The sequence below is a fragment of the Lutra lutra genome, chromosome 16 (genome assembly GCF_902655055.1).
Source record: "Lutra lutra chromosome 16, mLutLut1.2, whole genome shotgun sequence".
In the NCBI taxonomy this organism is placed as follows: Eukaryota; Metazoa; Chordata; class Mammalia; order Carnivora; family Mustelidae; genus Lutra; species Lutra lutra.
In genome coordinates this window covers 25635367-25704682 of record NC_062293.1, presented here as the reverse complement: position 1 = coordinate 25704682, position 69316 = coordinate 25635367, and the positions used below count along the sequence as shown (strand labels likewise).

The 69316-nt window shown below is 53.9% G+C and overlaps 3 protein-coding genes across 3 annotated transcripts; 2 read left to right on the top strand and 1 right to left on the bottom strand.

Moving 5' to 3' along the window:
- The first annotated feature begins 31656 nt into the window (after positions 1-31656).
- On the top strand, positions 31657-49179 carry COL1A1 (collagen type I alpha 1 chain). Its single transcript, XM_047707724.1, has 51 exons — positions 31657-31887; positions 33423-33617; positions 33712-33746; positions 33848-33883; positions 33980-34081; positions 35135-35206; positions 35471-35515; positions 35681-35734; positions 35934-35987; positions 36498-36551; positions 36672-36725; positions 36978-37031; positions 37125-37169; positions 37288-37341; positions 37457-37501; positions 37669-37722; positions 37985-38083; positions 38173-38217; positions 38314-38412; positions 38546-38599; positions 38739-38846; positions 38926-38979; positions 39259-39357; positions 39527-39580; positions 39669-39767; positions 40375-40428; positions 40619-40672; positions 40777-40830; positions 40932-40985; positions 41431-41475; positions 41568-41666; positions 41945-42052; positions 42495-42602; positions 42801-42854; positions 43027-43080; positions 43314-43421; positions 43510-43563; positions 43692-43745; positions 43897-44058; positions 44145-44252; positions 44370-44477; positions 44584-44637; positions 44729-44836; positions 45233-45286; positions 45402-45509; positions 45816-45869; positions 46163-46270; positions 46366-46648; positions 46763-46953; positions 47272-47514; positions 47633-49179. Exons 1-51 carry the CDS (start codon positions 31797-31799, stop codon positions 47777-47779), a joined length of 4383 nt encoding a protein of 1460 aa, XP_047563680.1. The 5' UTR covers positions 31657-31796; the 3' UTR covers positions 47780-49179.
- Positions 49180-56170: 6991 nt separating this feature from the next.
- Positions 56171-66458, bottom strand: SGCA (sarcoglycan alpha). The gene is given in 12 exon segments (XM_047708573.1): positions 56171-56360; positions 56622-56814; positions 61807-61833; positions 62033-62241; positions 63414-63576; positions 63975-64173; positions 64511-64583; positions 64747-64901; positions 65003-65122; positions 66170-66218; positions 66220-66254; positions 66257-66458. Coding segments are annotated over 11 exon segments (1398 nt in total). The 5' UTR covers positions 66444-66458; the 3' UTR covers positions 56171-56360; positions 56622-56633.
- On the top strand, positions 60324-61195 carry LOC125087850 (spermatid-specific linker histone H1-like protein). Its single transcript, XM_047708574.1, has one exon. It carries the CDS (start codon positions 60578-60580, stop codon positions 61094-61096), a length of 519 nt encoding a protein of 172 aa, XP_047564530.1. The 5' UTR covers positions 60324-60577; the 3' UTR covers positions 61097-61195.
- Positions 66459-69316: the final 2858 nt, after the last annotated feature.

Sequence of the window (69316 nt, the reverse complement as noted above, 5' to 3'; positions counted from 1 at the left end):
AATTCTACCAAGAATTTAAGGAAGAAATTACACCCATTCTCTACAATATATTCCAGAACACAGAAGCAGATGTATTACTTTCTATCTCATTCCATGAGGCCAGCATTATCCTAATAACAAAACCAGACAAATACAGTACAAGAAAAGAAATCTATACACCAACATCTCTCATGTACATAGATGCAAAAATTCTCAACAAAATATTAGCAAATCAAATCCAACAATATATGAAAAGAATTATATAACACAACCAAATGGGATTTATCCCAAGTAAGGGATAAGGCTGGCTGAATATTTGAAAATCAATTAATGTAATCCATAATATCGATGAGCTAAAGAATAAAAATCACATAATCATCAATAGATATAGAAAAACATTAAACAAAATCTAACCCATTCATGAGAGCAAACTAGAAATAGAGGAAATCATCTTCCCTTAGCAATTATAGAAAAGCTGAAGGAAAAAAAAAGTGAGCAAAGATATATATATATATCAGTGTAGTCAATAACTTCAAGGTTCATGTGCATAGAACGATTACCAAAATTGACCTTATACTAGGTCACACAGAAAGTCTTGGAAAATGTCAAAGAATGGAAATATACAGAGTATGATCTCAGACAACCATGGAATTGGGCTAGCAACCAGTAACAAAAGGATTACTTGAAAATCTCCAAATGTTTCAATATTAAGCAACACATTTCTAAATAACCTATTACTTAAAGAAAAATTATGCTTACTATCAGAAAATATTTTAAATAAATAATGGCAAAATATATTAAACTTGGGATGTAGCTAAAACGGTTCTTAGAGGGAAATTTATGGACATACATAGAAAGGAAGAAAGTCTGAGAAGTCATTTAAAATAACAAAATAAACCCCCTAGCAAAACAAACCTATTAAAATAGAAGGGAGAAATAATAAATACCAAGAATGACTATGAAAGAAAGAAAGGGCACCAATTATCACCATCAAAAGTAAAAGATCATCACTATAAATCTTACAGACAATTAAAATATTATGAGGATATTTTAATGACCTTATGCCAATAAACTTGAAAATTTTGATGAAATGTGCAAATTCATTGAAAAGCATGACTTACCAGTCTTACAGAAGACAACATAAAGAATAGTCCTATGTCTATTAGAAATATTTGCCAGTAATTAAATATTTTCCTACAATGAAAATTGTAGGTCCAGTAAGGCTTCACTGGTCAATTTTTCCAAACATTAAAGAAAGAAATTACACTAGTTTTACACAAACTCTTACAGAGGACAGAGACAGAGAGAGATAGAGAGAACTTCCTAACTTTTTGGATAAGGGTGACATAATCTTGATATTAAAATCCACCTAGGACATTACCAAAAGAGTAACTACAGAATAATATCTGTTAAAATATGGATATAAATTCTAAACAAAATAATAACAATCAAATCCAGTGTTATATGAACATGATAATGCATCATGACAAATCTGAGTTCATTCCAGGAACGTGAGGTAGCCTCTACCTTTGAAAATCTGTTACATAATTTACTACATTAAAAGTATAAAGGAGTAAAGTCATATTTCAATAGATGTGAAAAAATTCAATAAAAATTCAACATTTATTCATGAAAAAATTTCATAGCAAATTAGGAATAAAAGGGAATATTGTTAATCTGATAATATCAAACAAAAAAGCTATAACAAATAAAGCATTTAATGGTAAAGTATTAGAAGCTATCATTTTGACACTGGAACAAAGAAGGATGTCTTCCATCATCACTTCTATTTAATTCTGTGGGAAATCCTAGCCATTGCAATTAGACAAGAAAAATAAATAAGATGTGAGATTTGAGAAGGGGGAAAAAAAAACTGTAGTCATTTGTTGATGGCCTGATTATGTATGTTGAGAATCTTAAAAAATCTATAGGTATGCTAGAAGAAAGAATAAATTTAGCAAGGTTACTAGAAACAAGATCAACACACAAAACCAACTGTATTTTTATAAGTTGACAATAAGCAATTAGAAAATTAAAAAAGATTTCACTGACAATAGCATTTTTTAAATTAAAAAACCCTAAATACTTAGGAACAAAATCTGACAAAATATGTTTATAATCTACAGAGTATTACTGAGAGGAAAAGAGACTATTTATTAATTTATGTATTTATTATTTTAAGTAGGCTCTACACCCCGTACGGAGCTCAACATGGGGCTTGAACTCACAACCCTGAGATCGAGACCTGAGCTGAGATCAAGAGTTGGATGCTTAACTGAGCCACTCAGGCACCCCGAAAAGAGACTTTGTAAAAAAGAAATAGGGATATACTATGTTCATTAATAGTGTCAATATTGTAAAGTGGTCAGTTCTTCCCTCAATTGGCTAACAGATTCAATTCAACCTTAATAAAACCTAATACACTGCTGGTTACAATTAAAAATGGTGAAACGTCTTTGGAAAACAGTTGGGTAAAAACCATTGGTCAGTTTCTACAAAGGACACATATAACATTGCTATGTGATCCAGCAATTCCAATCTTAGGTATATACCCAAGAGAAATGAAAACATGTCCACACAAGGACACCTGGGTGGCTCAGACGTTTAAGCATCTGCCTTCACTTTAGGTCATGATCCCAGGGTGCTGGGATCAAGTCCTGCATTGGGCTCCTTTCTCAGCGGGAGTCTGCTTTTCCTTCTGCCTGCTCTGCCTGCTGCTCTCCCTGCTTGTGCTCTCTCTCTGACAAATCAGTAAGTAAAATCTTAAAAACAAAACCAAACTCTGTCCACACAAAAACTTGCACATGACTGTTCACAGTGGCATAATTAATTTTTTTAAAAGATTTTTTACTTGTTTATTTGACAGAGAGAGATCACAAGTAGACAGAGAGGCAGGCAGAGAAAGAGAGAGAGAGAGAGAGGGAAGCAGGCTCCCTGCTGAGCAGAGAGCCCGATGCGGGACTCGATCCCAGGACCCTGAGATCATGACCTGAGCTGAAGGCAGCGGCTTAACCCACTGAGCCACCCAGGCGCCCCCACAGTGGCATAATTATTAAATGCTCAAATATGGAAACAGCCCAAATGACCATCAACTAATGAATAGATAAATAAAATGTGCTAAATCTGTACAATGAAATATTATTCAGCCATAAAAAAGAGTGAAATACTGACACATGCTACAACATGGATGAACTTTGTAAACATTACACTAAGTGAAAGAAGCAAGTCATAAAAGACCACATATTTCATGATCCCATTTATGTGAAAAGTCCAGAATAGGCAAATTGATAAAGACAGAAAATGGAATTAAGGATTGCCTAGGGTTGGAGTGGGAAGGAGTGATTGCTAATAGGGCATTGAGTTTTCTCGAAGGGTGACGAAAATGCTCTAAAATTTATTGTGCAAATGTTTTCACAACTCTGTGAATGTAATAAAACCCACTGAATTTATCCACTTATTTGAGTGGATGATTTGTACGGCATGTGAATTAAATTTCAAAGCTATTAGTTTTTTTAAAAACTCAATGAAATATTTCTGAAGGGTTTTTTGGAGGAAAGTGATAAGCTGATCCTAAAATTTACATAGAAATTCAAAAAGCAAAAGATAACAAAGATGGTCTTAAAGAAGTACGAAGTTGGGGCAGCTCAGTGGCTCAACCAGTTAAGTGTCAGCCCATGGCTCAGGTCATGTTCCTGGGATCAAGCTCCACATTGGGCCCCCCGCTCAGTAGGGAGTCTGCTTCTCCCTCTCTCTGTGCCTCTCTGCCTACTGTGATCTCTGTCTGTCAAATAAATAAATAAATAAAATCTTAAAAAAAAAAAAACTATGAAGGTGAAGGACATAAACTAGCTGCTAGGAAAACTTATTTCAAAGCTACAAAAATTAAAACAATAAAACGGTTAAAACTTATAGATAAATAGATTGATAAAAATACAATGGAGTGTCCAGAAGCAGATCCACACTTATAAGGTCCAATGATATGATATGGGAAAAGAATGATCTTTTCGATAAATGGTACTGGATAAATTTATTATCCATTTGGGGGGAAAAAAAACTTTGATTCTTACCTCAAACTATAAAGAAAATTCATCCTATGGGGCGCTTGGGTGGCTCAGTGGGTTAAAGCCTCTGCCTTTGGTGCAGGTCATGATCTCAGGGTCTTGGGATCGAGCCCTGCATTGGCTCTCTGCTCAGCGAGGAGCCTGCTTCCTCCTCTCTCTCTCTCTCTCTGCCTGCCTCTCTGCCTACTTGTGATCTCTGTCTGTCAAATAAATAAATAAAGTCTTTAAAAAAAAGAAAAAAGAAAAATTCATCCTAGGTCTATCATTAATACAAATGGAAAGGACAATAGAAATATACCTTTGCAATATGAAGGAAAACCATTTGTCTCATGGAACTATATACCCAATAAAATTATCAGTTGAGTGTGAGGGTAGATTAAAGACATTTTCAGATATTCAAAGTTTCAGAAATTATATCTCCATTGCACACCTTTTCTAGAACCTGTTGGAGGATGTACTCCTAAAAACAAGAGAATAAGACAAGAAACAGGAAGATATAGCCTTCAGGAAATGAGGGGATCAGATGTAGGAGAGAAGCAAAGGAAACCCTAAGGAAGGGTCATGGGGGTTCATGAGGGTTATAGAGACATGGGATTGGGATGGATCCATGGTCTGCAGGAGAGATTGCTCCAAGAAAAGGAAACTGACAGAATACGTCATGTGTCCAAACGTTTTAGCAAGGGATTTGGACAAGTGGGGTTGAAATAGTGGTCGTTAATTAGAAAACTAAATGAACACCAGCAGCAACAGCAAAAAGACAACTACTAACTCTAGAATAAAGAGCAAAAGTGATTATAGTACAGCATACAGTGCAGACGTGAATAACAATTACATAGTCATAATAGGATAAGTACAGAAAACTGGTCTAACCCACACCATCATATAACCACATTGACGGGTTGGGTGGGACTGGAAGTGTGATCAAGTGTGGTAGAGGCAAGGAATTAAAAAGAATTAAATCCTCATCTTCCATACTGGAAGTCAAAAGAGAACGGCCACAACTGAAAAATCAAGAATTGGCAACAAAGGCTTGTTATTTAGAGATAATTTCTCTCTCAAAAAAATAAAATCAGTTGATTAAATGGAAAATCATGACTTGGGGAAGCAAGAAATAAGTATGAAGGGATCTGGGGCTGCTATTTTTCTTTACATGCCCTGTAAGCTCTTTGCCTCTTAAACCATGTGCATATATATCCTTGGCAAAACTTAAAACTACATCTAAAAAAAACAAATGTGCACAGTAAAAGAAAAAGAAAGCTAGAAGAAAACAGTGGAGAATAGCAAAAGAAAATAAACCCATTGTTTTATAATTAGGCAAAGAATTCTTAAATAACACGCATAGCTAACCATAAAGAAAAGATTGTATCTTTGTAAAATCAAGACTTAAATTTATTAAAAGACATGATTGAGTGAAAAAACAAGCCACAGAGTGAAATATTTTCAATATATGTATCTGTCAAAGATCTTGTATCCAGAATATATTAAAATTATCCTATAAAATAAGAGAAAAGACTATTTCATTTTTTTAAATGGGAAGGACAACATACTTTTCATAAAAGAAGGTATACAGATAGCTAATATATACCCCTAAAGGCATTCAACAGAGTTATCAGAGAAATGCAAATTAATACCACAAGGAAATACCACTACACATTCACCAGAACGACTAAAATTTAAAAGACTGATAATACTAAGTGTTGGTAAAGATGGGGCCAATGGAACCCTCACATTGCTGGGACAAGGTAAATTTGTCCCACACTTTACAAAAATCCTGGCAATAACTACGAAAACTGAGCATATGCTTTCATTATAATTCAGTAATTCCATCCTCAAATATGTATCCAATAGAAATGCACACATGTATGCACCAAAAGGGCATTGCAGGGTTGAGTTTAGCCACATTACTCCAAATGGTAAAAAAACTAGAAAGAATCCAAGTAACCATCAGTAATGGAATGGGTAGATAAATAGTGGAATATTCATTTAATGGAATACTATACAGCAATGCCAAAGAACCATCTACTGCAATGCGCAAAAACATGGACAAATCTCACAAACATAACATTGAGTCAGTGAAGTTAGTCACAAACAAAAGAATAAACTATGCATCTCATTTACATAATGTTTAAAAATAAGCAAAATTATTCCATAGTGCTAGAAGTTAGTTATCTTGGGGAGGGCAATAATCAGATGGTGTATGAGGGAGACTTTTAGGATGTTGGCAAAACTCCACTTTGTAAAAGCTCATGAAGTATGCTCTTAAGATTTGTGCACTTTATTTATTTGAGAGAGAGAGAGAGTGTGTGTGTTCGAGTGTGAGTGAGAGGTGGGGGAAGGGCCAGAGGGTGAGGGAGAGGAGAGAGAGAGGATCTCAGGTAGGCTTCACACTCAGTGTGGAGCCCAATGCAGGGCTCGATCTCACGACCCTGAGATCTTGACCTGAGCCAAAATTAAGAGTTGGATGTTTAACCCACTGAGCCACCCAGGTGCCCCAAGATTTGTGCACTTAAAAAAAAAAAAGATTTTATTTATTTATTTGAGTGAGAGAGAGAGTACAAGCAGAAGGAGAGAGAGAAGTAGACTCCCTGCTGAGCAGAGAGCCTGACATGGGGCTCCATCCCAGGACCCCAGGATCATGACCTGAGCAAGAAACAGACACTTAACGAACTAAGCCACCAGGTGCCCAGATTTCTGCACTTTAAAGTAAGTATGCTATACCTCAGTTTTTAAAATTCCTCTTCCTGTCTCTTTCCCCTTCCATCTTTCCCTTATTTTCCTTTCCTTTCCTTCCTTTCCTTTGCTTTCCCTTCTCTACCTGAACAATTTAGCCCTAAAATCATTAAGTAGGACAGAGCAAAGTAGGTGCCAGTGGTTGTGTTGGTGGAAGCCACAGTGGTCCAGAGGAAGGTTTCAGAGCCAGAGGAGGGAGATGAGGGCATCCACCTCAGGGAGGGGGTGGCTGGCATGGGTAGTCAATCTGAAAAGGGTGATAGGGGTCCATGCATTGGAATGGTTCCATCCAGTTTATTAGAGCCTGGGTGAGGAGGGCATCCCTGTGTGGGGATGACCTGGCATTGGGAAGCCACAGTCATGGTATGTTTAAGAAGTATTCCATGTATATGGGATGGCTATGTGGGAGTGTCAGACTAAGAAAAGTAAGGAAGGCATCCACAGAGGGGGGTAACCAAGTGTGAGGAGTCAGCCTGAGTGGCATGGGAAAGGCATTTCTGCAGAGAGGTACCTGGAATGAGATAACAGAGCCCAGTGCAGAGAGTGGATAGGATCCACATGAGGACTAAGTGGCAGCAGAAATGGGGATTGGTTACAAACAGGGGACTAGATCAAAGAAGTAAATATACTAAAGACAATGGAAGCCAGGTTTTTTGTTGGAGGACATTACATGTAAGTAAAAGGAGAAAGCTAGAATGAACCCTGTCGAGGGTATCTGAATCAATCTATAGTTTTCAATGTATAAAAATAAACAAATAAATACATGTAGATGGGAATATGTCTAGGTGTATGTATTCCCTAATTCTGTCCTTTGAGAGGGGTTGGGAGCAGTGACATTCCAAAAGCAATGAGCACTTAGCACCTACATCTTGGCTTCTAAGTACCCCTTTCCACTAAAAGGAACCAGAAGTCTTTGAAGAAATGGCTGGCTCCAGGCCCAGGGCAGGGAAAATAGAAAATGAGCCTGGGACATCTTATACCACAAAGGAAGGAATTATTGAAAGAACAATAGGGACTATATTAGTTTGCCAGAACAAAATACTGCAGGTTAGGGGGCTAGAACAAGAAAAATCTATTTTCTCACTGTTCTGGAAGCTAGAAGTCCAAGGTCAAGGTGCTGGTAGGTTTGGTTTCTCCCAAGGCCTTTCTCCCAGCTTTCAGATGACAGCCTCCTGGTTGTGTCCTCAGATGTCTTTTCCTCTGGCCATCTTGGTGTCTCTTTCACCTCCTATAAGGACGCCAGTCCTATTGGGTTAGGGGCCCACCCTTTTGACCCTATTTAACCTAATGATCTCCTTACAGGCCCCATCTCCAAATGCAGTCACATGGAGGGTTAGGGCTTCAACAAGAACTTTGGGGGAACATAATTCAGTCCATAACTGGGACAAATCCAAAAGACACAGATGTCAGCTTGAAGAGGTTCTGAATCTGGACAGAATCTGGACAGTTTGGACATCAAAAGAAATAATATTAACACTGATATAAATAAATGAAGAAAAGATGAAGATTTCCATTGAGTAGAATAACAGAAGGGATGGTGGAACTAGATAGTCACTATTTGGCAACTATCATAATAACAATATTTCAGCCAAGAGAGAGCAATGGCTACTAAAATTAATATCCAAGTTGGATGACAAATGGGAGTTTGCATAGTACTTTACAAAGTACCTCCCCATGAGAAAACATTAAACTAGGAAAAGGGATAACCTTACAATAGATAAACCTGGCAGACAACATGTTAAGCTGTCAAAGTGAGCATCGTCAGTAATGAGAGAAAGGGAAATCATGCATCACCCGATAAGGAGCCGTGAGACCACAGCATCACTTCTGTGACGCTCCTGTCTGCAAATGCACAACTTGAATCTAAATTGTGATGCTGGATTGGATCTTTTGGCCACAGACAACAATATTGGGACAAATGGTGAAATGTGAATAAATTACAATAATGCATCTCTAATTTCTGTGGTTGCCTCGTGGTTATTTAGGAGAACGTCACTGTTCCCAGGATTTATCCTATTCCGGGGTGATGGGACATCATGTTGAAAATTTGTTCTCAGACGCTTTAGGGGAAAAAAATGTCTGTGCTATTCTTGGAACTTCTGTGTAAATTTGAAATTATTTCCAAACAAGAAGAAAAAAACATGGTGACAAAAAAGCTTATAAAAATTATGTGTATGGAAAAAGTATGTGTGTGTATATATGCTAGCAGCCAAGGGGTAGGATATTTTCGACATCTATGGCTTCTGCCTTCCCTTGCATTCATTCCTCTTTCCTCCAGAAATAGCGTCCAGATTTTATTTGGGGGAGCTGCCCCTCCCCCACACTTGGTCCATGTGTTGCTGGTGTGGGCACGTGCCCAGGTCATCTAGCATATTTCATTCGCCTGGCCACCGTCATTGGTTTGGGAAGGGCTCAAGTCAGCCCAATATAAGTCAACACTGGGATTTTTTTTTTCTGAAACTATTGTGAAAGAGACTGTTTTTCTCCTGGGGTTGCTTAACTTTTGGAAAATAAACCTGGGGCTGCTTGAGACCACCCTATGGAGCCGGACTGTCTCACGGCACAGACAGCCATTTTAGAGGAAAGGAAAAAGAAGATACAGAGAAACCGAGGCCTCTTGATATCATTTAGCCCATAGACCCAGCTGTACTTGGACTTCTGGGTTCAGTAAGCCAAACATCCTTAATTTTCTGCTTAAGCCACTTTAAGTTAGGCTCTTGGCACTTACCACTAAAAGAATCATGACTAATGTTAGGAATTCCTCATTCAGCTGGGCTGGAGTTCAGGGGGAGGAAGGGAGAGAGAGCTGGAGCTGCCAGCCAGACATGACAGGGCCTCTGGGAATCGGGATTCAGTGGGAGTGTGGGGCCTTCGGGTGCACTTAAAGGTAGTTTGGGAGAAGTGGTGAGCAGGTGGCAGGGAGACAATTGCCAAACAGAAGTCCTTGAGTGACTCTGGGCAAAGCTCGGAGGCTTAAGACTTTATCCCCGATCAACCCCGCCTCATAAGAGCTGCCCAGCCCGCAGCCCAGTGGCCACACCCTTGGCACAGCCCTGACTAGAGCCATTTGCACACTTGGCCCCACTCCCCACTTCCAACCTCATGGTGACTTTGCTTTGCCTTTCTTCACTCAACCTCCATTTACAATGTGCCTTGTTTCTGGTTTGTGCAATTGAACGTCGGGACAACTCTAAGAGGGCAGCAAGGGCCGATGATTCCCACTTTACAGGCTTAGAGAGTAAGTCTCAGAGAGCTAAAGCAACCTGCCCAAAGTCACACAGCCGTTCAGTGGCAGAGCCAGGACGAGGGGACAGGGCTCCTCTCTCCAAGTCCACAGCTCTTTCTAGAGCTCTCAGAACTTTGGAATTTCTGAGCTTGGGCTGAGGGCTGGCAGCTCTACCCTGGGATGCGAGGTGTGACAGAAGACAGAAACTCTCCCGTTGGATTTTGCAACTGCCCTTGAGTGACTGGGGACAGGGGTCTGGCTTTCAGGGGCACATGAACTTTCAGGAGAGGGGAAATCAAGTGGGAACAGTGTCAGGATGCTGACTGGGGCTGGGTAGGCGAACTTCACAGAATACTTAATTCCAGGGGCAGGATGCCCCATGCTTTGTGTTGGGCAGGGCCCTGAGGAGTCAGGAATTGAGAAAAGATTAGGTTGGACCCCACAAGGAAGAAGACTGCCAGGTTTATCTATTAGTGGAAGAGATACGTACAAGGGACAGTACACCGAAAACACAAAGGAGATTCATAGTAATTACATATTACTTAATGCATGACATAGGCTTCCTTATGCCAGCTCCTGTTCTAAGTGCTTTAACTTCTCACAGCAACCCTATGAGAAAGATCTATTATTATCCCCATTTCAGGGATGAGGAGACTGAGTCACACCGCTGTTAAAGGAGGGGCTAGGGTTGGGACTGGAAGTCTGAGCCCAAGCACTCTAGAGCTCCACGGTTCAGCTCCTACCAAATTCACTGAGCATCTACTGCATGCCAGGCCCTGGGCTGCTGGCAGAGCCAGGATGGACACGACAGATAGTCCCGATCCTCCCAGAGCTGCTCGTAGCGGGAGGGTGGGATGGGGGAGGGCAAACCGCCAGGCAGAGCCTGGGCTCTCTAGGGGAAGTGTGGGTCCTGTGGAAGCCTGATGCGGGCTGGCAGGTCTGGGCCAACTTCCTGCAGAGCTGATAGCCAGGGTGAGTCTCTGAAGGATGAGAAAGGAGGCCAGTAGGTGGAGAGGAGAATGCTCCAGGCAGAGGAGGGGCAGGAGGAAGGAAGGCCTCAAATCGCCCCTGGAGCCCCAGAGGGTGGGCAAGGTCACGGGGGGGGGGGGGGGGGGGGGCCTCCCGCAATGTGAGGCTCCTGGACCTCACCGCGAAGGGAGCCCTGTGAGCAGAGGGGCCCTGGGGACGCTGCCTGTTTCCGAAATGCAAGCCGGACACAGCGGGGACAGGCGGGACGGCCCCCGGATTGTAGAGACATGGAAGAAAATGAGTCTACAGAAGTGACTGGACACAGTGATTGGCCAGAGCAGGGTGGGTGATGGAAGCGTGTGTGTGTGTGTGTGTGTGTGTGTGTGTGTGTGTGTGTGTATGTGTGTGTGTGTAATGAGCCAAGGGAGCTCTCTAGGCACAAGATTCAAACCAAGGAAAGCTGGGCCCGGTGGGGCCAGGGGGAGCTCACCCGGAGGGGGCCATGCCCCCAGGGGTGTCGGGGTCCAGGTGAGCTCATTCGTCGGCCCTCGGGGCCCAGGAAGGGACCGCGGGGAGTTGAGGGGGATCTAGGTGGACCGGATGGGGGTGGGGCGCTGGAGACCCAGGCGGCAGGATCCAGGCGGGAGTTGGTGGGGAATCCAGCTGGACAGGACGCAGGCAGAGGGAATCCGGGCGGGGGCGGGCGGGGGCGGGTGCGGGGGAGGGGATGGGACATGGGCTGGAGGGATGCGGTGGAGGAAGGGGCAACGCCCAGGGGCCCGCACGTTTGGAGCCCGGAGCTGTAGGCGCGCGAGCCAGGGAGGCTGGGCCCCAGGGGAAGCGAGGACTAGGGCCTTGCCCAGGCGAAGGGGGTCACTGCCGGGGCAGGGGGCCGGCGGCCGGCGGCGGGGTGGGGGGCGCAGAGCGGGGAGGAAAGAGCAGGCGTGCGCCCAGAAGACCACCCAGGGCCTGTTGGAGAAGGGCGGGAGCAGGGAGAGGAGTAGGAGGCTGCTGCGAGCACTCGAGGATTTGATTTCGAGGTTTGGAGGAGGAGGATTAGTAGAGGTAGAGGTGGCCGGCCAGGGCCAAGGAGAGCGCTGCGCGGATCAGAGCCCAAGGATCCAGATTTTAGGGGAGAAGAACCCGGAACCCAAGAGATGTAGGTCTGGGGGTGGGGTGTTAAAAGCCCGCCCTTGGCTGTCAAACCTCAATTTGAGACCAGTGTTGCCACTCCCTAGCAATGCAACCCAGGGCAAGTTACCTAACCTCTCTGAGCCTCAGTTTCTTTGTCTGTAAAGTGGAGCTAAGGATCTATCTATCTTACAGAGCTGTTATAAAGGTTGGAGCGACATAAACAAAGGGGCCTGGTACTCAGTAAGTCCCAAGTAAACCGTAGCCACGTTTAGGATTTAGTTAGGTGGTTTTGCAAGGAAGAGCCTTTTGGGGAGCATAAGTCATAGGTTCTTGTCCTCACTCCTCCCTCACAAGCTGGGTGGCTTTGCGGGGAAAGCTCCCCAGGGCTTCTGGGTTCTCCTCTGTAAAATGGGAACACTGGTACCTCCCACCTTGGACTTGGAGTGGAGCAGATGGGACATTGTATGAGCGGGAGCTCGTGACCCAGCAGGAGAGGAGAGGATGGTCAGTCCAGCTGGCCCGTGGGTCTGAGCTGGATAAGCCGGGATGCCAGGTCTTGGGAGCCTCCTGCCTTTGCTTTAGGGATTTCTTTATCTACCCTGGAATGTGCCGGCAATCTTAGGCAGCTTGGAAGAATGTTTCTCACACTCTTACATCAGCAATCCCCTAATAGGCATTGAGCTCACACACCAACCACCACATTTAAGCAAATTTTAAAAGATCATGGTGTTTCTAAAATAGTAAAAAAAATGCAGCTTTGTACAAATAATATGAAAGATAACTGTTTTGTATCCTGAGAGGGATGATACCTTCTGAAAATCTCCGCCCCGGTGTCTATGCCCTGAGACAAGAGGCCATAAGGGTTTTCACATCCTGTCAGTTTCTTTTCTTACTCCTTATTTGTACTAAATTAAAAAATCCTAAGCCACAATTACAGGTTATTAGAAATGGCAGCAAATGTTTGGTGGCTGTCAGATGGTTGTGGATTCGGACCAAAGAAGAATCCAGAAATCACGGTGCTGTTTCTCCCTGCAGACTCTTTTCCACTCTTCCAGACACTAGGTCAATAGGGACAAACCTTCTAAAAGTTAGAAGATTATTTCACTTAGAGAGAGAGGGTGGCAGACACAGTTGTAATCCTCTCCTTGGTTGAATTTGACTCTAGAAAGAATTCTTTAAGTTCTGACGTAATATTTGGATGTGGTTTTATATTAATCTTATTAATATGGCATTGATTCCATTCTGCACAGAAACAGAAATCACCCAGTGTTGAGACATAATGGAGCAGTCTCAACGCAGTTTGGTTTTAAGTAATTTGGCTAAGTTGCTGCCCAACAGTAAACATTGTAATAGTCTGGTTATGTCTGGGCAATACAGACATTGAGCAGAGTGCCATGTTAGGATCTTAGAATGGGTCTTAAGTGCCTCTATTGGCTGTTCATTACAGAGATCCAAAATAACAGTGGCTTAAACAAGAAAGAAATCAATTTCTCTTCTGGATGGTATTCCTGAGATAGGTGGTCTAGGTGTAGAAGATGGTTCTTCCCTCGATTAGTTTGTCCAGAGATACAGGCTTCTTCTATCTTACTATTCTGCTACCCTTAGGTCTTGCCCTCACTGGCATGCTTCAAGGTGGCTCACCATGACATGAGATTCCAAGCAGGAACTGAAGGAAAGTGGAGTGGAAAGGCATGCCCACTCCCTATGAAGACCTGCAAGTCATACTTCAGCTCACATCCCAATGGCCAGGACACTGTCACATGACCACAACTAGCTGAAAGGGATGATGGGAAATGTAGTTTTAATTCTGAGTGGTGATGCATCCTGGTAAAAATTGAGAGAGAAGGGGACAAGGGATATCGGGGAACAATCACTGACATTGCCAAAATGGGGGGGGGGGTCGGGAAACAGATAGAAACTGGCTTTCAGGCACAGCCTCTTTCTTCCTTAGAGGGGACCCTTGCTGGTGCTCTCTCAGCAGTGATTGCCAAGCCATCTTTTCTTTCTTCTAGTTTTTGTGGGTTTTTTTTTTTTAAGATTTTATCTACTTTTTTGAGAGAGAGAGAGAGACAACATAAGAGAGAAAGAGAGATCATGAACAGGGGAGAGGGGTAGTGGGAGAAGCAGAGTTCCCACTGAGCAAGGAGCCCCACATGGGACTTGTCCCAAGACCCTGGGATCACGTCCTGAGCTGAAGGCAGACACTTAACCAACTGAGCCACCTAGGCAACCTCAAACCATCTTTTCAATCCATATCATGATTCATGAAATAATTCATGTAAGCAAAGAATCTTTTTTTCCTGAAACAGGCATTTTTAGTGATAAAACTAAAAGTTATCAAATGCTTTTCTCAGATACACGAACCACACACATCCTAAATATGGTTGGACTCTGCACATTATTGATTTTAAATGGGATTTTTTCCCCCTAAGTTTATTTACTTAAGTAATCTCTACACCCAACGTGTGGCTCGAACTTGTGACCCCAAGATCAGGATCTGCACGCTCTTCCAACTGAGCCAGCCATGTGCCCCTGCATGTCATTAATTTAAACCCATGTCACACACATGGGCCCATAGGAAGGTTTGAAAAAAAGAGATGATTTGAAACGCTTTCTTAAAATCACCCATCACGGGGCGTCTGGGTGGCTCAGTGCCTTCGGCTCAGGTCATGGTTCCGGGATCCTGGGATCGGACCCCACGTTGGGCTCTCTGCTCGGCAGGGAGCCCGCTTCACCACCCCCTCTCTGCCTGCCTCTCTGCCTACTTGCGATCCTGTCTGTCAAATAAATAAATAAAATCTTAAAAAAAAATAAAAATAAAATAAAATCACCGATCATGCCACTTGAGACACGTTCTAAGATCTTTAACAGCTTGCTCAGATGGCAGTATGTTCATCTGTGATAGTCCGAACCTAACCTTAGAGGAGCAGGAATGTTCAATTTTTAACGAGGAGGGTGAGAGGGCTGGGTTTATTAAAACCAAATTATTTTCTCATAATGTATGCATCTGCTATATGTGATGTCCAACACTGTCATTCGATAAAGGATGTTTGCCAAAAGCTGGTTCTGCTTTCTTTCTGGGAAAAATGTGTCGTGAATAAACAGTTCTTCCACAAGCTTCTCAGATAACATTACTTGTATCCATGTTTGACTAAGAGGAGTGCAGTTTTCAATGCTGCCTGCGTCATTTTGTTTTTCTTCTTGCCTTTAGTGGGGGAGAAAAAAAATCCATCAATTTTGTCCTGGAAAGCTTATTTTACTCTTGTTCTGGATAGGAAAAAAAAAAAGAAGAAAGCATTAATGGTTTACCAGAAAGGTCACTGTGCTTTGTTTAAAAATGATGTTAAAATCTTGATGGCTTTATGCCACTATTTGACAAAGTTTCATAACACATAACACACTGGGGATTAAGATGGGCTGGTTAGCTGGTCCGGCGAAGTTCAGTGTTGAGTTTTCAATATCAAGCTCAGTATTTACACTTTCCTTTCTCATTTGCTTGTGTGAAATCATCACATGTGCCCCAGTTCTTAGAGATTTACATTTTTTTCAAACTAGATTCTTGCTCGCTATTTACTTTTATAACACTGTGCTCACTTGTAGTATTTGGATTATTATTTTCATCACTCTTCTCGAGCCACTTTTGAGCCACTTTTGAGCTGTTGACTTATTTGAGTTGAGGATATTATTACACATTACAAAACTAATAACCAAAACCCATAAATGACATGAAAATATATCTCCTGCGACAAACTGCCAAGAAGGATCGACCAAAGGCAAACCTTGCAGCTCATGGCACGATGTTGAAAAATGTGACAGTTATTAAGGACATAATGGGATTGTTGTGAAAATCTTAATCAGTTTTTGCACTTGAATGCTATGAGTAAAATCGTCCCAGCCTTTTTTTTCCTGGAGATCTCCACCACCTGCGGACCACTTGTAGACCTCGAGGGAGCCCCCCCTATTTCCAGCAAAGGTCCATGGACCACACTTAAGGAAAATTTCTATAGTCAGCAAGCCTACTGTCTGAGTCATGAGATGAGGGTAGGGGGTGTCCTGTTACACTGGTCTCTGGCCACCTCCAGCTGGAAGTGAGTGTTCTTGGCTGAGTGACATGGTTCGTGGGAGGAACAGGGATCGACACATCAGCGGACATCCAAGAGAGATCTAGGGCAATGTAATGACCAGAAACCTGGGCAGCTGCATTTGAAGGAGACTCGTGGAAACACGAAGGGTCTGTCAGAACCCAGCTCATGATGGGCAACTCCAATCACGTCATCCCCTGATGTCCCTACTTGGGTAATCTGCCTCTAACAGAGCCCTGTGGCATACAGAAGCTGTTTTTCAAACAGCATATAATCCTCCCATGCAGATGGCCTTTCCCCAAAACCCTAGGGGTCTACACTGTGATTCTCATATTGGGGTGTCAAAGTCTTTTTTGATGTCACAAATACCTCTAACACCATAGGGTCTTCGGGTCCAATGGTGCTAGTGGCCACGCGCGGAACTGTAACAGAGCTCTTTCCTCCTCTGGGTCTCACTCAAATTTGGCAGCCTTTCATGCCACCTGTAAATGGGTCAGAGCCGTATTCCCAAATGCAGAATAAGTTTTCTCCAGCACTAGCAAAGCCCTAAAGATGTGCTTTCTTATTCACAGTGAGAAGTACAAGAAGCAATTATTTCTCCCTGTCTTTGGAAGGATGTCCACACATGCCCCAGACCTCTAAACCCCTAAAAGGCTTCACCAATGTTAAGAGCTTCTAAACTTTGGTAACTTTTTTTTTTCTACCCATCTTCTGGAATGCACATCTCTTATGAAAGCTCCCACCGCTTCTTGCTCTTCTGGTTCACTTAACATGATGTCAGCTGTAGATTGTCAAATTAGATCAATCTGATATTCTGTAGAATGTCCTGATGATTCAGGTCCCTTCAGACTATGTTGTCATGGAGAGTAGGAGGGTAATACACCCTGGGACAAGACCTCAAATGTGTACCACCATCCCTTCCAAGTGAATGCAAATTGTTTCTGCTGCTCTTGACCGGAAGGGAAAAGAATGCATTTGCTGGACCAGTGGCCACACACCATGCACCCAAGGTGAGCTCCTTAGTTTTACTAAAGCTATCCCATCTGGCCCAGCAGTTGCAATGGGGTTACTTGGTAGTGTCCACTATGGTCCTCCAGCAGTTCCTTGGTGACTTTCTGGTTTTACAGGACATTCCAGCATGTGCACTTCCCTGTGCCTTTCTTTTTTTTCTTTTTTTTTTTTAGATTTTATTTATTTATTTGTTAGAGAGAGAGAGAGAGAGCATGAGCACAGGCAGACAGAGTGGCAGGCAGAGGCAGAGGGAGAAGCAGGCTCCCCGCTGAGCAAGGAGCCCAATGCAGGACTCGATCCCAGGATGCTGGGATCATGACCTGAGCCGAAGGCAGCCGCTCAACCAACTGAGCCACCCAGGCGTCCCTTCCCTGTGCCTTTCGAACCCTGTCTATCTGCTCCGGCTTTCACTTAGCGTGAGACTGACCCACAATTGATCTGGGTCCTAAATCCTATTGCAGAAACTGCTTCTTGGGGCACCTGGCCGGCTTGGTCAGTAGAGCACCTGTCTCTTGATCTCGGGGGTGTGAGTTCAAGCCCTATGTTGGGTGTTAGAGATTACCTAAAAAACAATAAAATCTTAAAAAGATAAAGTCTGCTCTCTTGGGCCACTCCTGGTACTTAAGACCCGTTTTAGGACAGGTATCTGGGAAATGGACTCTAAAATGGAGTTTTATGTGCAGGAATCTGTTGGGGAGTGAATGAACCAGGACTTAACAGAGGGAGGTTGTTAACCGCAACACATTCCAAATAGAAGCATCGGCCGATCCCACCAAGAGCTCTGGAGCTGAGGTGGCCCTTCAAGTTGGCCCTCTTGAGACAAGGGGTTGGAGCTTTTGTCTCCTCACATCAACCAGTCATGGGTCCACTGCCTCTGCAGAGGGAGTATGACCTCTGGCGAAGTACATCGCTTTGGCTGACGGTGATTCCTGGAGAGGGCTGGGGAGCCAGCAGCCTCCCATGTTGCTATCCATGGGGGCGGGGATGGGTGTCTTAGTCCTGGAGCAGGTGTCTGGGCAGCACACCCCAGGAGGTGTCTATGGCAGAGGCGGGGCAAGGCAGACTTCAAAGTCCTTCCAGCCGTCAGAGCTTCTTTGAAAGGTAGTGATGGCCCCGTCACTGAAAGTATGTGAGCCTGAGTCTATAATGACCTGTCCAGGGCTTTACAGAACAAAAGCATGGGCCAAGCAGAGCTTGGCTTCAATGAATGGTTTTCAAATGGGGTTCCGTGACACCTTAAGGGTTTCTTAGAGTTCTTGGGGGCTGCATGGCGATTTGTCTTCAGGTTTATCCAAGCCCTTTCCCTTCATCTCTGTGACCAGAACAGCTCCCCTCTCACCTGCTCACATGCTAGGGCTCTGCACAAGGTTTTGTTTGCAGAAAGGTTTTTTGCTGCTAAAAAATAACACTAGGGAGTTCTAGAGAATACCTAATCAGGACTCCTCAAAGCTATCAAGGTGGGGAAAAAATAAGGAAATACAAAAAAACGGTCATAAGCCAGAGGAGACCAAGGAGACACGAAAACCAAATATGGTGTGACATCCTGGATGGAATCCTGGGACAGAAAAAGGACATTAGTAGAAAAACTAGTGAAATCACAATAAAGTCTGGAGTTCAGTTATTAGTGATGTACCAACATTGGCTTCTTAGTTGTGGCAAATGGACTATGGTGCTATAGGCTATGAACCCAGAGAGGAACTGGATGAGGGGTGTATGGAAAAATCTCTATGTTTCATTTGCAACTCTGCTGTAAATCTGAAATTGTTCCCAGATTAAAAAAAAAAAGGTTATTTTAAAAAATTGCATTAGGATCCCATCAGACAGATGAGTTCTAAATATTTCCAGAAATGAGAAGAAGGATGGGCTTTGCTGATGCAGGAATCCTCCCAGGAAGCGGCAGAGCATGGATATTAGGTGGGGTTGGGATGTCAGAATGTTGGTGATGGGGTAGGATTCTTGCCCTCAGATTTCTATGTGAAATGTTACATATATTCCTGTCCTTCCTTATCTCCAGCTCCTCCAGGGAAGTAAGGACCCATCTGGGAAGGAGGGAACAGAAGTTGGGCTCACCTGAGTAGACGGGACTATTAAAACATTAAAGTTTGAATAGACTTTAAGGGAGATGGAGAGGCTGGTTTGCGCTTCAGTCCCTCCATTCCAGCTAAATATTCTCCAAAGCAGAGAGCCCAAGCTAAGCCCAGGAGAAGCCAGAAGGAGGAGACAAAGGTCCTGCCCCCAGTCTGATGGAGGAAACCCATGTTATGAACTCAAGGAACCCCAGTGTGGTGGGGAAACACAAAGCCTGCCCTCGGGGAGCCTTCAGTCTAAATGAGGTGACATGGTTCCTACCTTTGGGAGCCTCCTGTCTGATGGGAGGGACACAGTCTGAAGGGGGAGGCAGGACACCTTCCAGACATGCCAACTCGTGATGCCTAGGCTGACTTTCAGATATTGGTATTCGGGCTTGAAGAGGAGAGGACTGTGCCCTTTGTAGAAAGAAACCAGTAGGAAAGGTCCTGGGACCGAGGGGATGGGTCCCCTGGATGTGGGCCCTGCTCAGATATGGATATCCACTCTAGGGTGGGTAGGCAAGCCTCTGATCCATTGTCCTCACGAGGTCTGAGGAGCAGCTGATAAGCAGTGAGGGGACAGGGAAGGGCAGGTGAGGGAGAAGGGATAGATACACACAGAGAGGCAGATAGGGAGAGAATCTTCCAGAGATGCCAAGAGAGGAACTGAGATGGAGAGATCCAGAAGAGATGTGAGCATAAGACCAAAACAGAGGCAGAAGCAGAGAGCCCCTGCCCCACCCACCCCTGCCCCTGCCCGCCCCACCCCAGCCCTGGCCCCCAGCTGACCCAGCCCTGGCCCCCAGCTGGCCTACCCCATTTGCATCTCCCTGCCTCTCTGCTCTCATTCAGGCTTTGGCACTGCCCCAGTGTTTTCCCTCACTAGGTGTCAAATGCAAACTAGAGCCAAAATCCACATGTCCTAGCTGGCTGGGAGGAGGCTCCCTGGGAAGGAAGGAGAGTGAGAGCCGGCACAGCCCCCATCCACTCTGTGGTGCCAGGCAGGGGCAGGTGGAGGAGGCGGGGAGGACCAGTTCACCTTGGTGTGCAGAGGGCCTGGCACAGCACTGGGCACAACTGGGCAGTCCGCAGTGGTTCCTGACTGGCTGAACGAGTTGTACCTGACCCATCTTAGAGGAAGGCCTAAGGCATGGTGGTGAGAGCCTGGGTTCAAATCTCAGCTTCACAACTCCTAGCTGTGTGACCTTGAGCAGGTTACTTAACCTCTCTGAGCCTGTATCTTCATCCATAAAATGAGGATAAGGATATTAACAAAACCTGTAGGCGTGCCTGGGTGGCTCAGTTCTTAGGTGTCTGCCTTCAGCTCGAGGTCATGATCCCAGGATCCTGGGATCTAGGGGATCTATCTCCACATCAGGCTCCCTGCTCGTTGGGAAGCCTGCTTCTCTCCCTTCCACTCCCCCTGCTTGTGTTCCCTCTCTGTCTTTCTCTCTGTCAAATTAAATAAATAAAATCTTAAAAAACAAAAACAAAAACAAACACTGTATCATAGGATTGCTGTGGCCATTCAGTGAGCTCACATGTATCAGCCCTTAGAACAGTGTCCTGCATGCAGAAAACACCAGATAACTCAGCCTGTGGCACATGGGTGCGTCATGGCTGTGATTTTCCTGCACCTGTTCCCTGCGTGTATGTTCAGGGTGGACATGGTGTGGGCAAGGGATGCTTCTGGACGGCGGTGGGTGGGGAGCAGGGGGTAAGAGCACTGGCTTCGTGGCCGCGCCAGGCAGACTTGGGTTCTGGTCACAGCCTCACCAGGTCCTGGCTGGGGGCGTCCCTCACCTACAGAATGGGCATAAGACCTTCCTCCGGGGATTGTCGGCGAGGAGGAGCCAAGCACCACAAGCACAACCGAGGGCCGTCCTTGTTCCCATGTTGTACGTGGTCTGTGGGACATGGCTCTGCGTGTCTGGTGGTTGCATGGATTTGCAAACACGGGAGACATGAGGCAATGGAAAGAAGCCTGATCTGGCGGTCGGGGCACGTGGGTTCTCTCCCAGCTCTAAGCAGTGTGCCGCAGGGCAATGCCTCCATCTTCTGGGTCTCGGGCTCTTCATCTGGACAAGAGAGGTGTTAAGACCGACCTCCCAGAGCTGTCAGAAGGATCAGATGAGATGGTGTGTGAGGTGCCGCCAGCAAACAGAGCTTCTCAAGAGCTTTTCAGCTGCGGCGGGGCGGGTGGGCGGCGCGGCTTGTTTCCAACCACCTGACACCGCGATGCTTCCCACGCATGCGCACAAAAGAAACGTGCGTGTTGGTGCAAACAGCCACTTTTTCGGGCAAGGCAGGAGGGCATCCCTTGGCATCCACCCTGGGTCTCTTGGACCTGTCCAGTGGTGGTGGAGCTTGTGGGGCTCTGGAGCCCAGTTGCCTGGGTGTGAATCCCAGCTCAGCCACTTGCCAGCTTTGTGACTCCAGGCAACTGACTTACCCTCTCTGTGCTTCTCTTTCCTCCTCTGAAATTGGAGACGCTAGTATCACCCCCCCTTGGAGAGCTTTGTGAGGAGGACTCAGTTCAAATGTGTAAAGTGCTTACGGCCCAGCCTGGCACAGATGTTTGTGGTTATCCCCGAGTTGGACTGGGTCGGAGGGGTGCGCTCTGCTGCCCAATTCGCACGACTTTCCTGGCCAACAGATAGCTCATCCCCTGGAACCGTCCTTTCTGAGCTCTGACCAGTTTCCCTTAGGCAGAAGTTCCTCGAAGGGTGCAGCCGGAGGCACAGCAGCCAGCACAAGCGGCTAAAATAATCACATTTACAGGAGGTCCAGGATGTTGGTGGGACCGATGTTTTTGAAAGTGAATGTTAGTGAGTTTCAGAAAAGAGAGGCAGGGGACATGCTTCTGCAGGTTCCCAGCTGGCTGGGCGAGAGCAAGCTTTTCTGATGCCTCCCCCTCTCAGACCCCGTCCCACCCAGAACCTCACAAGGAGGCCACTGACCTGAGGGGGCGGCGGGATGGGCTTTGGCAGGGTCAGATCTCCCTTCCCACTGCTCTGCCTTTGCCCTTGCCCCGCCAGTGACCTTGGGAGGAGGAGAACCAGGACTGGGAAAATGGACAGGGGTGCTGGTGGGGAGTCGGGGTGAGATAGGAATGAGAGAAGAAATGGGGAGCCATCAGAGAGAGGAAAATAGACGTGGGGGGCGTCTGCCAAACTGAAGTAGGCTAAGGGTCCGGGGTACACGTAGATGTATGTGTGAAAGAATGCTTGCTGGAGTGTGAGCGAGTGTGTGTGTGTGTGTGTGTGTGTGTGCCTGAGCTTCTGTCTGTCTGACCAGGATGAGACAGATCACAGACCCACACCACTGGCAGGGACTTTCTCTGACCGGACTGCTGTTCGGCAGATGGGAAAGCAGCCTCCAGAATGAAATGCCCAGTCCCTGGGCATGTCGAGGGGAAGGCCTTTGCTCTCTAGACAACTAATCCAGGGCTGGGGGGTGGGTGGGGGGAGATAAGGAGGAAGGGGGTCAGGGAGACACGTTTTGGGGGAAAAGGATTGGGAACTCTTCCTAACTCCTGCCCTAGCCTTGGTCTCCCCTCCAGCCCCCAGCTGGAGTGGGGAGAGGCAGGACAGCGTTGCCCCAGAAGACGGGAGAGGATGAGGGGCAGGGCCCCTGAGCATCGGGCCTCCCCCTTTCCTGCAGACGTGGACTCCCCACCCCAGCCAGCTGGGACGTGTCATCCTTGGAGCCCATGGCAGAAGCTGCGGCCTCTCCAGTTTTCCTACGGACCCGGCCTCAAACGTGGGGAGGGCCCTTCAGAAAGAGGTTTGGGCCCATTCCCAGTTTGGCAAAGCTGAGCCCTAAAAGGGAGTGAGGAGGAGCCTGAGCCCTCACCCCGCCCCGCCTCCCAGAGTTCTGGCCTTCCCCTACCTGTCCCTCCTCAGTTTCCCCACCTGGGCAATGGGAGAAAAGACAGGACATTCTATCTGTGAGAGGTGAAGGGGAATCGGGGGGAGTTCTCTAAGCAGGCCCTCCCTGGCTCTTGCCTATGACCTCTCTGCTCCTCGTTCAGAGCCCCCTGCCTGGGGAGGAGCACCCTCTGTTCTGAGTTTGGGGGAGGAGGGCAAAGAGGGTCCATAGCCAAGGAAGGGAAGCTGCAACCAGAGCAGACATTCCCGATGACTCACGGGCCGGGAACGCCTTGAGAGGGGGCAGGACAGCCCTCTGCTCAGCTGGGGCAGCCAGAGAAGACCTAGGCCCCGGAGGGTGGCGGGGGTAGGGAGACGAGGGGAAGGCTGAAGGTCAAGAAGCAGAGCCCTGGAGAGGCTCAGGGAAGGTCACTGAGAGGTGTCTTAGGGAAGAGCCACCGTGGGCCTCCCCACTTCCATCCTAGCCCCAGGCTGTGTTCCCACTGCCACAGGCACAGTGAAGGCTGGTTGTTACCAGAGACAACCCCTTCCTCGACCTTCAGGGAACTCCCTTCCTGGAGAATGGCTTGAGAGGAGGAAAATGTTCTGCCCCTACCCCTTCCTGGGACTGAAAATCACACCTTCCTTCCTTAAGGATGCAGGGGGACTGCTTTGATGATCTCCATGGAGCCCCCCGCTTTGTTCTTACCCACTCCAACTTCCCTCACTGCCATGTTTCTCCCGTGACCCCAGGCCCCTCCATTTGCTGGGCCTCCTCTCTGGAGAGGGGAAACTGAGGCCCAGAGCAGTTTGGAGGTACAGAGCATACAACTGCTCCCTCCCAGGTCTGCCTGACCTGGCAGAGCTCTGGGCTCAGGGTGCCTGTATCTAGTACCCGCCCCCCCCCCCACAGCAGAAGAGGCAGTAAAGCCTTTAGTCTACGTGGCAGACAGATGGGGGCCTGCAAGGGAGGGGAGCTGGGAATGAGGTCAGCGGGTTGGATGGGCCAGGCTGTGGCTGTGAAGGCATCTGGGCTGCAGCAGTCTGGAAGGTAGGGGCCTCCGGGCCAGCCACTCCCAGCCCCAACCCGCCATCCACCCGCCCACCATGGCCTGTCTCCCAGCTCCTGCTCCTCCCCTCCCTGCAGCCCACACTAGAGCCAGGCCAGATGGTTCCCATCAAGCCTCTTCCATGTGGCAGTTCCACCCTGCCCAGCAGGCTCCCTTCCCCCTCCAGTGACATGGCTCAGCTGGGAGTTGGGGAACAACTCTCCTGCCCTGTCCTCGCCAGGCCTGGACTGGTATCATGTGGGATCCCTGTACAGGTCGACCACTCCCCATCCATCCCCAGTTCCTTTCCTGGCCCCTCCAGCTCTCCAGCAGCCGCCCCCCACTCGGGATCTTGAAGTGTAGCAGGGATCTTGCCTCGGACCCCTCCATCTCAGCTGGGTGACCGCAAGCAGGTCAATTCCCTACTCTGAGTTTTAGTTTTCTCATCTGTGCGGGGAGGGTGGGGGAGAGCAGGGCAGAGTGAGCTCAAAGTTTCATTCTACCTGAACATCTGTTGTATCATATTTTCTCTTTGAAAGAGTGTGAAGTCCCCAAGTCTAGCAGTCATGGAATGCCAACTTTGGAGGGGTCATCTGGTCTACCTCTTTGCTGGCTCCCAAGCCAAGTTTCCTTGATGGTTTGAGACCCACAGAGCCCACCCACTTTCCTTGCTTCTCCCCATCCCCCCTCCAAGGACTCCAGCCTTCTTAGTTGGGCTCTGCTGCCACCAAGGTAGAGGTTTTCTGAGCAAGTCCTTGGCAAAAGGCTTTCAACCATACCCTGCTCAAAAGCGGTCACTGACTCTCTGTGGCGACCAAATAGATTTTAAATTCTTCTGCCAGAATTCCAGCTTCTAGAAGTTGGCCCCAGCCTAACTTTCCAGCCTTATCTTCCATGTTTCCTCTGCCCAAGGTCTTCTCTCCACCACCTCTATCTCTGTTGGGGTCAGGAGGAGGTTTCTCGGGTTTGGTAGGTGCCCTCCCTCCCATGCCAACCCTGCCTTCAAAACCTGTCACTCACCTCCAAGGCTCAGCTCGAAAGCAGCTCCTCCTAAAACCTGACTTATCTCCTGTTGGCATGCTCTCATCACCTTTGCCTCTCCCTGGAGGCTTCCATTTACCAAGCATGACACAAGCTGGTAAGGTGGTCTCACTACTACCCCATTCCACAGATTGGGGAAATGAGGATCAGAGAGATGGAGAAACTTACAAAAAATCACACAGCCAGTGCTGCCCTGGGTGAGAGATATTTCTGTCTTTCCTTTATTCCCCATCTGGACTCCCCATTTCCTGAGGACCGGAACTGTTGTCCCCAGAGCACTCCTCAGCACAGTGCTGGCCCCAGGACGTCCTTGGTAACCATCCACTGAATAGAATTGACCAGAGTGTTCGCAACAGACACAAAACTCAGGATGTTCTTCCCTACGCAGGGCCTTACCCAATCTTCCCCCTTCCAGGGTACCACAGCAGCCAGTCTCTCAGAAGACCAGGAATCATCCCTGCTCCACATCGCCACACTCCCACATCCACCCACCCCAGCGCCTCTAAACTCCACCTCCCAAAGGGCTCCTGATTCCATTCTCTTCTTTATGTCCATCCCCTTCAACCTGGTCCAGGCTCCCAACATCTCTCAGCCCTGCAGCGGCTAACTTCTACCAGAGCCCTCCCAAGTGACAATGGGCATCTTCTACAAACACAGACCTGACTTTGTCCCTCCCTGCTTCAGACCTTCTACTGGGGTCCAGAGCTTTAAGGACCTGACTTAACCGTCTGCTATGCCTTCATTGTTTTCTGGCCTTTGGTTCCTGTGCTCCAGTCACTCTGGCTGTCTCTGGATTCCATGGGCATCTAGAACTTGCCATGCTCCCCTCTGTGCATGTATACCATGACACTCATGGTAAACCCCCACCCTGCCACCTACCCCTTACCTAAGGGGTCCCTAGCTCATCTACCAACCTCTTCAGGGAAGTCTTACTGGGCCCTCAGTTCCAGACTCCCTGGGAGACATCCCACCAAGAGCTCCATGTTCCTTTCCTTCATGACCTTTACAGCTGCAATGACGTGTTTATTTATGCGATGTCATTCATGTCTGTCCCTACCAGACAGAAGCTCCATGAGGGCAGGCACTTACTGCCCAGGTGCCAGTGCAAAGTGCCTGAGAGATAAACATGGTTGAATGACCAATCTGGATCCTTTCTCAGTCCAAGCCGCATTCTGTCTAAAGGTGTGCTCTGCCCAGGACTTGTACCAGTGAGAAGACTGGGATCCCCCATCCCCTACTGAACCCCACCCCGAGAAACTCCAAGATCCCAGGTTTACCAGGAAACACTGGTGGCCAAGGTAGAACAGGAAGGGACCAGACACCTGTGGCCAAGGCTTCTTTGTTGGGTGGGGGTGGGGGGATGGGGTGAAGGAAGCAGCTGGGCTCTGGACAGGAGCCTCTATCTCACAGAGGCTCCCCCTAACCCTTGCTCTTTTTCTTTTCAAATCCAAACTTCGAAGAAGCCTTTGCACCCCCCTCCTAGGCACTTGGACCAGACCTCTGGCGGTGATGTGAGCCTCCGGAGCCCTCGGCCCCGCCCCCTAGGCTGGCAGCTTGCCCTGGGTGGAAGCTTGCGCCCAGCAACATCATTCAGCATCGAAGCCTCAGAAGACAGCCCTAGGAAGAGACGGAGGAGCCAGAGATACCGGAAGAGAATATGAGAGAAAAAGAAGGAGGGCAGAGGAGAGTGTGGGTGGAGGGGTCAGGACAATGGGACCGGCGACGCAGAGGAGAGAAATAAAGGGGAGAAAAAGATCTAAGAAAAGGAAGGAAAATACATGAACAGGAGAAATGGGAGTAGGGTGGGGGGATAAAAGAATAAGAAAGAGGATGGAAGTGGGGAAACCCAACGCGGCTAAAGCAAGTACAGAACAGAACCATATCAGAAAGAGGTAAATAGCAATTCAATAAAACCTGCTGCACCCCCAGACCAGGTGAGGGCTAGAGATGCGATCGAGCCCCGGCCAGGTCCCCAGCCTGGGCGCTCACGCTTCAGCAGGAAAGATGGGTGTTGACTCCTCACGGAGCAGAAGCGAGAACCCACCCAGCACCTATTCTCAGTTGGGACCCGTTGGGGACCCAGCGAGGTGGCTGGAATGGACCTGGGGAGTCCTAATGTCACTGATGGATCACATTCCGGCCCCTCTCCTCCAGGTCAGCCCAGCCCCTTCCCTGGCTCCTCTGCCTCCACATTCCCCTTCTTGGACTGGACCCCTGGCCCCAAGAACAGGGCAGACCCTGCCAGGACTAGAAGTCAAGCCTTCTCTTTAAAAGCCTGGACTGAGGGCACACTCTAGAAAAGAATGAGGTGCTGGCTGGGCCCGGATGTGGGTATCTGAGAGGAGGGAGAGCCCAAAGCACAAGGGACCCAGAGAAAGAGTGCCATGGGAGAGGAAGAGGAGGGAGACAGGGGACAGACAGACAGACAGCAGTGGGAGTGGGGGAGAGCAGGGAAAGAAAGACTGACAGGGGGCGCCTGGGTGGCTCAGTGGTTAAGCCGCTGCCTTCGGCTCAGGTCATGATCTCAGGGTCCTGGGATCGAGCCCCGCATCGGGCTCTCTGCTCTGCGGGGAGCCTGCTTCCTCCCCTCTCTCTGCCTGCCTCTCTGCCTGCTTGTGATCTCTCTCTCTCTGTCAAATAAATAAATAAAATCTTAAAAAAAAAAAAGAAAGAAAAACTGACAGGAGGGAAGATGGGGCATCTACTCACTCTCTTCCCCTCAGTGCTAAACTCCTCTTCCAAGCTCAAGCTCTCTGCACTCTAACCCCATTTCCTGGGCTCCCACTTGCTCCGCGTCTCCCTTCAGTGGCTTCCTCACCCGTCACTCCACCAAAAATTATGGGGCACTAATCAGTCACCACCGTTCTGCCAAACCCAGGGAGCATTTTGCCCCTTACCATGCTAATTCTCTCTGCAGCATCTAATTCTCCCTCCTTCTAGAACAATCTTCCCTTGCATACATGACACGCACCTCCCTCTCCTTTTGGCCCTTCTATTCCCACTCTTGTCCTGTCTCCTGTGCAGAGGGGCTCCTCCTCCACTTCCCACCCCTTCAGCTTCCAAGGTTCCAGCCCTTCATCAGTCCTCCCTCCGTGCTGGGTCCGGAGACAACTCCTTCTACACCATCGTCCTGGCAGGGGGGAGGGGGGGCATGTTTGTCTTTCCTCTGAGCTCCAGACCCAGACACCCAAGGGTTGCCCCGACCTTTCTAACTGGATGTCTCATAGGCACATGTGGACAAACTTCATTCCTCTTCTTTCCTCTAAACCTGGAAAAGATGAAGAGACAGAGGGACATCTCCGAAGTCTGAGGGACTTGGGTTGAGGTTGAGGCTGGGAAAGATGAGAGCTGTGCCTGGAATATAAGGAACTTAGCTGAGGACCCAAGGGCCTGGCCGGTGCGAGGCTGAGCAAAGGAGGGAGAAAGGACCTCACACACTTGGGGTCTGCCCTCAGGGACCCTCAACAGAACCAGAGCAGGGCTCCGTGATGGGAACCCATGGAGACCAAGCTGTGAACCGCAGCCACACTCTCAGACCCCTCCCCTTCTCTCTCCTGACCCTCTCCCAGGGCTGGGAGCAGGGTCGGGGGAGAGGAGCATTCTGGAAGGCCAAGACTGGGGAGGGAGGGCAGGAGAACTTCAGAGCAGCTGGAAAGGACTGATCTCCCCTCACCCCCACTGGGTGCCCTATTTCTCCCTAGTCCCAAACCACAGAGTCCAGACTGGGGGCTTGGGGGGATCCCGAGGGAGGGGGGTGCTGGGGGTCACAGGCCTGCCCCGTCTCTCATGGAGGGAGGGCACTTGGAGAAATTTGGAGAGGGAGAGAACTCAGAGCTCAGCATTTTCCTCTTCTGTTTTTCTTCTTGAGGAATTTTTTTCCCTAAGTGCTGATGACTTTACCATTGCTTGGGGGTGTGTGTGGGGGGGAGATTTTGGCTTTTGTTCCCCCCAAACTCCAAATGCCCCACGAAGTCTAACATTCCACAAGAAGCCAGAGCTTCAGAGTTTCCTCAAGATGAGGTGGCGTCTCCTCCCCTCTCCCAGCTCCCTCCCTCCTCCTTCGCCCCTCCTCCCTCCCCTTCCCCCCCACCAAGTCTCAAGCCCAAGGAGGCCCAGCCAGGCTGGGAGGAGACCCCAAGCACATTCTTCCTCTCACTGTCATGCTGCAGAAATTAAAGACACATCTTCGGGCTGGGCGCCCGCCAAGCGTTTCAAGTCGAAAGTGGCAGAGGAGGCTGGAGCCTCAGCTCTATGCCACGTGTAAAGATTGCTTGGAAAGCCTCTGCCCGCAACTCCTGGGACAGAGGGCTGAAACTGGATGATGGGGCCGTGGCTGTCACACACCACACACAAGCACCCCCCCAACCCCAGGGGTCCCTGAACATCCTTTAGAACCTCCTCCTTGTCAACTGAGAGGCTCAATCTCTTCTTTAAGACAGGCCTGGGATACCTGGACCAGGAGCACCGGGGGAGGGGACTGGAGGCTGGAGTCCTGTCCTGGCTTCCAGATCTCAACCGGAGAGGTGGGCAGGTCACAGCAACCCTCATCCTTAGCCTGTGACACTCCGCCCCAGACAGCCACTGCAGAGGGACAGGATCCTTGTCCCCCTTGTCCCCCTCATTCCCCCTTGTCCCTGACCCCCAGGACGTGAGTGGTGGGGACAGGAACTGCCATCTCAGCAACCCAGCGCTGTCCGGCCTGTAGTCGCTGGCACTAGGCGGGGGCAGATCTTGGGCCACAAGTTGCTGCCACATGGTGGGGATAATTGATGAAGGCCCATCCCTCCATTGCTGTCTGCTCTCTGGAAACTCTATATTTTCCCTTTAATTATAGCCCGTGCTCTCTCCCTCCGCCGCCCCACCCGCACCGCTCATCCTGGCTGCCCACGGCCTACGTGGCTCCCTCCCCTTCTGTTCCCTTGGTCTTTTTTTTTCCTTTGCCTTCGTTGCACAAAACCAGCTGGGGGAGGGCGTGGAGAGGGGCGGGGGGAGGCAATGGAATTTTGGATGGTTTGGGGGAGGCGGGACTCCCCGCTTCCACGTTTGCAGCTCTGGAGTGATGGGGGTGGGGGAACCCAAGCGGGAGGGACTGGAGTTGATGGACATGGCAAGGGGACCCCAACCACCTTCTCTTGGGCCCACAGATTTCGGTAGGGCCAACAGTAGAGTGCTATTGGGAGATTTGGACCAGGGGAAGGGAGGACACTGGCTTCTGGGGGCATCCCCCCAAATATAGCCTGTTGTTCTTGGGGTCTCCATCCCCCTTCAGGGGTTTCCAGGGGCAGAGAGCAATGCCCTGGATTTTTAAGAAAGAGGTGGGGCAGCAGGGAACATCTTCTAAAATCAGGTCACTGAACCTTCCCTGCAATTCCATCCCAGACCCCCAAAGGCAAACCTCCCCCTGACACCCAAATTCCCCCATATGCCCCAACCTTGAGTCCAGGTACAACCAGCTGCTCCCTGCAGCTCTCAGAAGGAGACTCTGTGGGATATGAGGGTCTCAGACAGGCCCTGGCCACCGCCCAGGGCCTACCCTCACACAAGACCCTTTTCTAGGTCACTGGTGACTACAGTGCTCCTGTGCAACCTCACTAGCCTGGGGCGGGGGGTGGAGGGAAGAGTCCCAGCAGCTTCCCATCACCACTCTGCTGCCCTATCACTTACCCCCCAAGCTTCCTTCTGGAGAGATCACACAGTTACATTTCTCACGCAGTGTCTCAACCTCCCTACCTCATCTCTCTCAGTCCCACCTTGGGTTTGGGGGAGAGCATCTGAGTCCATCTTGGATCCTCAAGCAAGGCAGAATTGATGTCCTCAAAATAAATCCCCTCTTGCCAACAACCCCCACCCAAGTATCTCATTCCTAATGTCTGCAAAGGAAACTCTAACTTCTTCTCGAAACATGTCTAAGCTCCCCGCCACACCAGAAGACACCCCTAAACAGGAACATCTTTTCAATTCTCTGGTTCTTCTCTGTTTTAGAGGAGAACCCAGCCCCTTCATACCCATCCCTTAGTTCTGGCCAAGGATGTCAGTAGGGTGAATGAGAGAGACATGGCCAAGACTACCCTCTCCAGACCACTGGAATCCTCCCCTTCCAGCTCCCCAGGTCCAGTTCCTCCCGATGGGGGAGCCCCAGGAAGAAAGCCCAAGGGGCCCACTACCCACTCTCTAGCCCACCCTATACTGGGGACCTAGCAGCACCTCAGCAGCAGCATCTCTGGCCCAGGCTGGGCTGGGGGGCTGGGGAGGCAGAGTTGCGAAGGGGGGAGATGTGCGGTGGACTCCCTTCCCTTCCCTCCTCCTCCCCCTCTCCCTTCCAACTCCCAAATTGGGGGCCGGGCCAGGCAGCTCTGATTGGCTGGGGGACGGGCCGCCGGCTCCCCCTCTCCCAGGGGCAGAGTTCCTCCCTGCTCTCCATCAGGATGGTATAAAAGGGGCCCGGGCCAGTCGTCGGAGCAGACGGGAGTTTCTCCTCGGGGTTGGAGCAGGAGGCACGCGGAGTGTGAGGCCACGCATGAGCGGACGCTAACCCCCACCCCAGCCGCAAAGAGTCTACATGTCTAGGGTCTAGACATGTTCAGCTTTGTGGACCTCCGGCTCCTGCTCCTCTTAGCGGCCACCGCCCTCCTGACGCACGGCCAAGAGGAGGGCCAAGAAGAAGACAGTAAGTCCCAAACTTTGGGGGAGTCCAAGGGTACTTGGTATCTTGCCCTGCGCTCGGTCCCGGCGGTCTGCGACTTAAACTGAGACTCGGGATGCTCCGGAGACTCGGATGGCAGGAAGATGGGGAGGGCTCTTCCTGCGCGCTGTGGGAGAGAAGGCAGTGCACCCTGGGTGGGGGCTGTAGATGAACGCCCGCGGGTGGTGAGAGCGGAGGATGGAGCGCCGCGGGAGTTGACACAGGAGGGAGTCCTGAGCGAGCGCTGTGGAGTACCACGGGGGAAATGTGGGGTCTGGGCGCCGGGGAAGGGGAAAGTACGTCGAAGATGGGACGGGGGCGCTGTGCTGGGAGTTTGGAACCCAAGATGTGAAAGCGATCGGGAAGGCTGTGGGATGATTCATAAGGAAAGATTGTTTGCCCTCTCTGCAGGCTAGACAGTGTTCCTGGGGCCGCGGGGGTGCTGGGCTGAGGGGGGAGGGGGCGCGGAGAGTGGGCGGGTTGGAGGATGAGAAACTTTGGCGCGTACTCGGCAGGGCGGGGTCCTTGCGCCCTCTGCTGATCCACACTGAGCCCCGCGCCTCCCCGTCCAGCGCTTCCCCGCGCAGGAACTGTATTGAGCGGACGGGCGTTATTGCCGGTTGTGGACCCCACCTCTAGTCCTGGAAAATAAAGCTGGGGACCGGGTAGCCTCAGTCTCTAAAAGAAGTGGCCCGTCCCAGGAAATTGCTTAGTGTTGCCCGCCACCTAGTGGCGGTCTGAGTAGACGCTCGCGCGGTGGGCGTGGTTAGCTAATTTCTTTAACTGTTCGCGGACTTTTTGGTTCTTTGGCTAAGGCGTGACCCAGAGACCCTGGTTAGCTTTAGGAAAGAGGGGTTGTCCCGAGAGAGGGCTTTTGAGATGTCTGGGTGCTGGAGGTTAGGGTATATCCTACTTTGGGGGTACTATACAAGACCCTGGGCGGGACCTCAGGCCAATAGGCCCCGCCCCATCCCCCTAGCCCCGCCCAGGCGATCCCACCTGCCCTGGGATGGGGCGGAATGGGGGCTGGACCTCTCTTCTCTCCTCCTACCGGTCCCCCCCCCCCCGCCCCGACCCCACCCCACCCCACCCCCGTCTCCACCCATACCACGCCCCCGCTGGATGGGGCCCCTCCTGGTCTCTCTCCTCCCCACTCCCCCACCTCCCCACCCTCTCCCAATGGCTTTTTTATTTCACTTGGCTTCAGCGCCGACGGGCTGGGGTTGGAGTTGGAAGCAACTCCGGCCTAAAGCTTTGTTTAAATTCCTGAGAACTGGAAAGAGTTATAGCCGCCTTGGCCAGGCGCCTCGGCCCTGTCACTGGCCCTGATGAGGAGCAGATGAGCTTTTAAGGATTTAGGGAAAGGAGGGGGGACGGGAAGGAGGAGGCGGGAAATGGAAAATCTAAAAGTGTCCTTACGACCGACGGGAGAGGCTACGGGTAGAGCTGGGGTCCCTGGAGCCCCGAGGTGGGGGGCCTCGAGCGCCGCTGACAGCCCCTCCTTTCCCCTCTTGCCCCAGTCCCACCAGTCACCTGCGTACAGAACGGCCTCAGGTACTATGACCGAGACGTATGGAAACCCGAGGCCTGCCGGATCTGTGTCTGCGACAACGGCAACGTGTTGTGCGATGACGTGATCTGCGACGAAACCAAGAGCTGTCCCGGCGCCCAAGTCCCCCCGGGCGAGTGCTGCCCCGTCTGCCCCGACGGCGAGGGTACGGCTCGGGGGGCCTGGGGATGGGGGATGGCGGGGCCGCCGGGAGCACCCGGTGCAGACCCCGCCGCTCACCTGCGTCTCTTCTCCCCTAGCGTCACCTACGGACCAAGAAACCGCAGGAGTCGAGGTAATCCTCTGCCCTCGACTTTTGCCACCCGCCCGAGGGTCTTCAAGCGCCTCCCGTCTCTAACCCGGCTTCTTTTGTTTCTTCTCTCCCCACCCCCATAGGGACCCAAGGGAGACACTGGTCCCCGAGGTCCAAGGGTAAGTAAGCGTGGCCTTCGCTCGGCTGTAGGAGTTGCAAGTGGGTGTGGCTCCAGGCCGGCGCTCACCGCCGCCCCCCCTCCCCTCCTGCTGCAGGGACCTGCCGGCCCCCCTGGCCGAGATGGCATCCCCGGACAGCCTGGACTTCCCGGACCCCCCGGACCTCCCGGACCCCCCGGACCCCCTGGCCTCGGAGGAGTAAGTGAAGACTCAAGACAGTCCGGGCAGGCCCTATGTGCTCCACTCACCTCCTGTTCTTTTTCTTTTCTTTTTCTTTCTTTCTTTCTTTCTTTTTTTTTTTTTTTGTGGGTTTTTTGGCAGATGGCACACTTTATACTTTGAAATGATTTCAAACTTAGAGAAAAGTTTCAAGACTAATGCCAAGAATTCTCACATACACTTCACAGTTTGTCACATTTGCTTTATCAGTCTCTATGTATACATATAACTGTCGCTATTTTTCCTTCTGAACCATTTGTGCTTGAGTTGGTGGATGTCATGTCCTTTTGCTCCTAAATACTTTAGTGTGTCTTTCCTGAGAACAAGGACTTTCTCTTACGTGACCATTGCACAATGATTACATTCCAAAATTCTAACATTGGTACAGAACTATTATCTAACCTACGGCCCCTGTCCAAATTTCAACAACATCCCAATAATGCCCTTTCTTGCAGCTTTCCCCCTGATCCAGGATCATGAATTGCACTTAACTGTCGCGTGTCTTCAGTTTCCTTTACTCTGGAACATTCCTCGGACTTTCTTTGTCTTGCACGACCTTGAAATTTTTTTAAGAAGCCAGTTGCTTGGTAGAGGCTAACTGTTTTTATGACTGTCCCTCAATTTGGGTTGGCCAGATGTATCCTCATAATTAGAGTGGGACTCTGCATTTAAAATAAAAGGTTTTTATATATTTATTTGACAGAGAGAGACACAGTGAGAGAGGGAACACAAGCAGGGGGAGTGGGAGAGGGAGAAGCAGGCGTCCCACTGAGTAGGGAGCCCGATGCGGAGCTCGAACCCAAGACCCTGGGATCATGACCTGAGTTGAAGGCAGACGCTTAACGACTGAGCCACCCAGATGCCCCCGGGCCCTGCATTTTTGGCAGGACTGTCTCACAAGGGATGTTGTTGTCCTTCTTAGTGCATCACATCAGGAGGCACATGTCAATATTCCGTTCTCAGTGACATCTTTCACCTTCCAACTCACTGATTTCTCATACACTCTCTCTTGTTTTTTTTTTTTTTTTCTAGAACTTTGCTCCCCAGATGTCTTATGGCTATGATGAGAAATCAACTGGAGGAATCTCCGTGCCTGGCCCCATGGTGAGCCACTGGGGGGGCAGAGATGACAGAAGAGGAGTCCGTGGGGATCCAGAGGGGATGGGCCAGTGGTGGCTTATGGGGGTGGCATAGATAACTTAGGAAGTCAAGACGACCATTGAAACCAGAAGTCCAGAGAGGATGCAAGACAGCTGGGTGGTCCCAACAAGAACCACTGGGAAATGGCAAGACCACACCCACATTGCTCTTCCCTACGGAGATATCATTATGACCTCTCTCTCTATCTTTTTGTTTTTCCTTCTGTAGGGTCCTTCTGGTCCTCGTGGTCTCCCTGGCCCCCCTGGCGCACCTGTGAGTATCCAGGATGTCATCATGTGCCATCCTGGGCTTCAGTCTTTAGAAGGGAGGATTGGGATGAGGGTAGCAAAAGGTGCTCTGAGAGATCGATTAGTGATCTGGGGAAAGACTGGTAGGGATCTGTCCTTCTAACTGAATCCCTCTTTCCTTCTTCTCCAGGGTCCCCAAGGTTTCCAAGGCCCCCCTGGTGAGCCCGGCGAGCCTGGAGCCTCAGTAAGTGCCCCCCCAACTTGCACCCTATACAAACCCACACTCCCTCTACAAATACATGGATTCTCCCATTGAAGGACTCCTCCACCACTGTCGTCTGAGCTCTTCCCTACTTCCTCCTTTCAATCCCTGCCTTCCCATTTTTTTTAAATTTCCCCCTTATCCTGGCTATTCTAATCACCTTTCTTCCTGTTTCCTCTAGGGTCCCATGGGTCCCCGCGGTCCCCCTGGTCCCCCTGGCAAGAACGGAGATGATGTAAGTATTCCAGGCGAGAAGATCCCATGTAGTCCCCAACACCTCCATGGGTTAGGTCCCTGTAATCTCCACCCCAGTGCCGCACCTCCTTTGGGGGTGATGCTCAAAGAGTGGAAGCCAAGTTCTCCCTGATGCATGGGACTGCCCTTGAAAAATGACCTTCAGCCCTTGTGGGATGTCTCCCCATCTTCCCAGTGGAGGACTGGCCCTCCCGACTCTCCAACCACCTTAAAAGCATTCCTCATCCACATCCCTCGGGGTGAACAACTTCCTTAGGCTTAATTATCTTAGATTTGCCCTCCATATATAGAAATAAACAGAAATACCTTCGGAGGGACTCAAAATTCACGAAACAAGGATTTTACAGTAGATATAAGCTGAGCTCCAAATTCAAAGATAAGATTCTAGGCTCCTCAACCTGACCTTCAACAATACCAAGAAAACTCAGACCTCCCACACTTTCCTGGCCCACGGGTGCATGGGCACGATGGTCTTTTCTCTCCCTTTCAGGGTGAAGCTGGAAAGCCTGGTCGTCCTGGTGAGCGTGGCCCTCCTGGACCTCAGGTGAGCTGGAATGCGTGGCTGGCCGTGGGCTTCTCTACAGGTGGGCTTCCCTTGGGAGCTGGGGCCTCAGTGTCATCTTCTAATGTCCCTACCTTTCTCCTCCTTTTCTCTTCTCTCCAGGGTGCTCGTGGATTGCCTGGAACAGCTGGCCTTCCTGGAATGAAGGGACACAGAGTAAGTCTCCTTTGAGCCACTGGGTGGCAGCTACAGAAATCCTAAGGGATAGGGAGTAGGATTCCGAAAGAACTCCCCTCCACTGGGAAAGAAATCTCAATGAAGAGATTGGGTGAGTTCTTGGCCCATTTGGTGTTTAGTCTAGCGCAGAGACAGAGCCCGTGGGGACCCCCTAAGGCACCTTCTCAGGTCAGAGTGGGGGCCAAGGTTCCCTTCCATCGGTACTCACCTTGGCCCTTCTTCCTATCTTAGGGTTTCAGTGGTTTAGATGGTGCCAAGGGAGATGCTGGTCCTGCTGGTCCCAAGGTAAGAAGATGCCCAAATGTCCTGGGCCTCCCCTCCCCCCCCCCCAGCTCACACCGTGTGAACGAATTCCTAACTTTATTCTCTGTTCTCTAGGGCGAGCCTGGTAGTCCTGGTGAAAATGGAGCTCCTGGTCAGATGGTGAGTGTGTCCAGTTCTAGAAGGAAGAGAGGGTGCAGGGTATAGGGGCCAAGATGAGATTTGGCGGGGGAAGGGTGTGTCTCCCACCTCATGTGGCTTTTCTGGCTTTTGTCGTCAGGGCCCCCGTGGTCTGCCTGGTGAGAGAGGTCGCCCCGGAGCCCCCGGTCCTGCTGTAAGTACTCCTGGCCCCCTGGGGCACACCTGGGCCCTGGCAGGGGATTCCTGACCAGTTACAGGGACTGGCCTGTGCTCAGCGCCGGTAACTGGGGCTCCCCTCTCTCCGGCAGGGTGCTCGTGGAAACGATGGTGCTACTGGGGCTGCTGGACCCCCCGTGAGTGTGACCTCTGGACCTCGGTGCCTGGGAGTGGGGAGGGCTCTTGGTGTCAGCTCTTGGGGTGGGGGCGGCATGGGGCTCAGAATCCCAGGACCTCTGCTGTCCCCGGCTGTGACTTGCAGCTACCACCTTCCTTCTTGCTGACATTTCCATTTCATTCACAGGGTCCCACTGGCCCCGCTGGTCCTCCTGGCTTCCCTGGTGCTGTTGGTGCTAAGGTGAGCCCTCTGCCTTCTTCTGAGCGCGGGTCCCACAGGCCAAGGTGGGGGGTGTCTCCCCGCTCTCCAAACCAGAGGGACCAGAGAAGCCTATCCCCTTTGTCCTGGGATCCCCTTCTCTGATATGGGAGTCCTGATTCTTGGTCTTCCTGTCCCTTCCCTACACACACACACACACACACACACACACACACACACACACATCCAAAGGGGAGCTGGGCTTCCAGGTTGGCTCCTGACCTGTCCTTTTTGTCCCATCCAGGGTGAAGCTGGTCCCCAAGGAGCCCGAGGCTCTGAGGGTCCCCAGGGTGTGCGTGGTGAGCCCGGCCCCCCTGGGCCTGCTGGTGCTGCTGGTCCTGCTGTGAGTGTCGCCTCCTCAGCGCCCTGGGGCCTCCCTCCAAGTTCCCGGTCTTGGCCTGTCCCTCACCCGCTTCTCTCTCTGTGCCACAGGGAAACCCTGGTGCTGACGGACAGCCTGGTGCTAAAGGTGCTAATGTAAGTGACCCAGGGGTCTCAGAGCCACCCCCGTGGCCCCCTCCTTCAGACCCCCTGCCCTGTGCTCCTGGGCTCAACCTCTTCTGTCTCCCACAGGGCGCTCCTGGCATTGCTGGTGCTCCCGGCTTCCCCGGTGCCCGAGGCCCCTCTGGACCCCAGGGCCCCAGCGGTCCTCCTGGTCCCAAGGGTAACAGCGTAAGTATCCCTCTGCCAGTGAGTCCTGCCCCATGCGCTGGCTCCGGTGTGGCCCTCTCTGCGGGAGCAGAAGGATCCAGGCCAGTTGTGGACCCCAGACTCTTGCCTCATCCTTTTCTCCTCCCTCGTGCAGGGTGAACCTGGTGCTCCCGGCAACAAAGGAGACACTGGCGCCAAGGGAGAGCCCGTAAGTGTCCCTGCACGTGGGCCTGTCTGCCCTGGGAAGCCCTGGAGGGAGACCCCGGGAAGGGATGGGAACCCAGGGGCGAGATGGCACCCGATCTGCCCCTCACTGCTGGCCGCCCCCTGGTCTCTGCCCTCTCCAGGGACCCACTGGTATTCAAGGACCCCCTGGCCCCGCTGGGGAAGAAGGAAAGAGAGGAGCCCGAGGTGAACCTGGACCCACTGGCCTGCCTGGACCCCCTGGCGAGCGTGTAAGTGTCCCCCTCTTTGCCCCCAGCGCCAACCTGGTGCCCCCATGTTGGAGCTCACTGGCTTCTTCTCCTCCTGCAGGGTGGACCTGGTAGCCGCGGTTTCCCTGGTGCAGATGGTGTTGCTGGTCCCAAGGTAACGTCCCTTCATGGCTGGGGTGCGCCCTGCTGTGCCATGGGCATTACCTTCCTCTCCCCCGTGTAGTCGCCTCCCACCTCCAGCCCCGGTCAATACTGCTCCGTGCGGCTGCAGGCTCTCCATGCCGGACTTCACCCTAACCTTCCCCCTGCCCCAGTGCCCCTCAGAGCAACCCCACCCTGCCCCCCCCCCCACCCCGGGAGGAGTAAGACGCTGGGCCACGGTAAAGAAGCCCAGACCTAAGACCCTGATTGTCCCTATGACTCCCCCAACCAGGGTCCTGCTGGTGAACGTGGTTCCCCCGGCCCCGCTGGCCCCAAAGGTTCTCCTGGTGAAGCTGGTCGCCCTGGTGAAGCTGGTCTGCCCGGTGCCAAGGTGAGCCCTGACCCCTGTGTCGGACTTATCCCAGGACCCTGCTAGACCCGTGTGGGGTCTGAAATGAGGTGCCCTGGAGCAGGACCACGGGTCTGCCTCCTGAGGTGCCCCCTCCTCTCCTCTGTCCCCCTTCTCCCCACCTGGCTCACACCTGTCTGCTGCCCCCTAGGGTCTGACTGGAAGTCCCGGCAGCCCCGGTCCCGACGGCAAAACCGGCCCCCCTGTGAGTATCGCTCCCCCCAGGGCCCCTTCCACCCTCCCAACCACCCACCCTCCGACTTCACTTCTGGTTCTGTGCCTTCTGTCCTTAGGGTCCTGCTGGTCAAGATGGTCGCCCCGGACCCCCAGGCCCCCCTGGTGCCCGTGGTCAGGCTGGAGTGATGGGCTTCCCTGGGCCTAAAGGTGCTGCTGTGAGTATTCATTGAGGAACGTTCCAGAGACAGGGACAGGCACTCCTGGAAGTCCTGGAGTCCCTGGAGGGCGCCAGTCCTAGCTTTGCCACTGACTTGCTGTGTGGCCTCAGGCCACTCACTGCCCCTCTCTGGGGCTCAGGCTCCCTATCCAAAAAATGAGACCTCTCTTAGCTCTACTCCCATTGCTCTCTCCTTGGAAAAAAGTCTTGTTGGAGCAGCCCCCCCCCACACACACACACAGGGATAGAATGGGCCTTTTTAATGCTTGTCACCCCTACATCTATCTGGGTGGGCTCTTTGAGGTTGTAAAGGAGGTACCAGAGGAGATGAAAGCCCTTTGCAGCTCGGGTCACCATAGGCATATGGTGGCAAGAAGGAAGGGAGAGGGTGGGGACAGCAGCCTGCAGGGACAGGTGGTCTGGGGAGAGAGGGTTCAGGAAGATACAAAGGAACCAGCAATAACATCCTGCAAAGCGTTTCCCCAGGACCAGGGCTGGGAGAAAAGAAAACCCCTTTAAAAAGGTCCCTCAGGGTAAACCAAAAGGACCCAAGAGGCCTGGTTTCCCACCTAAGCCCTGCTGACTCTGACTCTGTTTCCCTGCAGGGAGAGCCTGGCAAGGCTGGAGAGCGAGGCGTGCCTGGTCCCCCTGGTGCTGTTGTAAGTAGCTCCCCATGCTCCCTGTCCCCTCACTGCCCCTGCTTGTGATACATCCCCTCCCTGCAGAAGAGGTACAGAAGGCCGCAGCCTCTCACCAGGCCAGCAGGGGTCCCCCGTGGGGGTCTGCTCTGTCCTTGTCCCCCCCCACCGCCTCCTCCCCAACCCTGAGTCCTTTGTTCTCTCCCCACAGGGTCCTGCTGGCAAAGATGGAGAAGCCGGAGCTCAGGGAGCCCCTGGCCCTGCCGTAAGTGTCCCGGGCAGGCAGCCTAGGGAGGGGGTGCAGTGGACACACCCCGCCCCCCTTTTCACTGGGCCCTTCCAGGGACCACAGCGTTCTTTCTGTGACAGGGCCCTGCTGGTGAGAGAGGTGAACAAGGTCCCGCTGGCTCCCCTGGATTCCAGGTGAGGCCTGCCTGGCAGGGGGTGAAGGTCTGGGGTCCCCCGTGTTCTTTTCCAGATTCTAATCCCACCTGCCTCCTGCCCCCCTCATTTCCCATCTACAGGGTCTCCCTGGCCCCGCTGGTCCTCCTGGGGAAGCTGGCAAACCCGGCGAACAGGTGAGAGGTAGCGGGCGGCCAGAGAGGTGGGGAACACAGGGTGTTTAGAGGAAGAGACCAGCCCACCTCCCTGCACAGATAACCAGCAGCTAGAGGGATCCAGGTTAGACTCCCTGCAGGACTTCCCGGAAGCAAGGCACGGAACACCTGCCTGATAAGATCTGGACGGGACTACATGGCTGCTGGTCCGGATGATTTTTTTTTTTTTTTTTTTTTTTTGAGCTGTGGGGCTCACTCTGACTTTTCCCTCAGCCCAGAGTTTGGGGAGGGGGCTGTCTCTGACACCACCCCAGGAGGATGAGAGGGCTAAGCCCAGTTCAGTGCAAAGAAGGGGTTGGTCTCCAATGACAGACCCCAACGGCCGGCCCCCAGGACATCAAGAACGCTCTCCAGTGGGGAGGTCTGAGGTGGGGTTGGCTCACTCTCTGTCCTCCCTCCCCCTCAGGGTGTTCCTGGCGATCTTGGTGCCCCCGGCCCCTCTGGAGCACGAGTAAGTAGAGCTCCTGGCTGTTCCTGCCTGAATGCCTTGCTCTTGGCCCTGTCTCAGGAGCAGCCATCATGCGCCCCATCCTTCTCTTCCAGGGCGAGAGAGGTTTCCCCGGTGAACGTGGCGTGCAAGGACCTCCCGGCCCCGCAGGTCCCCGGGGAGCCAATGGTGCCCCTGGCAATGATGGTGCTAAGGTGAGGGCAACAGAGGGACCAGGTCCAGCCCCTTCTGAGGCAGGGGCGGGTGCCTGGTTGTGGCCAAAGCCCCCTAGATATGAGGGAGGGGTGGCAGGGGGACAGGACGGAGTAGGGTCCGTGTGCAGCCCGAAGTTCTGGGCTAGGAGTCTTTCCTCTTAGCTAGTGCTTATCTTTATCCTGGGCACCGAGACCAGGAGGTATTAAGAGGCTGCACAGGGCTGTGACCCACTCCTGGGACCCCATGCCTCATACCAGTCCTCTTGCTTGTCCCCTAGGGTGATGCTGGTGCCCCTGGAGCCCCAGGTAGCCAGGGCGCTCCTGGCCTTCAGGGAATGCCTGGTGAACGAGGTGCAGCTGGTCTTCCTGGTCCTAAGGGTGACAGAGTAAGTTAAGCCCCCTCCCCTGAGCCGTGCGGGGCTCCCATCTCTGTCTCCCTCTGCTTGGGACACTCCAGCCTCTCTCTCTACCCTCCCTGGGCTCTTTCCCTCATCTCCTTAATCCTCTCTTCTTCCCCTCTGGCCTTGTTGCTGATAAACCCTCTACCAGCCTATCCAGGCTCTTCCCACCCCACGAATCACCATGGTAACGGGAGTAAGGGTGACCTGAGGGATGGCGTTATTCATCCTTCTACACAAGGCATGGGCCTCTTGCCCTAAGTTCCACCACAGCCCCCAAGCAGGCACCTTTTGCTCTGAAAGATCTTGAGTCCCAAGCACAGCCCGGGGTAGGGCAGAGCTGGGGAGGGGTCCCAGACACCAGGAGGACATTCCAGGTCACCTCCCTGTCCGCCTCCACTGCAAGTCTCAGGCTTTCCTCTGTCTTTAGGGTGATGCTGGTCCCAAAGGTGCTGACGGTTCTCCCGGCAAAGATGGTGTCCGTGGTCTGACTGGCCCCATTGGTCCTCCTGGCCCCGCTGGTGCCCCTGGTGACAAGGTGAGGAGGCCCCCACTGTCCCCCCTAACACACAGGTTCCCCAGCAAGCCTGGGCACCGCTCCCAGGGAGAGGCAGTTCCCGCCATTCTGAGCTGGAGACCTGAACGTGGGAAGACCAGAAGACAGGGGAGGCTCTCCTGGGCTCGTCTGTTGGGGTACTTCCTTCCCTGACCTGAGCCTCTTGTCCCTCCCTCTCAGGGTGAAGCAGGTCCTAGCGGCCCTGCTGGTCCTACTGGAGCTCGTGGCGCCCCCGTAAGTACAGAAGACCCACACTCTGCCCCAGGCTTTGTACTTCCTGCCTCCTCCTCCTCCTTCCCTCTCACCTGCTCTGGGCCCTGGGGAATGCTCCTCGGGCTGTCTTCCCCTCCAGCTCTGCCCCACCCCAGCCCAGGACCCCACTCCAATCTGCCTCCTTTTCTTCTAGGGAGACCGCGGTGAGCCTGGTCCCCCTGGTCCTGCTGGCTTCGCTGGCCCCCCTGTGAGTACCAAGACCCCCACCATTTTCTGTCCCCACACTGGGACACGGGACCTTGGGAGACTGCATAAGGACAGAGGCGTGGGCCAGAGTCAGGGAAGGAGGGCGGGGAGGGATTCTTGTCCCATTCTTCCTGGAGTGGCTGCCCTTCCCCAGCCCCATGGAGGCCCCTGATGGGCCAGCGCTGCCGCTGCCGCAGCCCCCTCCTCCACTCACCGCCCTCCCTCCTTCCCCAGGGTGCTGATGGCCAACCCGGTGCTAAAGGCGAACCCGGTGATGCTGGTGCTAAAGGCGACGCCGGTCCCCCAGGCCCCGCTGGCCCCACTGGCCCCCCTGGCCCCATTGTGAGTATCTCACCCTCTCGACCCTGAGCCGCAGGTGGACCTGGGGCTGGGACCGGCCCGGTCTTAATGGCTCTGTGCTGTCCTCCAGGGTAACGTTGGTGCTCCTGGACCCAAAGGTGCTCGGGGCAGTGCTGGTCCCCCTGTGAGTACCTCACTTTGCTTCTCTGCTGGGGCTCCTGCCTAACTGTGTGCGGGGGGAGGGGTGGCCAGGCCAGCCTGGGGCAGGGGTGGTGGTGTTCTCCCTCTGACCTCTCTGTCCTCCTCTGCCAGGGTGCTACCGGTTTCCCTGGTGCTGCTGGCCGAGTCGGTCCCCCCGGCCCCTCTGTAAGTACTGTGGTGGAGACTTCAACGCTCTGCGGGTGGGGGGGGGGCAGGGGTGAGGGGCACAGGGAAGGGGAGGGGCTGGACCCCTCTGAGGCCTCCGCTGGGCTCCAGAAGCCACTGGAACCTGACAGCTCTTCTTCTCCCTGCCCAGGGAAATGCTGGACCCCCTGGCCCTCCCGGCCCCGCTGGCAAAGAAGGCGGCAAAGGTCCCCGTGGTGAGACTGGCCCCGCTGGACGTCCCGGTGAAGTCGGGCCCCCCGGTCCCCCCGGCCCTGCTGGCGAGAAAGGATCCCCTGGTGCCGACGGACCAGCTGTAAGTGCGCCCTCCCGAGGGGTCCCGAGCGGGGGCGTACTCCCCGGCCCTGGCAAGGCACCTCACCTTCGTCTCTCTGCACCCAGGGTGCTCCTGGCACTCCCGGACCTCAAGGCATCGCTGGACAGCGTGGTGTGGTCGGCCTGCCCGGTCAGCGAGGAGAGAGAGGCTTCCCCGGTCTCCCCGGCCCCTCTGTGAGTGCCCCCTCCCCTCAGGGCACCCCGAGAAGAACCATCCCTGGGGCTGCAGCCTTGGAGGCCGAGGGCCCTTCCTCTACCCTGTCTCTGGCCTGACTCTCTCTTCTCCTCCAGGGTGAACCTGGCAAACAAGGTCCTTCTGGAGCCAGTGGTGAGCGTGGCCCCCCTGGACCCATGGGCCCCCCTGGATTGGCTGGACCCCCTGGCGAGTCTGGACGCGAGGTGAGCCATTGCCGGCCCTGTGCCAGTGCCCTCCGTGAGGCCACTTTGGCCTTGGCCTGCGCCTCCCTTCCCCCGCTGATGCTCACACCTCCCCCTCTCTCTGCAGGGATCTCCTGGTGCTGAAGGCTCCCCTGGACGAGATGGTTCTCCTGGCCCCAAGGTAAGACGTCTGTGCGCCAGGCACCTGCTGCTCCCCCGCCCCAGCCTATTAGCTGGGACTGACTCCCTGTCCCCTCCTCTGCCGCTCTCAGGGTGACCGTGGTGAGACCGGCCCTGCTGGACCCCCCGGTGCTCCCGGTGCTCCTGGTGCCCCCGGCCCCGTGGGCCCTGCTGGCAAGAATGGTGACCGTGGTGAGACTGTAAGTAGCTGGACTCCGGCCTGTCGTCTTGGGCCAGGGACTCTCCGGGCCGGCCTGCAGGCCTGCAGATGCACATCTGACTTCCCCGAGGCTGGGGGAGGACAGCGGGTCTTACAAAACGTCGGGGTCCCTGGCCATCCTGAAAACCCGAGCCATGGCTCAGCCTCAAGGCGCCCCTCTCCCAGATAGACCGTCGCCTCCCCTGGGGAAGGGGGTTTGGCCCCAGGAGCTTGCCCCATGTCGCGCAAAGCTAAATTCCCTTGAAGGTTCATCTGGGGCTCAGGAAGGACGGACATGGTAGGAAAGGATGTGAAGAAGGACAGACGTGGCCGCGGGGTGGTTTCATCCCACAGCTCAGGCTGTAGTAGGATCTGATGTACTCTCTGCTCTCCCCAGGGTCCTGCTGGTCCTGCTGGTCCCATCGGCCCTGTTGGAGCTCGTGGTCCCACTGTAAGTGCCTGGCTCTGGCCCTCGTATCCTGGGTACCTGGCCCAGATGTGGCGTTATGTCCCACTCGGTGCTAATGAACCTTCCACCTGACAGCCTGTTCCCTCTTCTCTTCTAGGGACCCCAAGGTCCCCGTGGTGACAAGGGTGAGACAGGCGAACAGGGTGACAGAGGCATAAAGGGTCACCGTGGCTTCTCTGGTCTCCAGGGTCCTCCTGGTCCTCCCGTGAGTATACTTAGCACCCTGCAGCCCCCAGCTGTCATTGAGCTGTTATACAATGGGGGGGGGGTGTTGCCTCAGTTTCCCCTCTGGATAATCATTCTCATTCCTCCCTAGCAGGGACCGGGGTGTAAAGATTTATGGACATTGCCAAGGGGCTTCTGGGAGGATGAGGGACACAAAGAGGGGGTAGAGGGGGTCTTAGCCTGTGGACACCTTGGGATTAGATATCCAGAATAATGGGGCAGGGGGCAGGTTGCTGGCCACGTTTGACGCACGTGGGGTCTTACTGCCTTTGCCTCTGTCCTTCAGGGCTCTCCTGGTGAACAAGGTCCTTCTGGAGCTTCTGGTCCTGCTGGTCCCCGAGTAAGTCGTGCCTCTATCTACCTTCCCTTGCTGGGGCCCAAGCCCAGGCTCACTTCGGGGTCCCCAGTCTGGGACACAGGTGTCCTTATCTCTCTGTAGAAGGGTCTGGGGGCAGAGGTTGGGAGGAGGGAAGAAGAATCCCAGACGATCTCTCCTGAGAGATCTGGGCAAGAATGAACGAGGAGGCTGTGGAGGCCGAGCCAGGCCGGGAGGGCAGTGGGCTTCTCTGCAGAGCTGGGCTGGTGGTCCTGTGCTTTTGAGCAGAATTCCTCCAACCATCTTCCCCTTCATAGGGTCCCCCTGGCTCTGCCGGCTCTCCTGGCAAAGACGGACTCAACGGTCTCCCAGGCCCCATCGGCCCCCCCGGTCCTCGCGGTCGCACTGGTGATGCTGGTCCTGTTGTACGTAGCCTCCCCCACCCCCTCAGCCCCCGTGGCCCTCAGCCCCAAGGGCGCTTGGACCCTGGTAATCCCGGCTCTCCTCCCTCTCTGTGCAGGGTCCCCCCGGCCCTCCTGGACCCCCTGGTCCCCCTGGTCCTCCCAGCGGCGGTTTCGACTTCAGCTTCCTGCCCCAGCCACCTCAAGAGAAGGCTCACGATGGCGGCCGCTACTACCGGGCTGATGACGCCAATGTGGTCCGTGACCGTGACCTCGAGGTGGACACCACCCTCAAGAGCCTGAGCCAGCAGATCGAGAACATCCGGAGCCCTGAAGGAAGCCGCAAGAACCCAGCCCGCACCTGCCGTGACCTCAAGATGTGCCACTCTGACTGGAAGAGCGGTGAGGGCCGCCTCCTCCCGCCGTGACCGCGCGGAGCCCCAAGGGGCCCAGATGCCCACGGGTGCCCCACCGCCCATACCTCCCCTGACTCCGTCTTGCTCCGTCCCATCACAGGAGAATACTGGATTGACCCCAACCAAGGATGCAACCTCGATGCCATCAAGGTCTTCTGCAACATGGAGACAGGTGAGACCTGCGTGTACCCCACTCAGCCCCAGGTGGCCCAGAAGAACTGGTACATCAGCAAGAACCCCAAGGAAAAGAGGCATGTCTGGTACGGCGAGAGCATGACCGACGGATTCCAGGTGCGTGCGCTGGTCCTGGAGCCGCTCTCCCAAGATGGGGCTGGCCCAGGGCTCAGAAGGGTCAGGAGGGGAGGTCCTGGGTGGACTAGACTCCTGATAAGGGGGATGGACACTGCTGGGCTGGGAGGCAGGAGTCCTGGGTCCTTGATCCTGGCTCAGACATGGGGTGCCCACGGTTGAGCAAGGGTTGCTACTTCTGGACGGGAGAAGGGTGCTCCGGGATGCTCTCAGAGGACTCCAGGGAGCGAGGGAGGCCGGGACTAGAGGCTCCAGCGTGCTCACTCACTTGCTTCTCCCCGCTACCCCCTTTCCCCCCAGTTCGAGTATGGTGGCCAGGGCTCCGATCCTGCCGATGTGGCCATCCAGCTGACGTTCCTGCGCCTGATGTCCACCGAGGCTTCCCAGAACATCACCTACCACTGCAAGAACAGCGTGGCCTACATGGACCAGCAGACCGGCAACCTCAAGAAGGCCCTGCTGCTCCAGGGCTCCAACGAGATCGAGATCAGGGCCGAGGGCAACAGCCGCTTCACCTACAGCGTCACCTACGACGGTTGCACGGTGAGTCCCGGGCCAGGCCCCTGTCTAGGCTCCAGCTTTCCTGGCAGGCCATACCGGCCCTCACTCCACAGCTCCCACCCGGTGACGCCCCTCTCCCGTTGTCTCCCCTTCACCCCAGAGTCACACCGGAGCCTGGGGCAAGACAGTGATCGAATACAAAACCACCAAGACCTCCCGCTTGCCCATCATCGATGTGGCACCATTGGACGTTGGCGCCCCAGACCAGGAATTCGGCATGGATATTGGCCCTGTCTGCTTCCTGTAAACTCCCTCCCACCCAACCTGGCTCCCTCCCACCCAACCCACTCACCCCTGACCCTGGAAACAGACAAACAACCCAAACTGAACCCCCCAAAAAGCCAAAAAACGGGAGACAATTTCACATGGACTTTGGAAAATATTTTTTTCCTTTGCATTCATCTCTCAAACTTAGTTTTTATCTTTGACCAACTGAACATGACCAAAAACCAAAAGCGCATTCAACCTTAACCAAAAAAAAAAAAAGAATAAATAAATAACTTTTTAAAAAAAGGAAGCTTGGTCCACTTGCTTGAAGACCCATATGGGGGTAAGTCCTCTTCTGCCCGTTGGGCTTATCGTACCCCAACACTGCCCTTTCTGCTCCTTTCTCCATCCCTCCTTGGGGCCTCCCCTTCACTGCTCCCCAAGTCTAAGTCTCCCCGAAAGACACAGGAAACAATGCATTGTCTGCCCAGCAACCAAAGGCAACGCTAAAACACCCAAGTGACCCCCACACTCCCAGCCCACTCCCCTCACCCAGCACCCCCAAGCCCTGGGGGGAACCTGAGGTTCTCACACTGCCAAAGAAGCCTCACCATCTGGCCTCCCCGTGGCTCCTGCTACAGTCCACTCTTCGTGTTCGAGGGGGCGTGCTGGGGGACCCACGGGCCCCTCGCTGCCTGCCGGGTTTGGAGGAAAGTCAGGAGGGGCCACGACAAAGCGGAAGGAAACATCGGATTCATTCAGGGACACGTGTCAATCCCCCGTGCGACAGGGCTGGGTGGGAGAGACTGCTCTGTTCCTTGTGTAATTGTGTTGCTGAAGGACTACCTCTTCTTGTCTCCGTGTGTCACCGGGACAACTACGTGGGGGCGGGAGTAGGGGCGGGGCGGAAGGGGCTCCCCATTTTATATCAAAGGTGCTACATCTCTGTGACGGGGTAGGGCGGGGAAAGGATTCACTGGTGCTAGGGAAGTCAAGGCCCCCCACCCCCAGGCCAGCAAATGTTCCTTTTTTGTTCAAAGTCTTTTTTTATTCTTTGGTTGTTTTTGTTTTGTTTTTGTTTTTTTTTTCCTTGCGGATGGGGAATCGTGAATTTTCTAAAGGTGCTACTTAACTTGGGGGGAGAGAGTGTCGCAGCTCAGCTCGGTGCTCCCTTCCCCCCCCTCTCCGCCCCCCTGGCCGCCTCTCTCTCCACCTCTCTCTCTCTGAAACCCGCTCCTCAGCGGCTCCCCATCCTCTCGGCCTCTCTGTCCTGTGTCCTCTCTCTGGGTTTCAGAGCACAACTTCCCAAAGCACAAAGCAGTTTTTCCCCCAAGGGGTGGGAGGAAGCAAGACTCTGTACCTATTTTGTATGTGTATAATAATTTGAGATGTTTTTAATTATTTTGATTGCTGGAATAAAGCATGTGGAAATGACCCAAACATACCTGCAGTGGCCTCCTGATTTCCTGCCTCGGAGTCTAGGGTTGGGGACGGGGAGCCTGGGGTGGGGGGCTTGCTTTGGCAGGGGTGGGGGGGTGCGGAGCTCTCCTGTTTTTGAGCCTTCCCTCTCCTCTTTTTCTAGCACCATCTGCAGTGGCTTCCCCACTTCCTCTTGCCTTTCTTATGCCTAAACGCTTTCCTCCTCGCTCATGTAGTCCTCCCAGACTGTCTCCCAAATGTCCTTCTTCCTTAGGATGCCACACGCACCCTAGCAACCCTTAGCAAGAGCGCACATGCCTCGCTTCAGCTCCTGGGCTGCCCAAACCTCAGGCATCAACACCATCAACTCCGCTCTCCGCGGGTGGGGGCACCCTGCAGGGCTGGGGGTGCAGAGGGTTGGGGAGCACTGTGGGAAGCACTGCGGGGGTGGGGAGGGGGGCACTGGTGAGGACTCCCTGGGAACCCCTTCCTCAAGGCCTCTGCCCTGAGGACCCAGAGGAGAGGAAGGGCTCTGGCTCTCTGGACCCAGGGAAGGAGGGAGGGAGCCTCCCTAGGACCCTCAGAGAGCTGCAGTCAAGGCACAGATAGGGAGCTGTTCTGCTGGTGACAGGCCCTGACCCCCCTGGGAGCTACCAGTTCCCTCTTGGCCTCCTAAGTCCCCGGGATCCGGGTGGCCTGGCAGGTCCTTTTGCCCAGCCTCTGCCTCCTGCCCATGCCTGATCCTTTTTAAAAAATTCTTGCTTCCTCTGCCTCCTTCTCCTTCCCTTCCCTTCTCTCTCTCCCTCTGCCTGCCCCTTCCCCCTGCCTGCCTAAGAACCTGTGGTCCCTGGAGGGAAGGTGACTGGTCAGATCCCCAATCCCAGGGAAGAGGAACAGCCCTGAGCAGTCACTGGGACACAGAGGTCTCCAGAATTCTGGAGCAGGCCAGGTACCCAGAGACCTGGAGACAGGGAGAAGCTGAAGCATTGCCCCCACCCACCCACCCAAGGTCTGGGGGCCTAAACCCTCCAGGGAAGGAAAGGAGCACCCCCCCCCCCGCCCCGTGCTTCCCTCAGGTCTCAGAGAGATGGAGTCTAAGAGGCCACTGGCAGCCTTGCTAATGCCATTGCTGTCATTAGGTGGTCATGATGACTAATTGTGCCTTTTAATAATTCATTGTTAGCACTTCTACCACAATCTGGACAGTGTAGAAAGGGAATTAGTCTTGCGCAGTTAAGAAATTATGACATGTAAATGAGGTTTTCTTCATAGGCAGCTTACCCGACCTGCATGGTGATGGATGGGTGATGCCTTGGTCACCCCCGGCTACCCTGGCCTCCAGCATCCTCCCCCCGCCAATCCGGGGGCAACCAAGGCTCTACCTGGCTGTTACCCACCTGTCCCATCTCCCTGTCCCTCTCTTGCCACACCTATCACACCAGCCAGAAAGGGTGACCACAGCTCCCACGTATGTACCACACTTTCCAGAACATCCAGACCTTTCTTTACACCTCTTCCTCTGCCTGAACTGACAGCTCAGCGCCCCCCACTCCCAGACATGTGTCCCCTCGTTCCCCCCGCCGTCTCCCCCCGTTATGCTCTTCAGGTCCAGCGGGTCGGACTAAGGCCAGAGGCCAGGCTTAGAAACTGGGGAGATTAAAGTGAGAAGGGGGTGAGGTGGCAAGGGGGAGCCTTCTAGGCCGCTGTGGATAGGAGCGAGAGGAAGAGCAATGAAAACCAGCCCCCTTGGGGGAGAGGCAGCTGTGGAAGGCTCAAGGCCAGTGCCTTCTGCACCCTCAAAGCGCACTCTCTCCGGGGGTCTCATTAGCATGGCCGCTAGCCACACGTGACTTAGGGGCACTTGACACATGGGTGGTGCCCCCTGGAGAACTCAGCTTTACTTTGTATTTAACAGTGATTAATTTTAAAGCTGTAAGCGGCTAGTGGCCACCGCGTCGGGCATCTCCAGACAAACAAGGGACTATGCCCCTCACTAGGTGGGCACAATCTACACACGGGGACGCGAGTGCATGCGTCTGAGGGCATACGAGGTAACGCCATGTGGCAGGGCTGTGCCGGGCAGCTCGGATCCTGTGGTTACGAGGCAGAATGTGGTTTCAGTGTGTGTGCAGGACAGGAGGGGAGGGGGACAAAGGGGCCTTTGTGCCACACTCCCGACTCAAGCCCTCCTCTCCGCTGACATCACAGCTGCCCTAAATAGAGCTGCCGGGACCCGCTCCCCCAGGCCCCTGCTGCCCCCCGCGTCATGGCACAGGGCCGGCCGCCGCTCCCACCGCCGCTCCAAGGACTTTCCTTTGTCTTTTCTGTGAGGAGCCACATTCCTAAGGTTGATTTCTTGGTCAATTGCAGATGGAACATTCTAGAAAAGAAGGAGGTTTCATTTGGATTTTATATTTTTTGCTGCTCTCTCAGCATCCTGGGTCTCTTCTGTGGTATGAGCCCATCTCCTGGCAGGATTTTTTTCCTGACTGAAATGTGGCAGATTTCCCCTCCTCTCTGGGGTCATCTCTTTACCCCTCAGCTGCCCTGGTGCCTCCAAGACTTTCCTGGATGGACATGGGTGAGGTTGAGGAGGGGAGAGGTAGTTGGGGCAGCAGGGAGCCCGCCTAGCTGGAGTGTGGGAGCCTCAGGCAAGGGGGGCACGTAGGGTTGTGCGGTGAGCAGGAGAAGAAATGTGGGGCTGCTCTCGAAACCGGAACCCCCAGGGGAAGGTTGCTAGGGGCTATGAGTGTGGGAGGCTGTGTGAGTGGGTGGGGGGGGGTGCCGCCCACACGTCCCTGTATCCCACTCTCTGCGGCCCGTCCACCCATAAACAAACGGGGCTGTGTTCAAAGGGCCCCACACACGTGCGGGTGTGCTGGGGTTGATTGGTGGGGAGGGGGTGGTCTGTGAGTGTGAGGACTGCTCCCCCACACACCTGGCAGAGAAGGAGATGGAAAGGGTCTAGCAGTAGGGACCTGTGTCTGCATAGGGGCGACAGAGGGCATAGGAAGGCCTGCAGGGGAACAGGGATGGCTGATCAGGGAAGAGTTGGGGAAAAACCAGGAGAGGCTGTGTGTGGGGAGAGACCACAGACCTAAAGTGTCAGGATCCGCAGAGGCCAAGTGCTCTTGGGAGCACTTGTCTCCGTCCCCTTCCTGGTATGCTCTCCAGAGGGTACCAAGTAGAGCTGAGAGATGTCCATGGGCCAGGGGGCAAGTCCTGGGAAGAAGGATGGCCCTGGTCTAGCAGGGTAATCAGACCCTTCTGCACATGGAGACTTCAAAGACTTCGCCCAGCACGTGCACGCGCAGAAAGGCCCGGAGGGAGGTGAGTTTCATGCACGCCGATGCGGGAGACTGGGGTTTTCTCTGCCTAAGGCCATGGGAGGAAGAGGAAGATGGGGTGGGATGGGGACCAAAGCACATTGTAGAACAAGGAGGCCACATATTCACGTTCTAGGTGACTTCACTGCTGTGGGGCAGACCTCCGGCCCCCCCACAATTCCTTCAGGCTTTGGGAAACTCACGCCTGCACAGAGGTTTGGTGCAAACAGGTATTCTGGAGAAAGCGAGGAAAGGGGCTGGGTTCTGGGTTTGGGTTGATCTGGAGTGGAGATAAAGGAAGAGCCGTGAACCCAGCACTGCCCAGGAAAAACAGTATGTTCGCCACAGATGTAATTTTACATTTCAGCTATATTAAGGCAATAAAAAGAAACAAGCGAAGTTAATTTTAATAACATGTTTTATTTAACCTAGTATACCCCAAAATATCATTTCACTGGCCAGCTGACCGACACTGGGAAGCATGGGCATTTCAGCCTCCACCCCCAACCTAGAGGCAGAGCATGAACCCTTCACAGGGCACAGAATGTAAACGGAGCTTACTTAAGCTGGACCTCATGGGGCGAGGGGACCCCACGGGCCTCTCTGTTTTGGCTGTGCTCACAGGAGGTTTCATGTGTAATAATGTCTCCTTTTTTGGGAGCGGCCAGATGCCGGGCATTTGTCTGGGGCTCACAAATTCTCCCAACAGCCCTAGGCAATTACGATTAATGTCTTATGAGCAAACGAACTGTCAGAGCCACGATTCGAGTTCTGCTTGCTCTGAGCCCAAACCCCAACAAACCCACGCTGCAAATGCTGTGTGTGTGTGTGCAGAACTGGGGAGACACAGGCCCTGTGAGGACTAAGGCCAGCTGTAGGTAGGACCCTGTGTTTCCCTCCGGCAGACATCCTTCTCCCAGACTGAGGGAATGTCTAGAGTCAGGCCACGGTGGGGCCCTGTTGAGGGTGACGGCAGAGGCCCCATGCACTGGGTCCCGGAGCAGTGTTGGCCGTGGGACTGGAGGAGCTGAGGATGAAAAGCAGGGCATGGAGCTGCATCTCAGGGTGGTGGGGGCTGGAGGGCCATGGTGGCTGGTCTTCCATGACTGTGGAGGGTTGGGCGTGACTGCGGGGGGACCTTGCCCCTCGGGGAGGACAGAGGTGCTGAGTACAGCCGTGCCTTTCTCGCGTGCTGCCAGGGGCCCCTTGGGTGCACACGCGTGTGTGCCCAGGCACGGCTCGGCGTCCTCCGCAGTCACGCCATCCTTCCAGCTACTTGTCTGGGCCACTTCCTCCCAGGCCGGCGGCCAGGCTCCCGTGTGCTCCTCAGAGCCAAGATCTCAAGGCAAAGCTGGGCAGCGGAGGGAAGCGAGGGTCCGGGAAGACTCCCAGCCCTGGCCGGGGCAGGAGCAGGAGCGCAGAGACCAGGAGAGGGCAGCCCCTTCCTGGAGGGGGCAGGGATGGAGAAGGGCACCCCGGAGAGCAGGCTAGTGGCTCAGAGCCTCCAGCACAGGCCAACTCCGTGCAACTCCAGGTCTCCAGGTTTCAGCCAGATGAGGGGCCTCGAGGCAAAGGAGGAAATGAAGAGACAGAGACACAGTCCCGTTAGAGGCCCCGTGTGGGTGGGGGGTGGCCACCCCAACAGGCACTCTCAGTCCAAAACGTCTACCGAGCACCTGCCCTGTGCCAGCACTGAGCCTCTGCCTGCCTCCACAGATGCTTATGGGACAACTAACTAACTAACTAACTAGGGGGTATGGGATGCCCAGCAGGCAGGGCAACGTGAATGTAATGGTAGAAGCACTAGCATTGGCCTTGCCCACCCCCATGGCCCAGAGAAGAGGAATAGCTTCCTTAAGAGCTCTGAGCACACCCAGACCTGGGCACCCCTTCAGGACATCTTTCCTGAGCACCCACTGTGCACAGGTGCTGCCCGCCTCTGCAGAGGGGTCCCTTAGAACCCTGCTCTTTTGGAGCTTCTATCTAGGGTGGGAAGCCAGACTGGAACAGGGCACGAAGGAGGTGCGGGGGGCCCTGGAAGCAGGGGGGGCTGTTGGGAGCTTTCTGAGGGCTCCCCCTTGGACAGTGACCAAAACGGCAGTGGGGGGGAGTTATGTGGATGGCGGGGGAGAGGGTGGGGGATCCCAGCAGAGGGAAGGGCAGGGGCAAAGGCCCAGAAGCAGGAGCGGGCTATGAGGCAGAACGTCTGCAGTGCCGTGTGAAGGGTAGACATGAGCTCAGAGGGCTGGGCAGAGCCAGCATGTCCGGTCAGGAGCGCGGATCTTACTCTCAGTGTGACCAGAAGGCGTTGGAGAATCAAAAGCTGGGGGGCGCAATGCCCTGATCTTTCTTCTGAAAGGGTGGGCCGGGCTCCTGCTGGATTGAGGCTGGAGGGCAGAAGGGACGGGGCTCCACGGGGAGGCCATTGCAGGGGCCCAGAGGCGAGACCCTGGGGCTGCACCAGGATCAGAGTGGAGGCCACAAGAAGTGGATGGATTCGGACATACTGGAAGGTGGGGATTCGGGGGAATGAGAGAAAGGGGAGGGGTCCCAGGGGGCACTCACCACCCCCTTGCTAGTACATTTTGGAACACCTGGACACAGTATTCAGAAACTTAGCCATCCTCAGGGACCCTTGGCCCTGGAGGCACCACCATGGTGTTGGCCCTCCTCATCAGCCCCAAGCCTGGGGCCATGCGAGCCCCCCCCCCACTGCCCCCTGGGGGAAAGGAGAAGGATCCACCCACATCCCAGGCCAGTGGGTGGATCCCAAGCCTGGTGGGTCAAACTCAAAAAGGGATTTCAAGATCACCATGGAGGATGTTTGGATTTTCTTGGGAGTTGCCACCCAGATCCAGGGGCCCGAGACGTAGGCCATAAGTCCCTGCTCCTCTGCCACCCCTCCTTTATCTGGGTCCCCTCTTGGGCCTGATCTCTGGCTTGGCCTCCTAAGACAGTGGTCAGACATGAGACCAGGTGTGGCTCAAGGCGGCAGTGGGCAGGGGCCCAGCTGGTCTGGTGTGGTTGGAGCCATCCGGGAGAAAGCAGCTCAGGCCTCGTCCTAGCCAGCTGAGCTCTCCAGGGCCAGGCTGGTGACACTCTGCTCAACAAGGGCGACAGGTCATGCCATGTCCCCTAACTTCTGCCCAGACCCTGGAGAAGCCCACTGGGTCATTGAGCTCAGGCATTCAGGGTCCCGTATCCCAACCGCTCTCTCCACATACAGGATAGGCTTCCTCGCAGCATGAGTTACAAAGGGGCTCTTCCTCTAGGGGGTCCAGACAGATAAGAGCCTGGACCTCTTGCTTCTAGAACCCTTCAGCCCTCCAGAAGGCAGCGCGGAGGTGGACATACTAAGTTCTAATCCAAACTCTGCCCCTTGCTTGCTCGGTGACCTTGGGTAAGTTGCCTTTTCTCCCTGGGCCTTGGTTTCCTCCTCTGTAAAGTGGGGCTGATGACCCAGTAATGCCCGCAGTCAGGTTCTGTCCAAGGACTAAGACCTGGGCCACAGATCAGATCCTTCTGTCTTTCTTCCAGAGAAGATGAGAAAACAGCAAAATGCCAAGAGTCTGAAGGGCAGGCTGGCAGCCCCTGGCTGACTCTGAGAGCCCCCGGAGCAGAAAGGGAAACTGAGGAAGCAAGTGCTGGTGGGAGGCTGCTGAGGAGGAGGAGCTGGCAGCCACAGGTGAGGAGAGCAGCAACTATTTATTCGGGGGTCCTGACCCCAGACACCCTCACCTCCCCCGCCGCCATTTCTCTGCTTGTTCCAAGCCTGGAGGTCCTCAGGCCAGGAGCCGGAATCCCCAGGAAGGATGTGGCTGTGGGTCTGCGGCTCCATGCATGTGGGGAGAGAGGAGGAGGAGGCTGGGTCTGGAACTGGAACAGCAGAGGGAGGGCTGAGGGACTGTGATGGGGCTCCTGCCTCCCCAGCCCAGCCCTCCAACCCCGAGTGCTGGGCCCTGGGGGGCATAGCCCTGGCCCTGCTGAGCACCCCCGCCCCAGCTCCTTCAGAGGAGCAGGCAAGGCTGTGTGCCCCATCCCTTGACTTCCCTGCCCACCACTATCTGCCCCAGCCGCGAGTCAGAAGCCACCTTGTCCCCAGAAATGAGGCTGGCGTGGCACCCCCCCCGGGCCCACCTGGCTGCGCCCTCAGTGCTGGTCCAGGATGAGGGGCACCTGGGCGCTGTCCACTTGCGGAGGCAGCCGCTCGCCGGTGCGTACGTTGAACATGGGCAGCGTGGACAGTGGCCGGGGCACCTCCCGACTGGATGCCATCTGCCGCAGCTCCTCTGTGTTCCCGCGGATGGTGCAGTGGTGGACCATCTGGATGCTGGGGGCACAGGGCCGGCAGAGTCATCAGCTCTGGGTGTCAACCACACACACCCCCCACCCCGCCCTGCAGGCTCCCTGTGCCCCTGCATCTGACACACGCTGCGGTCCTCCACCTGCTGGGATGCATAGGGGGAGGACAAACAGGAGGGTCTTTGGTGCCGGCTCAGCGTCCAGTGACCGAGGCATAGGCTGTGGGAGCAGACAGCCTGGATTCAAAGCTGTGTGTCCCTGGCAAGGTACTGAACCACGCTGTGCCTCAGTGTCCTCAACTGTAAAATGGGCATAATACTAGAACCTACTTCCTAGCACTGTGGTGGGAATTAAGTGAGAGAAATGTTTAGAAAAGCACCTGGTGCATGCTAAGAGCTCCCAAGATGCTCGACATGATACCCACAGTGGATCTGTATTTGAGGAGGTCACCATTTGCAGGACATACATTCCCATGACCCTCTAGGTCCCTTCTAGCACTCAGTTTCCTCCACTAATACTCTCTCCTGCCATTGACCATCCAGTCTTCCCTGTCTCATCCCCCTCGGAGTCTGGCAAATGTCCCCCTTCCATCTCTTCCCACCTCCCACTTCGGCTCCTGCTATTTCTGGCCAGACCTCCACGATCTCCTCTTCCGGCTCTTCCCTTCTAGCGTCCCTGGCCTTTGTACCTGGACCTCTCCCACCCGGCCCAAGGACCCGCTCTGGACACTGACTGCTCTCTGGCTTTCTCCCAGACCACAGCTCCCTGAGGCCAGCCCTGGGCTCCGCCCTCTATGGGCCTGAAATCCCCAGGGCAGTCTTGAAGTCCTTTCTGAGCTCTAGTCTTTCTAGAAGACTTTTTCTTTCTTCTCAGAAAGCTCAGCCGCATTCTCATTTGAGATCCTCACAGCTTGCTTTCTGCTGTCCGGGAAAAGCTTCCGTTCATTCTGAGAAGGACGGTAGCCCGGTGAAACCAAGCACAGGGACTTGCTTTGGGTCTGAGTGTGAGTTCTACTACTCACTGCCTATGTGAACTTATGCAAGTCACTTAACTTCTCCGTGCCCGTTTCCTCCATTGTAATGAAGTTCGGGTACAAATTGAATGAGTTAATACAGGAAACACACTTCGATGTCTCCTGGTCAGCATCACAGAGGTAGCTAAGTTTACAAGGAACGTGATGCAGCCATCGTTATCATCAGTGTTGTTTTATTATAGGAAGCGCACCGATGTACTTGGCCTCCAGTAAAGGGATGTTCTTCCAATCCCCTTTACACGAACCCCCCAACATCTTTGGGTCCAACCGGGACTCTTCATTACAAACAATAAGAATTAGTCTCCTTGGGACGCCTGTGTGGCAGTCAGTTGAGCATCTGACTCTTGATTTCGACCAAATTCATGATCTGAGGGTCCTGAGATTTAACCCCGAGTGGGGCTCCACACTCAGCCAGGAGTCTGCTTCTCGCCCTCTGCCCCTGCCCCCACCAACTCTTAAAATAAAGTCTAAAAAAAAAAAGGGAGCCTGGGTGGTTCAGTCAGTTAAGTGTCTGACTTCGGCTCAAGTCATGAATGGTCCATCGAACCTGGGATCGACCCCCACATGGGGCTCCTTGCTCTGCGGGGAGCCTGCTTCTCCCTCTGCCCCCTGCTGCTTGTATTCTCTCTCTCTCAAATAAATAAAGTCTTAGGAAAAAAAAAAAAGAATTAAGTTTCCTTAAAGGAGTGGGGACCCCAGGCAGAGGGAAGCTACCCTACTCGCCTCTGGCTTACTGATCAAATGAGGGAGGGGCAATGATCCCCACCCCTGTCCGAGTCTCAGTTAACCGACACCAACACCAGCTCGAGCCTGGGAGATTAGACGCCAGGTCAGACTTTCGAGCTTCAGGCTGAATGGGCCCCGCTTTGCTCCTCGGGGCAGGGAGGGAGGGGGGCAGGACCAAGTCCTGTCTGGTTGGCGGGAGGAGGTGGAGTCCCCCTCTAAGGCCAGGGGAGGATCAAGATGAGCTCTTGAGTATGGAATTTGGCAAGCAGAGTAGTCCAAAACGCAATTTTCCATTCCCAGGCAAGGGGAGGCTGAGAGAGAAAGGAAGCTAGAAGCATGGGGCTGCTTCGGGCCAGAGACAGCCAGGCAGGTAATGCCCTGGCCAGGGAAGGGCCTTAGTTAGGGGGCCCCCTCCCCGCCCTCGGCCCTGCATCTGGGTCTCATTACTCTGGCGACATACACAGGTGGAAAATGCTCTGGGGATGTTTTTCCAGAGCAGGAGCCGAAGCCAGCCCCACTGCTGCCTTCCCCCACAGCCCTTCCACATCAGCACTTGGGCAGACAAACAAATAGGCAGGCATTCCCACACACACACACACACACACACACACTCCCCACCTCCAACACACACAGCCCTGGAGCCCCGTCTCTGACACACATCCCCTGGAGCCCCGTCTCTGACACACATACCACAGAAGAGGGTCAGGTAGGGGGACTTTCTGGCCAGCAAACTCTGATACAGGCCACAGTTGTGGATAATTTGAAAAATGGGAGACATTGAACAAGCAAAAAAAAAAAAGGAATTTGTAGAAATAACTCAAAATCCAAACCAACAAGGGCTGATAGGGCACACAGTAAGCCCGCTGATAGATTCAACATTGATGGAGGAAACAGATTTTCCTGAGTGCTTCCAAGCTCCAGAACCCAGCCAGCAGAACGGGCCGTGCTCGAAATCACCGGTCAGAAGAGAATTTCCACAATAGCAGAAGGTATAATTGATCAAATTTGGCACGGGCCAAAAAAATTGAGGAATAAAATGTTCCTTGAAAACGGACATGGAAAATCACTCATTCCAAATGGGAAAAAAATTCTATCAAATAAAAATGAAAATAGGAAAAAAAAAAAAAAGCAGAGTTTTTCCATGGCTTTGTGATCAAATTCACCAAGGAATCAAACTGACCTGGGTAGAGCAAGGCATGACAGTTTGCTTACTCTGGAAAATATTTTCCCATAACGAAATGTGGGTATAATTCTGATGCTAAAAATGTTCATATTCCTCAACCTAATGGGTTGATGTGGTGGCGTCAAAATGGTGGGTTTAAAACTGAGGTCTCATGGGGCGCCTGGATAGCTCAGTCAGTTAAGGGTCCAACCCTCGATTTCAGCTCAGGTCATGATTTTGGGGTCTTGAGACAGAGCCCCACGTCAGGCTACCTGCTCACAGCAGAGTCAGCTTGTCCTTCTCTCTTCCTCCCTCCCCACTACCACTTACTCTCAGTCTCTCTCTCCCTCTCAATTAAAAAAAAAAAAATCTTTAAAAAAACCTGGGGTCTCTGAGCCTGAAATCTGCTGGTTCTGATGCATACATTTCTAAACACTCGCACCCGTGCCTGACACACTACGGGACTCCAGCTGTCCACCCCCCCCCCGGCCTCCGCCCTCCTTCCCAGGGTACCTGGCTTGTCAGATGCCCACACTATCTGGGCACCTCCCAGGAAAGAACAATGGGACCACTGTGACCCTCACAGGATTCTGGTGACCTCATAATGTCCCCCTGAGGTCACCACAAAGGTAACCCTTGCCACCCCCTGCACCTGAGGCACAAATCTGCAGAGGCCAGCCGTGGGTGATCATCCTTGGTCCTACTTCTGGCCACCCAGGGGGAGGCTGGGGCTGGAGCCCTCCGCAGGAGCCTCTGAGGGAACCAGGACCAGAGACTCGCCTCATCCACTGAAGAGCAACCCAGTGGAGACGTCCAGCCGTCACCCTGGAGGTCCTCGCACCTAGTTCCTTTCACCCGCCCCAAGGAGAGATGCAGAAAGACACTTCGGCGCCACCCCCATCTGCACCCTTGGTGGTCTCAAACCCACCGCAGGGTGTAGGCCGGCAGGCCAGCGCCTCCGGGGCCCCCAGCAAGAACGTGACTGGGCGCCGCGCCAGCCCCAAAACCCGACGGAAGCTCAGCATATCCAAGGTGATCCTGGAGGTGGTGGCGGACAAGGGCATGCACAACCGCGTGAGTCTAGCCACCCTGAAGAAGGCGGTCACCACCATGGGCTACGACATGACCCGGAACACCTGGCGTTTCAAGCGGGTGCTCAAGGGGCTGGTGGACAAGGGCGTCCTCAAGCAGGTGACCGGCAAGGGGGCCTCGGGCTCCTTCCGCATGGGCAAGAAGTTTGCCTCCAAGTTCAAGCTCAGGGGCCAGAGACGGCGCCGGTCTGGGCAGCGCCGGCCTGGGCAGCGCCAGTTGCTAATGGGCTCCCAAAGAGGGCACAAGCGGCTACACAAGGAGGGCCGCGGGGTGGCCAGAGGCCGCCGCAATGAATGAGGCAGGCGAGGCAAGAAGGCAGGGGTGCCAGGCCCGCCACAGGCTCAGTGCAGTGGAAATAAAAGGAGCCTAAGTTATTTCACACCTGCCTCCTGGAATCTTTGGGGCTCAAGGGAGTGAGAGTGGAAGGAGGCTGGGGACAGAGGAGGGGGGTAAGGCCGTCGGGGGGTGCGAACCTGAGCAAAGGAAGAGTGGGATGGATTTGGGGTCAGGGCTGGAGGAATTGGGAGCACCACAGACATTAACTAGTTCAATGACCCCGTCATCTGGCAGGTGGAGGAACCCGGGGCCCAAGAGCCTCACGCTGATGGTGTGGCAGAAACCAGCCTGGAACCACACCTACTGTATGACTCGGGGAAGTGTACGTGTGTGCGTGTGTGTGCGTGTGTGTGTCCGTGTGTGAACACCGCCTCTTCAGTGGCTTCTCGAACCCTTTCCCCCAGGGGGGCCACAGGTCTGCACACTTGGCAGGGATCCCCTCCTGTGCCCCATCCCAGGTTACAGTCCTCCACGGAGACCCAGAAAATAAGAAGGCCGGGCCAGGAGAGGTCAGGCCCAGCAACCAGCCAGCTGAGACCTGGAGCTCAGAGGCCAGGTGTGGCCCCCATCAGCCCAGAGTAATGTGTGTTGCTCATGGAGGTTTGGGGGTGGGGTCTAGCTTGGCCGTCTAGGGGTGCTCCCACCCAGCCCCCCAGCTTTCCCCTACTCACTCTGAGGTGGCCAGGTCTCTCTTCAGCCTGTGGAAAGCCAAGGGAGGGGGATTAGCTATTACCCACAACACCCCCCCACCCTGGTGCCAGGCTAGGCAAGAGGTCCCCATCCACTTCCTGGCTGAGGACCCCACTCCCTGAGGGGTCTGTGTCCCCAGGCAGCCACAAGGAGCCCCGTGGGGGATGAGCCACAGTGCCCTCCCTGCTCTCTGTCCCCCGCACTCACTGTCCCTCCCGCCGGCAGCACATGACGTAAGCCAGCAACGCAGTGAGCAGCAAAGCCACCAGCAGGGGCACCAGGAGGGTGACCAGGGCGTCGGTGAGGAAGTCTCGGTCCGTGGCCTCAGTCGGTGGGCAGAAGAACGGGTCATGCTCCAGGATCCCATCACCTGGGGTGGGAACCTCATCGGCGGGCTCTGGCACTGACTTATCCACCTGCTCAGAGAGCCCAGGGCTCACCGAGGAGCCGTCAGCTGGACACAGAGACCCCCGGGGGATGGGGCATGACCACAGGGTTTCCTCCTGCCTGTCTCCCCCTGCTTGGGTGAGCTCACAGGACAAGCCTTGGACTAGGAACCCAGAGAGAAGGGCAAGGAGAGGCAGGTCCATACAATGGTTAAGGCACATCTCCGGGGCCCGACTGCCTGGGTTTGAATCCTGATTCCAACAAGGGCTGTGCTGAGTGACTTCCCTCCAGGTGCCTCCTTTCCCTCACCTGGAAAGGCAGAATGCTGATGGTGTCCCCTGTCTCTTGGGTGGGGGCGAGGGTAAAGCATGTTGATTGGCTAGAGCCCAGTACACAGCACGTGCTCAGGGACATTGTTGAGGATCAGTCCTTGCCTCACTGTGGGTCAATTATCAGGAACAGAGTATTCCAGGGGTTCCCAGCCCGGGGAGTCAGGGTCTCTACGGACCCCAAGTAATTGTGCTCAGTATCCCCAAGAGCAGTAGTATCTTTGGTTTAGAACTTGGGGTAGAGGGGTGCCTGGATGGCTCAGTGGGTTAAAGCCTTGGCCTTCAGCTTGGGTCATGATCTCAGGGCCCTGGGATCAAGCCCCATATCTGGCTCTCTGCTCAGCAGGGAGCCTGCTTCCCCTCTCTCTCACTCTGCCTGCCTCTCTGCCTACTTGTGATCTCTGTCTGTCAAATAAATAAATAAAAATCTTTAAAAAAAAAAAAAAAGAACTTGGGGTAGAGCTCTCTGTTCCTTATTGCATGCAGATTTGCTAGGTGACACCTTAGAAGGAAGCAGACAGAGATGTCCCAAAGAGTCCCCTAGTGGGGAAAGGGTTTTTGGAACTGCCCTATTGGAGTGATTGTTCTAGCTGTTGGGTTGGGCGCATAGGAGACTTCTAGACCCCGGGATCGCTTTTCTGGATTATGGACTCTGTCGCCCTCTTGTGGAATGAGGTGGAACTTCAGCGCGCGCGTGCGTGCGTGTGGGGTGTGTGTGTGTGTGTGTGTGTGTGTGTGTGTGTGTGTGTGTGTGTGTGTGTAATCACAGAAAGAAACAGGAACAGAGAGATGGGGTGGAAACAGGGCTAGGGAGGAGACTGTGATGGGGATCGTGCCCCATTCCCACCTCCGGAGCCAGGGTCCCTCCTCACCAGTGACACATTGCACCAGTCAACGCGGAAGTGAGGCGCCAAAGTGTCATAGCAGGACAGAAGTGGAGGCTGACCCTGGGCACAGCGAGCATGGCTGTCTGGAGATGCCACCATCTTCAGGCAAGTGGAGAAGGGTGAGGTAGAGCCCACCTTGATGTAAACCCTGGGCCGGGACAGAAGCCACAGTTAGCATTTGTGGGCGGAGGGCTGGACACTGGAGATTTGGGGTTGCAGGACCACCTTGAGACCTGGGTTATGGCGAGAGCACACAGAGCATCCTATTCTTCTGGGGGGCCTTATACTCCCAAGAACGTCTTTTGATAGCTGGGTTTTTTATGTTCTCGTGGGCTATCGGGGAGTCTAGAGTTCAGTGTAATTAGGGTTTGGGCCCAGGAAGGGCAAGAAGATGAAGGGGTGTGGCTGGAGGGAAGCAGACGGTGATGTGAAACTGGGAGATACACGTGGGTATATGAAGGTGCATGACGGTGCTCCATGACCACCCCTCCGGAAGGCCAGCTGTTGCTACCTCCTCCAGGAAGTCCTCCTGGGTTGCACACTTACCCTTCCTTGCGACCCTCTATGGGAAGGGGGACGCGGCCCCCACGGTCCAAGGCGGAGGTAATGTTGAGTAGCTGGAGCTCTCCTGGCTCCCAGAGCCCTCCCAAGGCTGTGAGGAAGCGACTGGCAGGCGTTGAAGGCAGCACCTCCTCCACATCGTGGCTGCACACGAGGAACTCAGCTTGGTATGGCAGCAGGGGGCCTGCAAAGACCAGGTTGGCACTTGAAGCCGCAGGGACCCTCCCCAGCCCTCTCCCACTCAAGCTCCTCCCCATGCCCCCTCAGACTCCTCCCTTCCTCCCTAACTTCCCTTCCTTCACAGGCCTCAAATGCCCTTCCCACAGCCTCAGCAACTCCCCAAGGCCCCACAGACCATGGGCAGAACGGCTGAGAAGACAGCTCTGGAGCCTTCCCAGGAGCCCCTGCTCCTACTGCTCCCAAGTGTCTCCGCACCCCCATCCCTCCTTCCAAGGGAACCCCCCCAAGACTGGCATTGGCGGGGTGGAGGTGAGGCAGGGGTTCGGCAGGGCTGACGGTACCTTCTGGATCCCCAATCCACAGCACCAGCCTCTGCCGTGTGGTGTCAAAGCTGTCTCGATTGTAGGCTGTGACCTGGGGCAGGGGGGGTGGGGGGTGCAAAAGAGGGCTGAGGGAGGGGGCGAGGGAGGAAACGTGGGGGGGACTGAGACACCCTCAAATCAGAGCATCTAAATTATGTAAATGAACATGCACAGATGTCCACAGGGGGCACAGCCATTGGGGTCCTTGCCGGTACCTCGATGACCTGGCGCCCACGATCTTCGGGGGTGGGGGTGCCGTAGAGGAAGCCAGGCTGGCGGGGGCTGCGCTGGGTGTAGCGGAGCCACCGGGGCAGGTCTGGGTGTCCCTGGAGGTGGGCGTGGTAGGTGACAGGGGTTGTGTGGGGGACATCTGGCGGAAGGGAGGAGAGGTGATGGGAGAAGTGACAGGAGCCTTCACCAGCCCCTGGCCGGGCCTCACCAGCCCACCAGTGCCCTCCAAGCCCCTCTCACCGATGTGCTCGGGATGATGCAGGACGGCTTCCTGGTCCAGGGTGTGCACGAAGACGCGGCCCACAAGAGGCTGCAGGGTGGTCTGTGGGACCTCGGCATCCCCCAGCCCTGCCAGGAGAACTGTGGGGACCCCATATCCCCCAAAGACACACATCAGCCTTAGTCCAGGGGAGAGCTCCCAGTGCTCTCCCCTTAGAGCAGGGGAGAAGCTCCCAGTGCCCCTAAGAGATGGGGGGCTCCCAGGAAAGGACGTTGGTGGGGTCCTAGCTATGCCACACACACCGGGATCAGTGACAAGTCCCAGACATTTCTGTCACTTCCCATTCATGGGAATTCCCTCCCCCAGTCCACATTTTAGGCTCCCTTTGAGGGGTCACACTGGGCAGGAGCCGCTGTCTGGCTGAGAGAGGTGTGGGGGTGTCGGGGGTGGATGCGGGTTACGGGCACTTGTGAAAGAACTCTAAGAATGTGGGTGTCAGGGGCGCCTGGGAGGCTCAGTCAGTTAAGCATTGGACCCTTGATTTCAGTTCCTCTCCCTCTGCCCCTCCCCACTGCCCCACAAGCGCTTTGTCGCTCTCCCTGCTCTCGCTCTCAAAAAATAAATAAATAAATAGAAATTTTTAAAAAAGAATGCAGAGCGTCTGGAAGGCTGGAGGGGAGGGGGAGAGGGAAGGAATTTTTGAAGGAGGTGGGTGGCCATTCTGGTACTCCCTCCCAACTCCCCTAACACACAGGGGGGAAGGGGCCCACACTAGAAGCCAATAAATGCTGAGCAAAAGGGATCCTAAGCCCCAGGGAAGGGACCTGCCCCAGCGGGCCCCCACACCCTCCCAAGGCCAAATTTAGCCTGGGCCTAGCAAAAAGGCCGACCAGCCAGCCCATTAAAGGGCCAACGACACTGCGGGCCTGTGCAGTCAGGCCCACCTCGGCCTAGGACGCCCAACCCTTCAGAGCTCTCTGAAGCTCTCCATGCCCCCCACATCCCAGAGCCCTGCTCCCAGCCCCATTTCCCTGGACCTCCCGCTGGACACAGCATGAGCACCCCAAGGTCCTTCTGGTCCTGGCCCCAGACCCCTCCCCTGAGCTACCTCTGTCTTTCCACCTCTTTCCACTCGGACGTCCCGTCCCTTCGTCCTGAGCCTCTCCCAGAAGAACGCCCCAACTTGCCTGCAAGAAGAATCCAGATTAGAGCGGCTGCCATGACTGCCCCAGCCTGCTCGGCCCCTGTGAGTGACAGAGACAGGAGCAGGGGGGAGGAGAGAGGGAGGGAGGGAGAGTGGGAGGGAGGGCTGCCAGGGGAGGTGTCCCAGAGCAGCTGGCCCCAGTTTCTGCCAGTGGGTCCCTCCCCATCCCCACCTAAACAGGCACTGAATCCCGGTTGAACGCTGTCCTCATAGGACACTGTCCCTCCAGGGATCCCCTCCTGGTGGCCCGAGAACATTCTCTAAACCACCAATCCGAAAACCTCAGTCCTCCCTGGAAGCACTAAGGGCTCCCCTTGCCCTGAGGCCCCAGCTGTTGATAGCTTTTAGACCCTGCCTGGGCCTGGCCATCCTGCCCAGAATCCCCGCCTCTCACCCCTGCCAACCACACACACACACACACACACACACACACACACACACACACACACTCTACCCCAGGCTTCTGCCCAGCATCAATCTGCTGCTACCCCCTCCACCACCCCCACCACTAAGTCCTTTGCACAAGCTGTTCCCGCTGCTTGGAGTTCCTTTCCTGCACTCATCAGACCAGCCAACGGCCACGCACCTGGCAAGACTCGACACAGGCCTCCTCTCCTCCCTGCAGGCTCTCTGCGCTGCCTTCCTCTGCTAGGCCCAGCTGGGTGCCCGCTGGCCCCCCGGGTACAGCACTGCAGAGGGTGGGGGAGACTAGAATCTTTTTATCTCTGTATGCCCAGACTTGGCATGGGGCCTGGCAACCAGCAGGTGTGGGGGGGATTGCACGCCGAACAGCAGGGTGCCCATTCACCCAGCCCTGATCCCCAGAGCAGACACCCCCAGCACGTACCCCAAGTCTGGGAAGAGAGAGTGAGTCCTGGACAGGACCAGCCAGGTAGAGCCGGGGGAGTGGAGGAGGAGGCACAGGCTTGGAGACCTGCCAGCTGGACATGAACCTCACCTTGAACCCTCACTGGAGACCTGGCCTTGGAAAACTCACTTGCCCTCTCTAGGCTCTGTTCCCACGACTACAACCTGGCAGGATAGTGCTCACCTCTCCGTGTGCTTGTGATGAAGCCACAGCCTCATGAACTCAGCGCGTGCTTAGAGAGCAGCCCCTGTTGGCGGGGGTGGGGTGGACGGGGGGTGGGGGTGGGGACAGACACATGCCCCACAGGAGTGTGCACTCGGATGGGTACTGCCGGTTAACCCCCACCTGCCGCCCTGCACCAGGCTTAACATACACAGATGGACGGGAACTCCTCCCATCCCCGCAGCCGTTCCCAGGAGGGCTTTCATCCCCATTTTCAGACAAGAAGAATGAGGCACCAGCTCTTCATGACCCCCCACCCCCAGGGCCATACGACCGAACAGCTGAGGCCCGTGCCCTGGCTGCGGGGGCACCCTGTCCCCCTCCATCTTGCCTCAGTCAAAGATCTGGGTCCAGGTGTGAAGGGGATGGGACTCCCTTCTCTCTGGGGGCTTCGAACTCAGAGCCAGCAGAGGGGACTCTCCCTAGATGTCCTGAGAAGGAGGTGGGGACCCACGGGTGCCTCCTGGGTCCAAAATTCCTGGTGTGTGCAGGAGTATCCCTCCTGGGCATCCCCATCTCCCCCCACCATATCCATCGCCCCACACAGGGACGCCTGGGACCAGTTCTCGTCGGACCTGAGGGCCACGGCGTTGGCCTGCCAACTGGAATGACTAGGGTGCAGGTTACTTAGTCCTCATCTCTTTTCCTCTCTCCCTGCCTGACCATCCCACCCATCCCTGGAGAGCCACCAGATTCCAGAGTCAGCATCCACTCAGGCTCTCAGACAGGGCAGGGTTTGTCCCAGAGTCACCATGGCGCCTCTCTGCCTTCTCAGACATGGAGACGGAGGGCATGAGGCAGAAAGGTTCTGGAGGCAGACAGAAAGTCAGAGGGGGCTCTGAGGGAGTTTGGCCAGCTGCCCAGTCCTCAGCCCCTCAGCGGCCCCTCCCCTGCTCTTTTCTGGAGCCCCCCACTCACACCTTCAGCTGTCTTGAAGTAGCTGTGTCTGAGCCCAGTGCCACCAGACCCCCAGAGGCCCCCAAGGACTGTGCCAGGAGCCAGCCAGAAGTCCCCTGTGGCCTACCAGAAGACCTCCCCACCTCAGAGCTGTCTGGATTGCAAGCTACTGCTAGAATTCTCAGTGTCTCTGTTCCCTGGGGCCTGAGCATAGAGAGAGGGGTCACAGGGTCCTTAAACTTCTTAGTTTGCAAATTTTATTTTATTTTAAGTAGGCTCTACACCGAGTGTGGAGCCCAATGAGGGCCTTGGACTCTCAACCCTGAGATCAAGACCTGAGCTGAGATGGAAAGTCAGACACTTAACTGATTGAGCCATCGAGGTGCCCCTTAGTTTGCAAACTTTAAACTAAAGTCTACAGAATAGGGGCACCTGGGTGGCTCAGTGGGTTAAAGCCTCTGCCTTCGGCTCAGGTCATGATCTCCGGGTCCTGGGATTGAGCCCCGCATCAGACTCTCTGCTTGGCAGGGAGCCTGCTTCCTCCTCTCTCTCTCTGCCCGCCTCTCTGCCTACTTGTGATCTCTGCCTGTCAAATAAATAAATAAAATCTTAAAAAAAAAAAAAGTCTACAGAATAAAAGAATGAAACCTCCATATATCCACCCTCCAGCTTCAACAGTCAGCGACTTATGGCCAATCTCCTGTCACCAGTGCTCCCCCCAACTCTCCCTCCTGTTTCATTTCCTCTGTCAATATTTTAGCATGTATTTTTGAAAGATTATGACTCTTTTATTTTTATTATTTTAATAGAATGACTCTTCTTTAAACAATCACAATTGTTATACTTCGTATATTAGTATACCTTAAAGTTAATAATAATTCCTTGATATCAGACTTACAGTGTTCAGATTTCCAATTTCTCATGAATGTCTTTTTTTTTTACAGTGCATTTGTTTGAATCATGATCCAAATAGAGCACACACACCGAAACTGATTGATGCGTCTGCTTTAAATCTCTTTAAGTCCATAGGTTCCCCATCCAAACCTCTCTCTCTCTCTCTCTCTTTTTCCTTGAGAGAACCAGGCCATTTGCTGTGCAGTTTTCCAGTCTGGGTTTTGCTGATTGCATCTCTAGGGTGTTCTT

Coding starts and splice junctions, on each gene's coding strand:
- LOC125087850 (XM_047708574.1), top strand. CDS start 60,578: ATGCAGAAAGACACTTCGGCGCCACCCCCATCTGCACCCTTGGTGGTC.
- COL1A1 (XM_047707724.1), top strand. CDS start 31,797: ATGTTCAGCTTTGTGGACCTCCGGCTCCTGCTCCTCTTAGCGGCCACC. Junction 31,888..33,422: donor GGAGGGCCAAGAAGAAGACA/GTAAGTCCCAAA, acceptor CTCTTGCCCCAG/TCCCACCAGTCACCTGCGTA. Junction 34,082..35,134: donor GACCCCCTGGCCTCGGAGGA/GTAAGTGAAGAC, acceptor TTTTTTTTCTAG/AACTTTGCTCCCCAGATGTC.